Here is a 72089-nt window from a genome sequence, read left to right on the forward strand (position 1 = left end):
GAACTTAACTCGTGAACTATTTTACAAGATAGCATCTCCCTGGGGGCCTGGCATTCTTGCCATACACCTTTGCAGCCATGCTCGTCTTCCCATAGGTGCCCAGTTCTGCACTGAAGTCCTGGGGTTTGCTTTGCTCTGGTGTCGTGTGTCACTTCTTTGGGGGCCCTTTAATCCTGCTGTGTGGCATTTTGCTGGCTCAGATTCCTCCAGCAGGGCTTAGAGACACGTCCCGGTTCACCTCAAAGTACAGACAGTGGCCTGACATTTCCTACCCTGACAAGTCCAGGCTTTCTGATGCTCACACTGGCTTTACCATTTACGCATCCCAAGACGGGTTCGCGGCACTATTTGCCTGCAGCGCCACCACCTGGTCCAAACAGGAACAACCTGCTCCCCCACCCAGGAGCAAACAAAACCCAGAGCGCGTTTCCAGCCTTTGCAATACCTGCCCCTTTTCCATTTTCTGAAAGCAATGGTGAGCAAATGCAGCATTTACATTTCTAGTCAAAACTTTGGGTTTAAAGAAACTGAAATGGTATGTAAACTGTGCCCTCAAATAGAGTCGGTCATAAATTGTAATTAAAGGTGCTGGGGGGAGGGTGAGTGCTTTGGTGATACAAAATGCAGCAGGAGAATGGGCCAGAAGGGCTTCTTTTTTTTTTTTTCTCCTCACCCATTTCTCTCCTAAAGCATCCTGCCCATGGGGGTACTGGGTCTAGAGGGGACATGGTTTCATGGCTGTTTGGTGAGCATCACCTGTCCCTCCACCATGCCCCAGACTACCAGACATCCCACCTTCTGATGGTCAAATTAGAGTCCTGATGCTTCAGACAAAGTGGAGTACCCCGAAGTCCAAAAACACACAAACAGTCAGTGTGTGTGTGTGTGTGTGTGTGTGTGTGTGTGTATGTCCACCCCAGGGTGTTCTTGCTCATCTCAGTGTGTGTATGTGTGTAGGTCTCAGTGTGAGTGTGTGCGCACACCCCTGAACATGTCATGTTCACCTCAGAGAGCACATGTCTGTGGGTGCACATCTCAGAGTGGGTATGCGTGTTTGTATACTCCTGTGAGCAGACTTCTTGTAATACTTAAAGAACACGTTAGGGGTTGTCTTGGTGTTTCTATTGCTGTGGAGAGACACCGTGACCACGACAACTCTCATAAAGAAAAACATCTCACTGTGGTTCAGGGGTTCAGTCCATGCTAGCGGGGAGCATGACAGCGTGCAGGCAGGCACAGTGCTGGAGAAACAGCTGAGTGTCCTACATCTTGCAGGCAACAGGAAGTCGACCGCCTGTCACAATGAGTGACGCTTGAGAAGAAGACCTTGAGCCTTCCCCAGACGATGACATCTGTGTGGCCCTCCAGCCTCGAGGTCTGGACTAAAGGTGTGTGTCATCCCAGCCTCCTTCAAGTCCATATCTCCTAATAGTGCCACTCCCTGTGAGCTTATGGGACCAAATACATCCAAACTACCACAGGGATTTTGTGTTTACTTACTTTTATCTACAAATGCAATGCTTTTATTTTTATTATGCACATAAAATTATTAGGAGGGCTATATCGCCCTTACAAGTCAGTATGGCAGTAAGGATTAAGTATGCAGGTTGTACAGCTCAGGTTTGCCCGGGACACTGTGGAAGATGATGGTGATTTCCTTGAGCTGGGGAGAGGTGAGCGTGGGGCCTGGCTCTTCATCTTCCCCCTTGAGGGTCTCCTGGCTGGAAAACTGGCCTCCTTCTTTCCACTCTGGGCTGCAATTGCATGCATACAGCCAGTGAGGGTGCAGATTGTTCATCTTTACGTCACTTTAGGTCCCTTCCCAGCTGATGACTGGGATGCAGGAAGGGTTCAAATGGGCAGCAGGCTGCTTCCGTGGGGTGGGATCATGGCAGCAGGCGAGAGAGAATAGTCTGTGTCTCTCTGGGGAGGACAGGTTGTGGAGGAGACATCCCTGAGTTATATGTTCCTCAAAGCTTCTGCTGAGTGTTTGAACAATGAAAAGCCCTCCAAGCTTACTAGCATCAAGCTGTGGGGTCATGGCACAGCACCTGCTGCTATTGTGGGACCTGAAACCCATGGAGCCGGAGTAAGGCTGTTGTTAACCTAGACAGAACCTCTCTTGTGGGAAGGGAGGCAGCAACACAGACAAGGACTCCAGACTTCCACAGCCAGCTTTACTGTGAGACCCGAACGCATCTCTGCAACCACGAGGCCATCTCCTGGCTATGCACATGTGTGTTTGGAGGACCAGCCGTGGGTGGCATAGCAGGCATTGGCACCGAGGCTAGCAGTGGGGTGTGCGCAAGCTCATCTTAACGCATGTACAGTGCAGCATCCACTCTAGCTGAAACATCGTGTAAAAGTGGAAAACAGAAGTATGAACCAAGTCAAAAGAGAAAGGCCTAACACACCTGCAGAGAAACATATTGTAGGCACCTCTGGGCTCAGGAAGTCCCCATGTTTGCTAAAAGGAACTCCCTGATTTCCATGTCAATAATCAAACCAAAGCACCAGAAATATGCAAATTCCATCCTCCTGACACTCTACCTACTTCTGAATGTATTCTTTGAGCAAAGTGTGTAGAAAGGAGGAAGCTAATGTTTTCTGTCTACAATGGACTCAATATTGTATTTCTCTAAAATCCACATGCCTTGTCATCAAGAAAATGGTGCTGTGATTTGTATGTGAGTGTCCTCCCAGAGTCCCTGTATTGAACCATGGTCACCAGGCTGCAGCATCTGTCAGAGGTGATGAAACCTTTAGGGCAGGGAGCTAGTGGGAGGAAACTGGGTCACTGAAACCATGCCCTTGAATAAACCATTAAGTAAGCTTCTCCCACTGCTCACTCCTGTCACCATGATATGCTGAGTCACCACGTACCCAAAGCAACAGGGCCAGGTGACCATGGACTGAAATTTTGAAAATCAGGAGTCCAAGTAAACCTTTCCTTTTTTTATAAGTTTATCATTTTAAGCATTTTGTCCCAGCAAGGCAACACAGATGGTACTTGGAAAGTGACTGGGTTAAGAGGGTAGAACTTTTACAAATGGACTTAATGCTCTTAAAGAGGCCATAAAGAGGCTGGAGGGTAACTCCGCGGTTAAGAGCACTTGTTTCTCCAGCAGAGGACCTGAGTTCTATTCTCAGCATCCACATGTAGCTCACAACCATCCCTAAGCCAAGTTCCAGGGAATCTGATGTCCTCTGATGTGTGAGGTCCTCTTATTAGGTAATGAACAAAGCTGTTTCAACCAATGGCTTAGCAGAGCAAAGCCAGGTGGGAAATCTGAACAGAGATATAGAGAGAGAGTAGGTGGAGTCAAAGAGATGCCTTGTAGCTGCCGAAGGAGAAAGATGCCACTGCTGGAATCTTTCTGGTAGGCCACAGCCTCGTGGTGATACACAGATTAGTAGAAATGGTTAATTGAAGATGTAAGAGCTACAGAGGAATATACCTAAGCTATTGGCCAAGCAATGTTGTAATTAATATAGTTTCTGTGTGAGTTTTTTGGGTCTGAGTGACCAGGAATGAAGGGACAGTCTCCATTTACAGTCCTCTTCCAATCACTGTGGACACCATGCAAGTGGTGCACACATACATATATGCAGGCAGAATATTCATAACAAAATAAAAAGGAGGTCAGAATGCTTCCTAACTGTTCCCACTGTGTGAGAATGCAATGAAGAATCAGGAGTCCATGACCCAGAACCCAACCATTCTGGGGTCCTTAGACTTAAATCCCTCAGAACTTATGAAACAACTGCATCACAACAATAAAGTAACAAGAATCAACAAACACTACTCATTGATATATCAAGCTTAGGGCTGAAATAAATAAAGTAGAAATAGACAATATGAAGAACCAATGAAACAAAGAGTTGGTTCTTTGAGAAAAATCAATAAGATTGACAAACCCTAATCCATATTAACAAAAAGTTAGAAAGACAATATTCAAATCAACAAAATTAGAAACTAAGGGGGGACATAACAATACACACCAAGGTACATACATACATACATACATGCATGCATGCATACAAGAGAATCTTCAGGCCAGGCTTTAAAAACCTTTACTACATCAAAATGGAAAATCCAAAAGAAATGGACACTTTCCTCCATACATTCCACCTATCAAAGTTAAGTCAATATTAGGTAAATAATTTAAAATAGACCAAAATCACTAGTGAAATAGAAGCAGTAATTAATAGTAGCCCCCAGTGCTAAAAAAAAAAAAAAGTCCAGGGCCAGATGATTTTAGCAGAGAATTTTGCCAGACTTTCAAACTTTCAAAGAAGAGTTAATGCCAGTACTCCTCAAATCACTCCATAAAACAAAAATGAAAGGAACATTACCCAATTTATTTTATGTGGCCTCAGTTACCCTGATATTCAAACCACATAAAGACCAACAAAGAAAGGGAGTTAGAGACCAATTTCACTCATGAACAAAATGCAAAAACTCAATAAAAACTCACAAACTGAATTTAAGAATACATCAAAAACGTCATCTACCATGATCAAGTAGGAAGTAGGCTTCATCCCTGAGATGTAAGGATGGTTCACCATGAAAATCAGTCAGTGTCATCCACTATATAACAAAATGAAAGAAAAAAAACCACACGATCATCTCATTAGATGCAGAAAATCCTTTAACAAAACCCAGCACCCCTTCATGATAAAATTCCTGGAGATATTAGGAACGCAAGGGCCATACCTCAGCATAATAAAAGCAGCTTACAGAAAGTCCATAGCCAACATCAATTACATGTAGAGAAACTCAAAGCAATTTCTCTAAAATCAGGAACAAGACAAGGTTATATACTATCTCCATATCTATTCAATATGGTAGCTGAAGTCTTAGCTAGAACGGTAAGACAACTGAAGGAGATCAAGGGGATCAAATCGGAAAGGAAGAAGTCAATGTATCTTTATTTGCAGATCATATGATAGTGTACATAATTGAGCTTGAAATTCCACCAGGGAACTTCTACAGCTGATGAACACTTGCAGCAAAGTAGCTGGATAGAAAATTAACTTACAAAACCAGTAGCTATTCTATATACAAATTAAAAAAGAACTGAGAAAGAAATCAAGGAAACAACACCTTTTATAATAGTTTCAAGTCATATAAAATATCTTGGGGCAACTCTAACCACGTAAATGAAAGACTTGTAGAATAAAACTCTAAGACCCTGAAGAAAGAAACTAAAGTAGATATCAGAAGGTGGAAAGATCTCCCATGTTCATGGATCAGTAGAATTAAGATAGTAAAAATGGCCATCCCACCAAAGACAGTCTACAGAGTCAGTGCCATCCCCATCAAAACTGTAACACAATTCTTCACAGGTCTTGGAAAGACCATTTCCGGTTTCGTATGGAAATACAGAAAACCCAGGATAGCTAAAACAATCCTGAATAGTAGAAGAAATGCTGGAGGCACCACCATCCCTGATTTCAAGCTGTGCTACACAGCTGTAGTAATAAAAACAGGACAGTATTGGCACAAAAATAGACAAGGGGATCAATAGATCCAAACTGAAGACCCAGAAATAAATCTATATACTCATGGATTCCTGAGTTTTGATGAAGAAGTCAGAAACACACAGGAAAAATAGAAAAGCATCTTCAACAAATGATGCTGGTCAAACTGGATGCCAGAATGTAGAAGAATCTATATAGATCCATAATTATTACCCTGTAGATAACTCGATTCCAAATGGATCAAAGACCTCAACAAAAATCCAGATACACTGAACCTGATAGAAGAGAAAGGGGAACAGCCTTGAACTCATTGGTGCAGGAGCAGGCTTTCTGGACAGAACATGGCAGCACAGGCACTAAGATCAACCATTCGTAAACTGGACCTCATGAAACTGAAAAGGACATTGTCAGCTGGACAAAGAGGCAGCCTACAGAATGGGAAAAGGATTTATTTATTTATTTATTTATTTATTTATTTATTTATTATTTTTACCAACTCTACATCTGACGGAGACCTAATATCCAAAATATATAAAGAAGTCAAAAACCTAGATATCAAGAAAACCCAACTTTAAAAAAAAAAAACAATGGGGCACATCGCTAAACAGAAAATTCTCAAAAGAGGAGATTTGAATGGCTGAGAAACAGTTAAAGAAATGTTCAACATCCTTAGTCATCAGAGAAATGCAAATCAAAACTAGCTTTTGCTTAAATATAAACTTAATTCTATATATTTCTTCTTTCTTTTTGCCCTACAGACCCTTCAATGTACATATTGTAGCTTCTAATTTGATGTTTGCATGGGATTCCTGAGTGTGCGAACAAGCGGGTCTCTGTGCCTTGTGTCTTCTCGTGGGTTCTTCTCCTGTGTTCTATCCAGTTCCAGTGTGTTAGTGTTTGCTATCTTATCACATTTTACTCAGTGTTACCCTTAAAAACCTGCTTGTTTCCTAATGAGACAGAAAGGGGGTGGATCCACGTGGGAGGGGAGGGGAGGAGGAACTGGCAGGAGTGGGAGAGAAAATGTAGCCAGGACATATACGTGACCAAAAAAAATCTGTTTTCAATACAAGAAAAAAAAAAAAAAGGAATTACTTGTGTTGTTGATTAAGCCGGTCAGTCTAGGTACCCAAACAAAGACATCATCTTCTCTGAGTATATGTTTTATCAAAGTGAATGAAAAAGGCAAAATTAATGATTCAAGAGCTCGATTATAATTTTAAAAGCTCATTTTGATATATTTTTGGAAAAAGAAACTAGGACCTCCTGGTTCTGAAAGATGTGGTAGTATTTTTAGTTGTGATTCTGACTTCAGAAAGGTGACATAAGTTACTCTCTGAGTGACAGACAGCTCTGAGCAGACTCCTAGACCAGCAGTGTCCCTGGTGTGCATGAAGCCACAGGATGTCAGCTCCTTCCTGTTTTAAAATGAAGGGCAGAGACAGAGACCTGTGTTTGGGGGTTCACCTGTGACTTCTTGGTAACTGCCAGGTGTTTTTTTTATTTCCATTTCAGAGTCAAACACAGAGCTTGGACCAGCACATTTTATTGGTGTTGGATCTGGTCCTAGGGATCCTCATTACTTGGTCATGTGGTGGGTGTGTGGGCTAGAGAAATCATGGCTTCACTATAATTTAGAAATTTTCCCAGGTCTCAGGAGGGGAAGCTTCTGGAACCACTGAAGACACAGTGGCTGTTTGCTTTGTATGAGAGTATGTGGGTGGCCAGGAGCTGGAGGTGTAGTCGTGGGGTAGAAAAGTGACATTCTGGGCTGACCTAGGAGAGCCAGGTGGGTGGCTTCTAATCTTGGCCTGTGTTGTTCTGCCTGCTTTGACACCAGCCTTGGCCGAGCTGCTCAGCTGAGCTGAGCCTTTTCCCCTTGGTACAACGCCAGGGTTGGAGCGCATGGGAGGCAGTGTGTCAGAGTCAGAAAACCTCTGTCAGTGGAAGCCTGGAGCCCCCTGGCCCTCCAGCCGCTGGCCCGGGGGAACACTGGTCAGACCGTTTAGAAGCACCAGGTGGAGCCTGAGTCAGCGCTAATCAGCTGTCCTTGTGCCCTCTGACCTGGACGTTCCACCGTCAAGAATTGGTCATAAGGAAGTAACCCAGCCTCAGAGACAGAGATTGCCAAAGAAAATTTGAGTCAGGCTTCTGTGTTTTAAGGGTAAGGGCGTGTTTGTGAACAGACAGCACACAGAGACGGAACACCAATGTCAGTAAATGTGAAACCCTCAGCCCATCAGAGAAGAGCAAGCCAAAGCGACAGACTCCCTCTCGCCCTGTCAAATAAGCCTGTGGACCCAAGGGAACTCTTGTATACTGCTGGTGAGACTATAAATTAGCCCCGTTATTATAGAAACCAGCGTGGAGGTTTCTCGGGAAACTGAAATCTTCCATACAACCCAGCCATACCACCCCAGTTTATTTATCCGAAGGAGTCTGAGCCAACACATCACAGAGACGCTCGTCAGCCGTGTTTAGGGCAACACTGTTCACAGTTCAAATTTTGGGAGCAGCCTATGTTTCCAGCAAGAGGGAAGTGGATCGAGAAAATGCGATTGATATTCACTGTCCTGGTTTCCTTTCTGTTGCTGGTGATAAACACTGTGACCCAAGGCAGCCTGGTAAGGACAGGGTTTGTCGAGCTTGCAGGCATCATTGGGGCAAGTCAAGCCGGGAACTCAAGGCTTGGAGCTCTCAGGGCCTCACTCGCTCAGCCAGTTTTCTTCCACAGTCCAAGCCCACCTGTCCTAGGACAGCACTGCCTACAGTGGCCCAGGCCTTCCTCCACCAATTAGCAATTAAGAAAACCGCCTCACGGACATGGCTGTGGGGCAATCTGATAGAGGCCATTCTTCCTTATTCCTATTGGGAAGTTCCCTCTTCCCAGGCCACTCTGGGGCTGTGTCAAACGGACAGCTGAGGCTAATGATAACGTACACAATGGGATATTATTTTAAGCCACAAAGAAGGTTATAGCATTTGTAAGAAAGTGGATGCAATCACAGATAATCATATGAAAGAATTTGAGTCATTCTCAGGAGGATGTATTGTACATTTTCTTTTCTTCAATGCCCCTGGCTGCTCTCCCATTCCTCCCTGTGATGGCTTCCTTAGCGTCTTTCTCCAAGTCTCTCCTCTTGAGGGCCTTCCTAGCTTGGCCAGGACAGAGATGCATTCTCGTTCGGAGTTTGGGGACTGGTGGCACTAGGGTGTGGCAATGCCGCATTCTTTGACTCTTTTGGAGGTGGTCTGCGCCCTAGCACTCTCTCCTTTGCTTGGGCCACTAGGTCTCAGCTTCTGCTGTCACCGGGCTTCTCCAGGTGTCCTTGTCCATGTCTGAATGTCCTTCTTTGTATATCAGTCCTGGATTTACAACCTTTCTCCTCCAGGACCACCTCAGTTTCACGTGGCAAGACCTAGTCTCCGAAGATGTTCATCCCCATGGGTGGGTCCTGGATGAGTTGCTTTCTGCCGCTGTGATAAGGCACCATGACCAGAAGTGGCTTGTGAAAGAGAGAGTTCACTTTTGGCTTCTGGCTCCAGCAGGATCAAAGTCCATCATGGTGGGGAAGGTGGGGCAGCAGGCATCTGGAGCAAGAAACTGAGGGACCACATCTTCAACCACGTGCAGAAAGCACAGAGAACCAACCGGAAGTGTAGCAAGGCTATCACAACCCAAAGCCCACCCCCAGTGACCTACTTCCTCCAGCAAGCCTCCTCACCCTAAAGGTTCCACCCCTCCAATGGCCCCAACAACTGGGACTGAGTATTCAAATACCTGAGCTTATGGAAAACGTTTCTCATTCAAACCACCTTAGGGCCACACATAAAGTTGCAACACATCTCTTCAGCAACAGGAGTCAAGCCAGAACACTCCCTTGTGCTATACCACATCCACACTCAAACAGGTCGTCACTGACACCCGTGACTATGTGTTGAGTGACTGTGCAGCCATGAAGGATAACAGAACAGCCTTTCCCAAGAGGCTCTTCACCAATGAGTGTGCTCACCAGAGTTGTGTAGCTCCAGTGCAAGAGCCTCGCTCTGACCACCAGGACTTAGAACCATGACCTCCAGAAGCAACAGATCGGAACATAGGAACAGACCCTTCTCAGTCCGGAGCATTCCCAGATCACAGCCAGGATGCGGCTGATGGTCTGTCTTCTAATCAGCTCGCATTTATAATAAGGTCTCGTGTATTCTAGGCTAGCCCAGGATGATCTTGAAATTCTGATCCTCTTTATTCCACCTCCCGAGTGCTGAGTTTGCATACAGGTGTGCACACTAAAGGTGGTGTGAAGAGAGGCGGAGACACACAGATCTCTGGAAGCCCAAGGGCTAGCCTGGTTTACACAGCAAATTTCTAGGCTAGTGAGAGACCCTGCCTTAAAGAAGATGTGGAAGACACCTGAGAAACAACACCCCAGGTTTTCCTCTGACCTCCACACCTGTACTATGCACCTACATGACATACACACATGCACACACATATACACACATACATACACATGCACATACACATACACACGCCCAATTTCAAAAATTTGATTGAGATTTTAGGCTTCTAAACACTTGGTCTATTATGATTTTACTTTAAATACCACAATTAATTTCAAAGTCATCTCTTTTTTTTTTCTCAGCATGTAGGTGAGGGATCAAAAGTTCTTTCAGGGGTCTTCTTGTAGCAGCTCTCCAGAGACATCTTATTGATTACTTAGGTTGTATATCCTCAGTCAGAGATGGGATGTTCTTCATCTGAGCTATCTGAGGCCTGGCATGGAAGTGGAGCATTCCCCACATGTGAAAACATGGGCAAGCTGGAAATAGTGCATGGGGGTAACTTTGAGCCGTGTGTGTGAGCAGGAGAGGCAGCCACGAAATACAAATGAACTCCACATTTAGACGTGAGTCCCATCCTGAGATCTCATTATACACATGTAAATATTGCCAAACCCGAACTAACCCCAAATCTAAATTCCTGCTGCCCTTGAAGTGTTTTGGATGAAGACTGCTCAGCCTGTATAATAATTTGATTTGCCTGAATAACTCATTAGATTAACTCTGGTGAACAGTTTCTTCTTTTTCTTAAAAAATATTACTTGCTTATGTGTGTGTGTGTGTGTGTGTGTGTGTGTGTGTGTGTGTGTGTGTTAAAGACCTTATTAAGTCAACTGGCACACACATGTATACTGGCTAGAACAGGGTGTCAGATCTCCTGGAGCTGGAGTTATAGATAGGCGTGAGGTGGCCAGCGTGGGTGCTGGAAACTGAATTCTGGTGCCTTAACTGTGGAGCTGTCTCTGAAGTCCCTTACAGAAACTGTGACGCTGTCTCTGAAGCACCTAACAGAAGGGGTCTTGTCACCTTTTGAGGGCACCAGTGGGCACCACTTGCAATCCCAGCAAAGGGGAAGGGGCGTCTGAGATGGGCTTTGACTCCTCCTGACAGTAAGAGTGTAAAATTTCCAGGTAGCTAGATAAAAATGGAAGTCCTTATTTACATATTTAGGCTCTTATATATTCATTTCTTTTTAAAGTAACCCGACTTTATAATTCCACCTGTTTGCGGAAAAGCTGCAAAACTGATGTAGGCCCAAAGTGTGGGAGGAAACATCCTCCTGCTCCCGACCAGCCTCAGAGAAGCCACGTGTCGACTCCAAAGGCCCCAGCTGCTCCCACATTCCCTGTTAATTTGTCTCAGAAATGATCTCAGATGAGGCCCCTGCTTGCAGCTGCCTCTGGGAGCTGGTGAAATGCAGACAAGCTTTGTGAAAGATTTCCTAGCCCTCTGATCGTCCACTTGTGTGACCTCACTCGGGAAAATGGGAAAACAGAGAGAGCCCAGGAGGATTGGGGATGAGCACTTGAAACAAGTACTCAGGGCTGCAGCGCCAGGAGCCTGGAGACCATGGATGGAGGAGCTGAAGCTCAGGGTGTGTGATGAGGCAATTTTGAAGACGGTGTGTGTGTGTGTGTGTGTGTGTGTGTGTGTGTGTGAGAGAGAGAGAGAGAGAGAGAGAGAGAGAGAGAAAGAGAGAGAGAGGGGGGGGGCTAATACTTTCCTCTCCCCCTCTCTCCTTCCCGCCTTCCTCTCTCTTCTTCCTCCTTGCCTACCTCCCTTTTAAGATTTTCAAGGTCCCCTTCTCTTCCCTCCACCCTATCTGCCCACAAGGGTATTAGCAGAGTTCAGAAAGCAGGTTTCTGGGGGCACTTACAGGTCTCTGTGCCATTGTGGAGCAGGAAAGCATGCTGCAATCCCTTTCCCCCTTCTCTGTGTCTCCGTGTCTTCGTGGCAGAATGTTCTGACGTGGCCGGGTTACTTTATGTTCCTTCCAACACTAGGCAGAAAGTGTGAGGACTGGATAGGAACCTGGTCAGCTCTGTGAGTTATTGAGTTATCCACCAGCTCCCTCGCTCCCTCTGAGTGCTATTGCTGACGTGTTCACAGAGGGGAAAACCAGATTTCTCCGTGTGGCAGTCACCTGTCTGCAGCACATGGGTTGGGGGGGGGGGCTGAGAGGATGGACGGACAAGTGTTCTGCGCTGACCTCACGGGGTGAGGACACACTTCTGTTGGCCTGGCGGAGCAGTCAAGGAGTGAAAGCAACCTGGTGCCATCATCCCAAGCACTGGGAGCTATTCACCATGCCCATCTTTACCGTTGAACACCAGCAGGATTTCCCACGACCACAACAGTTAACCCCTCCATCCCTGTCTCAGTCCTTTACCTCCCCGAAGCTATTGCAGGAGATGTTGGCATGGTTGGACTCGATGGGTGTGTGGTGTAGGCTTCTTATAGCAAAAAGCCGGATCTTCCTTCCTATGGGCTTGTGGCCACAGTGTTCCCTCACTGTCCTGAACAGCCCTGTAGCATGGCAGCTGACGGGACATTAACTGACTAGTTTCCAATTGTTGATGTGATAATTGATTGTGACCTTAGTGTATCAAAGCAGCACACACTTATTTTCTTACAGTTCTGGAGGTTGTTAATGAAAAGCTAAGCAGTGGGAGGTGGCAGCAAGGTGCACTTCTTTCTGATTATAGAGGAGAGTTAGCTTCTTGTCTCTTCTGTGTTTTGGAGGCCGCCTGTAGTCACACTCGGTGGCTCCTGCTCCCTCTTCAGAAGCCAGCTACGTGAGGGCTTTGGCTCTCCCTGATCCTGGTGACCCTTTACACCTTTAAGGACTCGGTTATGCTGGACCCACTCTGATGAACCAAGGTCTTGCCTCATCTTCAGGCTAGTGGACTATGAACATAAGTGACCTTGGTCTTGGAATCTGGCACACTGACTCGCAGATTCTGAGTAGGGGGAGTTTAGGTGGCCTTAGGGGATCATAATGCTGCAGAATGGCTGGGCTGTACCGTCTGTCACTGACTCACAGATTCTGAGTAGGGGGAGTTTAGGTGGCCTTCGGGGATCATAATGCTGCAGAATGACTGGGCTGTACCGTCTGTCTCACACCTTAACTTCATTGCTCACTAAAACCCAGGTTTGTGGCGGCCTCTCTCACTCCCGCACTTCCTTGTTGGTCTTTCCTGGGGCTATCTCCTAAATCACCTGTTTGTGCAGAAACTCAAACCCCACCCAAAACAGAATCCTGCTGTGAGGCACCAACCCCAGATGCCAGGTGTCAGCAGAAGAGTTTCCCCTCCTGTTTCTGTGGCTCCTCCTACTTTTGCCACTAGTGGCGAAAGGAAGGGAACTCCAGGTGACCTGCTCACCTTCCAGACCCTTTGTCACTGAGAAAGAACAGCTCCTTCCAGGTCCCGAGATGCATTGGAATTGGATAGCTGGAGGTCGTATGTTCCAAGATTAAGGCAATCTGAAATGCCCCTTGCTTCATTGTTCTGTTTGATCCAGAAGAGGTTCGCACGTCTTCTGCTGGAACCGTACCTGATCCCCTCTCTCTCGCCCTCACTCTGCGTATGTCTGTGTGTGAGGTGTGTCTGGGTGTGAGTATGCACATGTGTGTAGCTGTGCACACCTAGCACAGGATGTCTGAGTGATCTTCGGGGTCATCTGTTATCTGCACTGCCATCCTCTCCCAGGCTGCAGAACCAAGCGCAGAGTCGCATGCAGGAAGGCTGCTGTGCGTACTTTAGCGCCGTCTGATCTGCCTTGCAGCTCCTGCTCCTGACCTGCCCAACCCTCTCTGATGCATCTCAGTCTGGACAGCTTTGCAGTTCAGTCCCCTTTGCCCTAATTAACCCATATAACCCAATTGTGGGAAGAGCCTTTTTTTTCTGTCCTGTCTTTGCAGGATACCTGAGAAGACACGACATAGAAACAGACTGACCCACACACTCGGGATAGCCTGCCTCATGATGAGCCTGAGGTGGCCTGTTGCATATGGGATCAAGTGCATTTCCTGAAGAAGACAGGCAAAACTCTTCTGTATCAAATAGGGCAGTGAAACAGAAGACATTTTCAATTTTCTTGGTCTTGGGAGGTTTTGGTCTTTACAGAGGGAGGAAGAGAGTCCATTTGACTCCTAGCTGTGACATTTGCGATGCAGCTGTCTTAAGCCCAGTTTCCTTACCTGGAGAGCAGCAGACTAGGCTGAGGAAATCAAGAACCAGCAGTGGGCTAGCCTGGTATTTCGGGCTTCTGTTTCTTCTAAGGGCTCTGTTGTCCGAGCTGCTGTTTCCTGGAATTTGGCTGAAATCAGAGATGTCTTCCTCTCGTGGCCCACAGGTCTGTGCTGGCTGTTGGCAGGAAGTTCCCAGGCATGTCTTTGCGCATCCCCATGGAGCTGTAACTGCCGGCATGTCCTCTCAATGTGTTATGGGGATGCCCTTGGCTAGGCAGAGAAGTCGGAGAGAGAGACACCGAATCTGCCATGTCTTCTGTGGGCTGGACTCGGAAGTTGCAGAGCTGTTTCTACCTATCCGATTAGTTCTTATCTTAGTCTGTTTTCTGTTGCTATGGCAAAGACAGATAAGAATGGGTAATTCATCAAGGAATGGGGTTTACTTTCTCATGGTTTTGGAGTTCCTAGCTGTGTGTGGGCCGTGTGACAGAGCTGACCCAACTCTAACCAGCTCTCCGGAAAATGGAAGTTGAAGCTCTGACAACACAGCCGAGCTGCCTGGGCCGGAACCACGCAGCTCAGCCACCATCAATGTCTAGAGTAAAAGAGACTTTCCAGAGACAAAATATTATTGTAAGCCTTGGCATTTGCAAACACTTTTTATGTTCAGCCTTCCACAGAGAGGCCTTCTTGTTGTGTTATAACAGGGCAGCGAGCACCCGTGGTTAGAAACAGCAAGTGAGCAAAAGCTGACGTTTACAAAGCTATTCTGTGATAGCCCAGTCACTATGTGGTTAACCCCAAGGACTTAGGCCTCTCTAAAGGTTTCAATAAGGATCTCCACCTCTTGCTCTCTTACAAGGAGACCAATACAGTACTGTATTATTTGTGTTTTAATAAATAAAGCTTGCCCGAAGATCAGAGGGCAAAGCTGCCACACTAGTCAGTCATACAGACCAGGCAGTGGTGGCACACACCTTTAATCCCAGGACTCAGGAGACAGGGACAGATAGATCTCTGTTAGTTCAAGGCCATGCTGGGATATACAAGATTGAATCTGTCTAAAAGGGAAACAGATCTCACAGAAAAGTGATCCCAGCACTTGGGATCCCATGTTTTTAATCCCAGCACTAGGGAGGTGGAGACAGGAGAGATATGACTGGGTGGAGAGAATAGTCTGCAGCGGAAGAGACAAGAATTTAGTGGAGTTTGTTGTCTGAGGTTGGTGGAGAGCATTGCAGGATCACCCCTTTGTCTGGGCCTTGGTAGAGGTAGAGCTAAGGTCTTGCTAGTGACTCGGCTGCTTTGCTTTTCTGATCTTCAGTTTGAACCCCAATCTCTGTCTCTGGGTTTTGATTATTCATCCTACAGACCAACTTTGAGCACCAGTTTGGGTGAGGAAGGTGATGCTATAGCAGCTGTACTGGTCCACCCTGGTAGTCTTGGGTGTGAGTATCAGGAGGCGAGGACTCCAACGTAGCTCTCAGAAGCCATATTTTGATTGACATGTGGCTCACAAAGCACTGACCTGAGCACTGCTGACCCGACTACTGTTTTGATCATGGAGATAGACAGCTCAGTCACAGCACCCCCAAGTTCCTCCTGAATGAGTTTGCTCACTGCCCACTGGGGCAAGTGCCAACCTACATGAGGAACAAGGGACACGGGAGCCTGGGGAGTGACTGCGCTTGAATTCACTAACCTACAGTGGCCAGTTGAACAGACACTGTGCAAAACAGATTTCTGAACACATCCTTCTGGCGACAGAGGCCGAAGAGCAGGCATGCGTGTTCGTGCTGAACAAACGAGTTTGGCTCCTTCTTAAAGAACAAGGAGTCGAGTCATGTGCTCTTGGAGCCACTAGAGTGTCCACGGTGCCAAATCCTGTCCCAGCTGGTGACCAGCAAGACCTCATGAGCTTAAAAGTAGGACAGGCTCTGTAGAAACATTGCCTTTTGGAGCTGGGGAGATGGCTCAGATGAATGCTTGGCACGCAAGCATGAGGGCCCGAGTTTGATCCCTAGCACCTAAATAAGAAGTCAAGCAAAGCAGTTTGTGCCTGTGATCCTAGTGTTGGGGGTGGAGATGGGAGGTTCCCTGGGGCTTGATGGCCAGCCAGCCTAGCCAAACTGATGAGCTCCAAAGTCGGTGAGAAACTCTGTGTTAAAAGACAGGGTGGAGAACAATTGATACCTGATGTCAACCTTTGGCATCTGTGTGACGGTACACATACCGCACACACACAAAGATGTGCACATGCATGCATCATCCACACACATCAAAATAACAAAAGCATTGCTTTTATTGTGACAACAATGATGACAGTGGTAATTAATAAGAGATGGCCAATATACGACAAGCATCCAACCACTTTGAAACTATGATCCATCAGGTTCAGTGTGGGTGGAGATAAGACCCTCCTTTGCAACTCCTACAGGACCTTCCTTTCCAAGAATTAACACTGGGGAATATTTATTGGTTCCTTCATGAGTCCTTCATTATATTCACAGCAAGCTCCTGAGACACAGTCATGGGCACGGGTGGAGTTGTTCCTCTGTGACAGAGTCATAAATCAACTCGGCACCATAGGTTTGATTTCTGCCCAGTCTTTTGCACTTTTTGGGTGTGTGGCTAGATTGGCTTATCTTGTGTTTCCTAGTATCTCTATTGCTTGGTCATCTGTGGTGTTTTTCCATCTTAATTTGCTTCATCGATCAGTCATATTTAAAATTAAAACAAAAATAGAAATGAAAAACATGGGAGTAGATTTCCAAACACATCATTCTGTCCACAGAAGCCAAGAAGCCAAGCATCTTCTTCTGGGGTCTGTAGGTATCTTGGGAGAGCTGGGAGGGTGTGAGCTTGGGGGAACACATGCGTGTGGTTGACTGTGCAATCAATTAGGGGTCATTTGCAAGTGTTGATGGAAGTAAGGGCTCTGTAAAGGTCCCCCTACACCTGGGTCACTTCCCAGGGAGGAAGAGTTTGGCTTTCACTGATAGACTTTGGATCCTGGGTTGAGTCTGTTCATCTGGGGTGGGGGGAATCCCTAGAGAGGGGAATAGTATTTTATTTTCAAACTTTCTTTCAGTCTTTGTGTTGGTTGAGGGTAAATGATTTATGCACAGAGAGACACACACACTCACACACATGGTGTGGATTCATTTTTATATCTTATTTGCATGTATTCATTTCCAGGAGGCATCTGGTTCAACATAGGAAGAGAGGGAACCCAACCAGGTAGAACTGTTTCGTGTGGCTTGGTAAAAATTGGGAGGAGAGCCTGAGGCATGTGTCTTCTTGGGTCCTGGCAGTTTTACTCTTCCAAATTAAGAATTGGTCAGGGATTTGGAGGGCCAGTTTTAGCTTTCCCACTCGGGATTCTCTGATGGAGTTCTCTGCCTGATGAGCATCATCCCTTCTGAATCAGGATGACTAAGCCATTGAGACACTGGCCTAGAAACTATCCTTAGTAGCTCCTAGGACAAGGTATGACCTTGGCAAGGCCAGGGGAATGAATGTGGTTCTCAGGCTTGGCTGTGACTTCTCTGTCACCACCCGCAGATCCCTGGCACTGTAGGGTGCCGAGTTGCCTTCCACATCTATAAATTGATCCGTACCGAAGAGGAAGCAAGGGAGGAAAACTTTGGAAGGTGTAGCTCTTGTGAAGCAAGCTGTGTGGGGGTTATGTAAAGATTATCTGCATTTCATGAGGTTTTTATGGTATCACAGTGTCCAGGGAGGGAAGGGCGGTGGGAACTGGGGACTACCTCTGCAGTAATCAGTTCCATAGCACAGAGAACAGGTTGTTCAGAGCAGACAGTGAATTTGCCGCTCACGTCACTGCTATGACAAGACCAAGACTGTCCACTACGCATGATTTTTGAAACTCCCTTAAAATAGTTTTTTGTTTGTTTGCTTGCTTTTTGAGACCGGGTTTCTCTGTGTAACAGTCCAAAGTGTCCTGGAACTCACTCTGTAGACCAGGCTGGCCTTGAACTCACTGAGATCCGCCTGCCTCTGCCTCTCCAGTGCTGGGATTAAAGGCGTGCGCCACTACCGCCCAGCTTCAAAGTAGTTTTTAATTATTACAAAGTGTGTATGTGGGGGGCTGGAGAGATTGCTCAGTGGTTAAGAGCATTACCTGCTCTTCCAAAGGTTCTGAGTTCAATTCCCAGCAACCACATGGTGGCTCACAACCATCTGTAATGAGGTCTGGTGCCCTCTTCTGGCCTGCAGACATATACACAGACAGAATATTGTATACATAATAAATAAATATTTTTTTTAAAGTGTGTATGTGTGGATCTGTGTGTCTGTGTGCACCAAGTGCATACGTTCTCTGCAAGAGCAGCAAATGCTCTTAACTGCTGAGCCAGTACTCTAGTTCCCAAATAAATGTTTTTATTTTTAGTGTATATGCATGCAGATGTGTGTACACATATGTGCAGGTGTATGCAGAGGCCGGAAGTTGATGTCAGACGTTCTCATCTGATCTTTTGAGGTAGGGTCTCTCAAAAACCAATGAACCCCAGGGATCCTCCTGTTTCTGCCTCCCCAGCTGGCTCATAACCAAGCCCGGATTTCTTTTTAATGTGTCTTGACCTCAGGCCTTCACCTTTGCATGACACACATTTACCAGCTAAGTCATCTCCCTGACCCCATGAAACATATTCATCTTATCCCCAGCAGGATGAAGATCAGAGAGGAGAAAGTCCTTGGGTGGCTTTTCTCCTTTTCTTTTTTTTCTCTTTTCCTTTTCGGTTTCTCAAGACAGGGTTTCTCTGTAACGTTGGAGCCTGACCTAGAACTCGCTCTGTAGACCAGGCTGGCCTCAAACTCACAGAGATCCGCCTATGTCTTCCTCTCAAGTGGGGCACCACTGCTGCCCTTGGGCAGCTTTCAAATATACAAACCCTCTCTTGTGGAAGGAGGAAGGACAGTGTGGTGGGAAGAGGGCAGTGCTCTCTCTCCATTTCTCTCTCCAGCTCCTTTTCTCTCTGAGCTCTAGAGGGCTGAGTGGCTAAGTTCACAGAAGCCCTTTAGACTTGGCTGCTGAATTTGGAGCCTTGCTGGGGAGAGATGGCAGGGAGTCCTCAGGGACACCGGGAAGGATAATTGTCTAACTACAGGAAACGGGGCTGGCACAGCCGGGTAAAGTGGGCGATGTGTCTATTTTACAAGGAGAGGGCTTTTTATGAAGCTTTCTGCTCACTGGGGTTACGAGCCTGAGCCTCCACACCTGGTGACTGATAGAAACCTCTGTATTTCCACAGAGAAGTTGATCGTAGGGATCTATAACCGTGGAAACGAAACATGGACAAGGATGGCGGAGCAGACACATGCATGTTGTAGGCTAGACTAAAGGGAGCACAGATTTTTACTAGGATGAGAAGGAGCCCCAATGTGATGCGGTGAAGACGCAGTCACTGGTCATTGTGACCAGTTGTTAACAGGCTACAGACTCTCAGCGACTTTGTACATGTGTGTATGTGCGCCTGTTCTACATATATGTATGTGAACGTGCTGTGCTCTTGTGAACTCTCTGCCTTACTCCCTTGAGGCAGGATGTCCCATTGAATCCAGAGCTAGATGGGCAGCCAACCCCAGGGGCCTTCTGTCTCCACCTCCACGTGAGTCTGGCAAATCCTCAGCGTCACTGGGTCTGCTACTATTCTATGCATTCAGTATTATTGGTCCCCAGCTCACTTCAGCCTGGAATGGACAGGGCATGGCTGGATGCTTCTCTTCCTAAGACAGCCAGGGGGCCAGCCATGTTCTCCTTGCTAAAAGTCCTGCATGGCTGACTCAGATGGTGAGCAAGGGAGTGCGAGGAGATCTGGTTTCTTTGTGGATGGCTGCCAGAGCCTCATTAAACTTACTCAGATTTATTTCACATCCTGGATACCTGAGTTGGTTCTTATTTTTTACATCATTCAGGGGTCATTTCAGAAATGGAAAATTACGGCTTCCCGATTTATACAGACCCTCATTTCTCTATTCATTTTCCCCAGTCTCGTGCTTCGTGCTCCTGGTCTCTAATTTATTGCTCTCTAAGTAGCAGGTGTTTAAACACTTTTTAATCGGGGGAACTGCAAAGTATAATTGCTGGCTTTGGCAGGCACCAGACCTCAGAGCTCCTGGCTGCCTGATACCTATTCCCCATGCGAAGCCATCCCCCTCCTGAAGTATGGTGTCCAGGTCCCAGCCACCGGGTGTTTGAAGGCCTGTAGGACAGATGCCCCCATTGTTTGACCCTCCACTTAGCATGAAGGGACACATGACAGATCAGTTGTGCTGTCCTGTCTCATTTCGAGGGGACATCTTCAAACTACAGCAACTCCCCTACTTTAATACGTTTCAGTGAAGATTTATTTTTATACTTTCTTTGTTGTCTGAAGTCTGTTACCCCCTGTTGCTGCTGGGGAACTGTCTCATCTAAAGTCTTGCTCAATGGGGTGACAATATTTTGGGAATGTATCTAGGAAGAAGGTGCCATGGCCAGTGTGGTGTGTAATCCAGGTGGCAAGCAGCTTGTGACATTAGGGTCTCAGCTGATAACAGCAGACACTGCATTCCTTGGACTCACACAAATGGCTTTGATTTCAAGTTACCTTTTAGTGACATGCTATACTCATAGGTATATTTGCCTCTAGGTTGGTGGTAACTCGTTACCTAGTGGTTTATGAAAATGAGTTCATCAATACCCCCCAGGTTTAAGGTTTGGCAAAACATAAGGAGTTGAACCCACTGGCTACCCCTTGGTGGGCGACAGTCCCAGCAAGGAGTCACTGCTACCTCCCCTCCTGAACCAACACTCTTACTATAATGCATCCCTCTCTGCCCATTTCCTGGGGCTCTATCTTTTCATTCTGCTTTGCTGCGCACTGGCCCTGCTCTGAAGCTTTCCCTTCTCTATCACTAGACAGTGATGGCCCAGACACTTTGTCAGAGAGAAGAAAGTCTAGGACTGCCCAGAGAGGCAGCGAGGCTCACCAGCTCACGAGAAATATGGTGCTCAAGCATTTCATAAAGATGGAGAAATCAGAACGTCACCTACATGGGCCCCTAGAGCTAGAGTCTTCCTGCCACCCTCTGTGCCTCATGAAAGGTACCGTCTTGGAGCCTATTTGAGGGGATGAGTTGGTGCGGTGTCCCGAGGTTCTGCAGTGGCTGGGGAGGCAGAATGGGCCAGTGAACAGGAAGCAATCGTAACGCTAGTGGTGTCCCAGCTGTGTGTGTTGACATATTTTCATTATTTTCTACCAGTCTCCCGGTGGCCGCCATGCTCAGTGGGAGCCTGCTTTGTGGATGGCTACCAGGTACCCCTCATTCCCTGGGTCACACAGCTGGGTGACAGGGTTGAAACCCGAACAGGTCGTCTATTTCCAAGTCCACACTTGGGGCAACTATGTCAGACCCCAGTTGCTTTGCAGAATGTGATGCCACACCATAACTACGGCTACCTCTCTGCTTTGAGATTTAGGACTGAGTCGTGCCCAGGTTTCCGTTTCTACACTGACAGTCAAAGAACACTTGGTTGCTATGAAGGCGGTCAGGCTGGCAGCAGACGCTCTTGTCTCTCCTCCCAAAGGTGCCATGTCTGTCTCCTCTCAGTGCACCATGAGTGTGGATACTGTCTAGTGTGTGTTAGTAGCAAACAGAGTGAACAGCGAGCTGAGGCAGGGTCGTCAGATTGGTCACAGAGCTCCTCACTGTGATGAAAAGCCTGACAGGACGACTCAGGAAAGGAAGGTTTTATCTGCCTCACAGTATGAAGGTTGTCCACCACGGCAGAGAAGTCCTGGAGGCAGGAACTTGAGGCTGCCAGTCACATTGTGGCCACAGTCAGGAAGCGGCGGTGCATGCCAGTGCTCAGTCCAGGACTGAAGTCCTGAGACAGCGACAACTAGTCTAGGAACTTCCGCACAGACATGCCGTTCTAGTGGATCTGCATTGCTATGATGAGCTGCCCTGACAAAGTAATGCCAGTGGACAAAGGGGTTGGCATTCCAGGTAACTGTCCAACTTCTGAGGGGAATCAAGGCAGGGATTTGAAGCATCTAGTCACATACATATTCAAGATCAGAGAGAACTAATGCATGCATTCCCAGGACTAAACTAACTTTCTCTGCTGTATATAGTCCAGAGCTCCAGGCCAGAGGATGGGGCCACCTATAGTGGGCTGGGTTTCCTAACCAGTAATGAAGACAATGCTCGGCAGACAAGACATAGGCTGAGCTGATCTAGACAGTCCCTCACTGGTACTCTAGATTGTGGGTCTAGACTGTGTCAAGATGACGATTAGAACAAGCCCAGAGATTCGTGTCCTCAAGGGGACAGTCTGTGTTAGCCATGGCAGAAGCGTATCTAGATCGTGAGCAAGATGTGGGTTGGAGCTTTCAGAAAAGGAGCAGCCACACAGAGAGACATGTGGGCATGATGCCAAGGTGGATCAGGGAAGCTGAGTGTCTGCGACGAGTGTGTGTCCTCGGTTGGTTCCCCTGTGGCCCCCGGGCTCCCCACTACCTTCACACCCCACCTGCACACCCACTTTTCTAGTACCTTCCTTTCTTTTCACTGAGTACCACACATTTCCCTTTAAAAATAGCTTTGTATTGATTTAAAAAATAGTTCCTGTTCACTGTGGGAATCTGAGATGGCATAGGCAAGCAGAAGAGAGAAGGTGAAAAGTCACACACATTAACCTTCTGTGAGCTCTCTCATTCTTCAGACATTGGGTAGCTAGATCAATGACCTTTCATGATTTTATTTGTTAGTATTTTGTTCAACAAAGAGCCGCTTCACCTCCTTCAACCTGTGAGTATTCCTGGTCCCTGCCCCACCCAGATCCTTTGGGTTGGACACAGCAGACACCTGTGACATTTAGACACATGTGGACTACCTGGCCATTCCTTTCTGTAACATGAGTGCCTGCTTGTTGGGGTTTCTTTTCTACCAAGTTCCCACAGCCGGTAAGTCTCAGAGAAAATCTCACAGAGGGTCTATATTAGTTATAAACTGATTGGCTCATTAGCTCAGGCTTCATATTAGCTCTTATAACTTATATTAGCCCATTATTCTAGAATATGTTAGCCACATGGCTCAGTACCTTTCTCAGTGAGGTAGGTCACATCCAGCTTCTTCGGTGTCTGGACAGGACTGGTGGGGGGCGGAATGGGCTTCCTTCTACCCAGATTTCTCCTGTTCTCATTGACCCACCTCTACTTCCTGTCTGGTTGTCCCGCCTATACTTCCTGCCTGGCTACTGGCCAATCAGCATTTATTTAAAACGTAATTGACAGAATACAGAATTGTCCCACACCACTTGTCTATAACGTTTGGAGAGAGGGTGTCTCTCTGCTTTGACCTCCAACACAGCAACAACTCAACCATTTGTATTATTTAGTTTCTTTATTTTGTTTGATATTTTGAGACAGGGTCTCCTTAGGTATCCCTGGCAGACCTGGAACTTGCTATAGAAATTGCTGGCCGTGAACTCACAGAGATCCACCTGCTTCTGCTGCCTGTGTGCTGGGATTTAAGGTGTGTGCCACCATACCTGGCTTCATACTGTTCTTATGTGCTCCTCATATGCTCTTCCGAAGCCCTACCAAGGTGTAGGCACTCATGCCTATTGGGACCGCTGCAAATGTCCCTCACATGCCTTTCTGCACCCGTATCCCCATCTAGTTCTTGCTTCACTCTAAAGCTAGTGGCACTTCTAAAATGCAAACCATCATCATCACTATCACCACCATCACCATCATCATCATTATCAGCATCACCATTGCCATCATCATAAGCAACACCAGATCAACTTAGTGGCAAGAGGGAAGGCCAAGTGAGCAAAGGACGAACCATCTTTCTGCCACACACTTAAAAAAATCTTGTCTGCTTCCAGAAGGTGCTGCTCACACCCAGGGCAATCTTCCCACATCAATCAAGGCAACCAGACAGTTCTTCAGGTGAGGCCCCCTACACAGGTGATTCTAATTCTGGTAAGCTGGTACTGAAACCAACCATAGTACCAACTAAAATGAGCTGCTTGCCTTAAACAGGGCTCATGCTGGCAGCTTCACTGGTCTATCAGCAGATCAGCCTCTCCATGACTCCAGGCCTGGGGGATTTAGTCAGTACTAGATGCTCAGCAAAGGCACTCTTCACAGCTGGGCAGTGCCTCAGGTGTCACTGAGCTATCCCTGTTTTCTCTCTTTCCATCTGCCTGACTTCCCAATGAGGAAAGCCAGTGAGGACTGGGACTTTGTCTTGTCTATCTGCAACAGATCCTGGTGTGGAGTAGGCTGAGAAAATTGTGTCCTAAAAAGTTCGTTAATATAGTGGAGTAATGCTCTAGTTTTGTTTGGGGGGGAGGTATGTGTATGTGTGTGCCCATGCGTGTGCATACATGGCTTTGTGCCTCTGTGTGTGTGTGTGTGTGTGTGTGTGTGTGTGTAAAAGAGGGAGAGAGAGGAAATCATTTGTAGCTGTGAAAGGTTCCATGAATTTATATCTTCCAATAAAACCTGCCAACTTGCCGGGTGATGGTGGCGCACGCCTTTAATCCCAGCACTCGGGAGGCAGAGACAGGCGGATCTCTGTGAGTTCGAGACCAGCCTGGTCTACAGAGCTAGTTCCAGGACAGACTCCAAAGTCACAGAGAAACCCTGTCTCGAAAAACCAAAAAATAAAAAACAAGAAAACCTGCCAACTTGACACCCCTTGTGTCACCTGAGAATGAGTCTCAATTAAGAGATCACCTAGATCAGACCAATAATGTCTGTGGGTGATTGTCTTGATTGTTAATTGACGTATGAAGCCGAGGAGTACAGCATTTCCCAGGCAGGTGGTCTAGAATGTAGAAAATCTGGTTAAGGCCAGTTATGGTGGTTGGTGGCACATGGCATTAATTCCAGCACTTGGGAGGCAGCAGCAGATATATTTGCGTTTGTGGACAGCCTGGTCTACAGAGTGAGTCTCAGGAGCCAGGGCCACACAGAAACCTTGTCACAAAAAAACAAGAAGACAAAACAACAACAACAAAAATCTAGTATGTTTTGCAACAACAATGTGGTAAGATTTGGAATAAATCAGCAAACAGCATCCTCTCATGACTTTTGTTTCAGCTCTTGACTGGGTTCCTTTCCCCAACTGTGGGCTATTACCCGGCAGTGTGAGCCAAAAAAAAAAACAAAACAAAACAAAACAAAAAAAAAACCCGTTCCTCTCTAAGTCGTTCTTGGTGAAAATGTTTTCAGCACAGGAACAGAAAGCAAAGTAGGCCACTCCACAACTTCATAACGTAAGCTTCTATGTTGTTCTTTTGCATTTTATTGTATTTTTTATTGTGTTCAGGAGTGTGTGTGCAAATGTCCGTAAGTAGGTCAGAGGACAACCTTAAGTATTGGGTCTCACCTTTTGCCTTGTTTGAGACAGGGTCTCTTGCCTGCCACTGTCTGCACCAGGCTAGCTGGTGTAGGATTCTCCTGTCTCTGCCTCCTATCTCATCATACAGAAGCTGGGGTTACAGATGTGTGCTACCACATCTGGGTTCTTCGGGGGTTCTAAGCTCAGATCTTCAGGTTGCTGAGGCAAACACTTTATCCACTCACTTGTTTTTTTGTTTTTTTTTTTTAAAGGTGCACTAATTTGAATCATACTTTTTGTTGTCTTATTTTCCTTTTCTTATTGTGACTTCCTGGAAGAGAACAGCCTTTTTTTTTCTATCGGTCTTGCAGGTGAAATCCCAAAGGCAGGTGTATTAGTCAGGGTTCTCCAGAGGAACAGAACTAATATGATAAATATATGCCTGTTTAGAAATTATGGCAGTGCACGCAGAAACACAGTCTGTCTTTTCCAGAGCTTGACTTTCCAAACACTGAATGCCCAGCACTGACAAGTCCCCTGTACACAGAGTTCATTTCCAGAGCTGTGGAGATTCGCCTACTCTTTCCTACTCGTCTAGGGTGGAACTCACCAGTGTACCTTTGTGGGCAGACACTCAAGCTGCGCGGTCCTGGGCACTTCCAAACTTGCCTCTTGATAGGGAAGACCTCTCTGAACGCTGGTTCAGGGACACCCAGTCACGATGCCGCTACTAACTGTATATCACCAGTTCCCCAGCTCTCAGCAATCACACTTGTGCTGGCTAGTTCTGTCAACTTGACACAATCTAGAATGGCCTGTCTAGACCAGGTCAGCCTGTGGCATTGCCTGTGGCAATTATATTGATAGATAATCGATGTAGGAGAACCTATCCATAGTGAGCATCACCATTCCCTACGCAAGAGATCCTGGACCATGGAAGGGTAGAGCGGGCTGAGAAAATAATCATGCATGCATTCATTTCTTTCTGCTCTTGATTGTGGATGTGTTATAATAAGGCGAGCTGCTCTGAACTCCTATGGCCTTGACCTCCTCACACCAATGGACTATCATTCAGAACTGTGAGATAAAATAAACCCCTTTCTCTCCCTCTAGTTTATTTTTAATCACAGCAACAGAAATGTGCCCGTGCGCACGTGTGTGTGTGTGTGTGCATGCATGTGTGTGTACGTGTGTGTACGTTAGCAGGCAAGTTGTGCGAGTTGTTCTTTCTTTCCTCCCCACACTATTGGCTCCTGAAACGGAACTCAAGTTGTCAGGCATTGTGAGAACAGCTTGTGCCTGTGGAGCCATCTTGCTGGCCCCAGACCTTTGAGTTTGTAAAATAAATATCAGCAATGGATAAACACACAATCACATGTTCTTATAGATCTGGTAGTGCCAGGACGCATAGTTGTTAGAGTCAGAGTCAAGAGCACACTCCTGAGTGTCACGTGACCTCTTAGGAGGCATTGGTATTGGAAATCCGAGACACAGGTGAGCGTGGACAGAGGCAGAGAGAGGCTCGGGGTGACTCCTAAATGGGATTTCAGCATTAGGAAGTTTCGCAGGGACTAGGTATGGCAGGAAGTACTTTGTGCCCTTGAGTGGGCTGTGCTCTTACGCTGCTGCGTTCCCTTTCCAAATCTTCAGAGAAACATTACTGTCTGGGAATGGGGGTGCCTCCCTCTCTGTGATTTTCTTGGCTTTTCCTGCTGCTTTGAAAGATTCTGCCTTTTCTAGCACCCAGCGAGTTTGGTCATTTCCAATTTCCCCCACACACTTCTGAAAGCTAACGGTGCTGGATGCCGACGGCTCTGTGAAGAAACTAAGAAAAGTCTTTACGGTTTCTCTTACCAGTTTTTCAGTTGCCAGCATGTTCCTCCGGATATGTCCCAGGAAATTCTTTGCCACAAGAGATAAGTGAGCATTGTTTTCTGCTTGGCCTGTGAGCTTGACATGCTCAGTTTTACCCAGACTTTGGCCAGCTGAATTCAAAACAAGAGTCCAAGCTTCCTGGAAACATCTGGCTTTCCCTTGCCATCTGGCTTGGGCTTGGTAACGATCAACTGCTATTTCGTGCCATGTTACCAACCTTTATTTTACATTATTCATCTCTCTTGGAGAGAGGACTTGAGTCTTATCAGATGACCAGTTTTCTGACCCCTGTCCCTTTAATAACGGTGTGGCTAACACAGTTTTTGTTCTCAGGAAATGGCAAAAATGTTTCACATCTACGTCTCCAGGCAGGGTCATTTGATACAGAAAGTGTTTATCCAATGTATGTTTCATGAGGAAACATACCAGAGTTTTATTAATGTAAACTGTGCTGACTTTCCAATTGCTGGTGGGAATGCAAACCTGTGCCATTCCTTTGGAAGAATCTGCTGAACCTAGCTGTCCACAAAGTCGGTCTCTAGAGATTCCACTACCGGGTGTGTGCCAAGCAGGAATGTGTACTTATATCTGTAAAAGAACAAGTTCAGCAGCGCTCACAGTAGCCTTGACTCTGATAGCTCCAAGTGGGCAAGTGCTCAGAGGCCACACAGTGCATCAGAAGAAGGGGCAAACCACAACCACAGGCTACGACAGCACCAAATCTCTCAAGCCTATTACTGGGTTAAAAAAAAAAAAAGTTGTACACAAAAACATACACTTGCATGTGTTTCCAGATGTATAATGTTCAAAAAGAGACACAAAAATGTTCATGGACTGAGAAGTCAGGATAATGGCAACTCTTGGGGGAGAATCAGTGACGGGGGAGCATAGAGCAGATTCTCCCAGGGGAAGGTCGTGTCCATCCTGTTACCCGTATGCTGGGTCCTCAGCTGCATCTCCTCTGAGAAGATTCTTCACCGTATACATACTTCATTTAATTGACTTCTTTGGGTCCTGAAGAATTAAAGAAAGAAAGCAACAGAATTAACCCTGAACATAGCAATAAAAGTAAATGAGATAAAGATTTTCATAAAAGGACAGCACTCCTGTGAGACAAAACAGAATAACTCAGTGGTACGGCACTTGCCTGGCATATACAAGTCCTTGGGTTTGGTGGCCAACACCACAGAAAACAACAAAGTAATAAACAGTACTCTATGACTGTGTCTAGGTCAGACAAAGATATCATTTCTTAGTGGTTTTCAACCAACGTTAAGAGCAGTAAGAAATTTCACATCCCCAATTACATCCTACCCCTTTCTCGGGAGTGAAACCTTCCCTCTCTGAAAACAGCTCTCTCACAGGAATACACAGCACATTGCTCAGCCTCTGTGCTCTGTGGTGTCTTCTGAGACTGTCCCACCCTCTGTCACCTGCCACCTTGATCTCCACTCTCGGTGGACAGCGTTCTTCCCGCACGATGGCCCCCATGGTTGCTCCTCATTTCCGCACAGGGTACCTGGACTTCTATATGGCTTCAGAGATGTTTTCTGTTGAAGAGTAAAGTCCTGGGGTGCCTGAGTCCTCCATCCTCTGCATGTGCATCTCTGGAACCTAGGACCACGCACTTGTGATGTCTGAGAAACAGCCACTGTGGACTTCCCAGCTGACTGAGTGGTGCTTCTGAGTGCCTGAGTTGTGAAAGTCACTCTGAGAAACCCCGTCCTACCTTGAGAAGCATCTCTCTAGCGCTGGATCTACGCCCAAATGTAATCCTTTGCCCCAACGCCATAAACTATAGGGCATTTTGGAGTTGATTTTCTGTCCATATATTTTCAAAATTGTCTCATCTGACTCCAAAGACTCCTTTATACAGCCTGCACCACCTCATCCCCAGCCACACAGGGACAACTTTCCTGCCATCAGACCGAGGGGGTGGATTTGAGACATGGCTTGTGCCATGCTGTGTTTGTCACAGGGGAAGAGAAAGCAGTCAGGGTTTTTCTATTTTTAACCTCATAATCACAGTTACTGGTGACAAGAGTAACAGCTCTCAACATCAGCGCAAAGGAAGCCATTTCACTTTTTTTTCCTCCCCGATCGTGAACTCTGTTTTTTTCCTGGAAACTGGGTTTTCTGAACATTCTCGTGTGCTGAACATTCAAGTGCACTGAGTATCCGGCACTTGATCCCAAGATTATGGAGTTCTCTGAAAAATGAGTAAGACCATTATTTTTTTTGTCAGGTAGGTTTTCTCCCCCTCTTAAAGTGCCCCAGGGTTTGACAAGCTTCACTGTGATTGTCAGAGGGTTCAGAGTTCACACTTGGCAGGATCATGCTTCATCCAGAGAAGGAATTTTCCAGATGGTTTGGAAGGCTGAGGGCAATATTTGGGAGACCAGGAAAAATTGTCAGCATAGAATTGATTGGTAATGCCTGGTCAGTCCTTTGCCAAGTCCTCCTTGCTTTCACCTAGTTGTCTTCTGCAAACCCTCCTGCTTCTCCTCCTGCGGTTAACCTCCTCCCGTGCATCGTTTAGAGATAACTTTAAACACCGGGTTGTTTTCCTGAAAGATTTGTTTGTTAGCTAGACTCAAGTAGTTGCCATTTTTGTAGATTTAAAACGCCCACATACCTGTCTTTTCACATGGCTTAACCTAAATGTTGGTTCTGGGAACTGTATTAATGGATTCACCAAGCATTTGTTTAACTCTTATGTGTTCAACACAAAGCAGGACCATGAGATACAATAGGGCACAAGAGGCAGCTTTTGTCCTCCAGGGGTCTCACAGCAAGCAGGCATGGAAACAGGCGATTACAGACGTATGCAGACTCAGGGCTATAGTAGGGCATGGCAGCCTAGTGGGAAGCTTTGGGGGGGGGGGGCTGGATAGGGAAACAGTGGTCCTGGCAGACCTGGGGGACAATTAACAGGGCAAGGTATGAGAGCTTTTGGGATACCGTTCCTGCATGTAATGTTCCCAAGTCTGGGGGCCCTCTGAGCAGCACCTGCTCAAGTGGGGTGTAAATAGAGAACACAGTGTGGTTCTGGGAAACACCAAGGGTGGGGGGAAGACACAGGGTGTCATGGACCATTCTGTAGTTTTGGAGGCGATTCTAACAGCAACAGCAATAGGAAGGTGAGTTTTGGACCAGAGGTGATTTAATAGCCATGTGAGCCGTTGGTAGGATTAGACGAGGGGCAGATAGTACCAGAACAGTCTGAGTGTTGAAAGCCCAAGCTCACAGTTTCCTTTCCTGCTGATGTTTTTCTTGTTCCTAAGTGGCTTTCTGTATCCGATTTTGGTAAGAAAGCAGTAACAGAAAGGACTGTATCCACGAGAAAGTTCTAGAAGAGACTTGTTTCTGGGAAGTAGCTGGTGAATGTGGCAGATGGGATGATCTCCCAATGCCAAGTGGCTCAGACCAGCAGCCCTGCAGAGGATGGAGCAACAAAGCAGCTGGTGCAGCAGGAGGTGGACTTCCGGTGGCCAGTGGAGTTGCCCAGGAGAATAAGGGTGCATAGGCAGCTGTGGAGTGCTGTGTCCACCCACCAGCTCTCAAACCAGACACATTCTAAACATGGCAAAGATTGCCTTGGGACCAGAAACCAAGCAAAATACCTAGAGGCCGGCCAGTACCCCGGGCAGTCCTTCCCCGCTGCATGGGCAAACTGAAGGGGCACACAGACTTTTGTCCAGAAACATGAGGACAGCACCGAACAGACTTATGGCAGGGCCTCTCATCTTGGAAGATGCCCCTGGCTTTCAGAGGAGAAGGCGCTGGCAGAGAGAACCTATTTAAAATACAGCCGGCATTTTGCTTATAATCTAATATTAACTTCATCCATGTCTCTAAAGCACGTACATTATCTGACCCCATACTGTGCCCTGGCTGCTTCCCCAGGCCCCTACTATTTTTCCAGGCTGCTCTAAATTTTCCAGGTTGTTGGAAGCGTTGGCAGTTGGGTGGCCGTTGAGAACATCTTACATTAAAGCCAGTCACCCTGAGTTATGTTTTTTCCATCAGCTAAACCTTCTGCACCAAATTGCCCACGGCTGAAACTATTTTCTGATAGATAAATATTTTCAAAGTTGCTCTGTCAAGCCCAGTTTAGAAATGTCAAATTTGTAATGACTGCTCCCAACCGTGGCTTTCCCTCTTAGGCACTTGCTCCCACCACACCGGTTCAGAGCAACAAGTCAGTGGGTGTGTAGGGGAGAGCCATACAGTGAGGTGGTGTGAGCTCTGATTGTAGCTGTCTTTGCTGACAGTTCACCACCAGCTAGAGAATTCTCTTGTATGATTTTATTTTACACTTTCCCACCCTTATCCTCCGGTCCTGCCCACACACCCAGGTTGCTTTGGCGTTGGTGACGTGAAGGGCACCCGGTAGAGAGCTCATGTTGCATTCTGCCTAGGGAGTCTGCAAAGACCCAGGACAGCACTTTGGTGGGAATTAGGAAGCTCCCATCTGAGAAACTTAGAGAAGGGCAATAGAATAGTTTTTTTACCTGGACCGACACACCAGATGATTTAAAAACCAATGTGAAGCTGAGCCCAGAAGGAAATGGAGTTACCTGGGCAGCATCTTGGTGAATTTTTTGTTTCTTTCTTGTTTTTCTGTCCTGTAACCACTCTTAAACAATCACTCATAGTCTTTATGTTAATTGTAAATGCTCTGCTAATAGTTCAGGCTTATTGATAACTAGATCTTACATTTTAAGCTAACCCACATTCCTTATTTACACTCTGCCATGTGGCGGCATCTTTATTAGCACAGCATGTTCATCTCCTGCTCCCTCTGTGCCTGGCGACTCCTCTGACTCTGCCCTTTCTTCTCCCAGCGTTCTCCTAGTCTGGCTCTCCTGCCTAACTTTATTCTGTCCAGCTATTGGCCACTCAGCTTCTTTATTAAGCCAATCACAGTGACATGCACTCATACAGTGTAAAGGAATATTCCACAGCACCCACCAAGTTGTTTTCCACAATGGCTGCTTTAGCTGGCATCCCACGGTTGCCGGAGGGTACTCGTTTGTTCCTGGATGCCCAGGGATAATCATCAGAAACTATATTAATTAAAACACTGCTTGGCCAAAAGCTTATGTGTATTGCTAGCAGCTCTTCTATCCTAAACTAACCTATTTCTATTATCCTGTGCATCAACACAAGGTTGTGGCCTATCAGCAAAGTTTTAGCTGGCTGCTCATACCTTTCTCCTCTGGCGGCAACACAGCTTCTTACTGACTCTGTCTGCTCTCTCTCTCCATCTCTGTTTGGATTTCCCACCTGGATTTACTCTGTTAAGCCACTGGCCAAAAGCAGCTTTACTCGTTAACAAATAAGAGCAGCACACATACAGAAGGACTTCCCACAACATTTCTCTTTTTCTGTTTAAATAAAAAGGATGGTTTTAACTTAAACATAGTAAAATTACATATAACAAAACAGGTATCGAGCAAGAATTATAGTTACAATATTTTATCTACTTTATCTTTTATCATAACTAAAGAAAACTATAACTATCTGTCTTCAACTCCATCAGAGAATTCAGAAAGATATAATATTACTTAAGTAAACAGGAAGTGCATTGTAAGCAACTTCTAAAACTCTAGAATTGACAGAGACATCTCACTGCCTGGACAGTCACCCAAAGTTCTTGTGTACCATTGCGAGCACCCATCTTCAGCCTACTGGCTCATAGTATCCAGCAGGGTGGTCTACCAGCCAAGTTTGGGTGGGCTCCAGCGGAGGCATCTGTCTCCTGTGGCAGCTACATGGCTTCTCACTGACTATGCCTTCTTTCTCCCAGCATTCAGTTTAGTTTTCCTGCCTAGCTGTATTCTGCTAAACCACTGGCTGAAACAGCTTTATTCACTAACCAATAAAAGCAGCACATCTATAAAGACTTCCCATACCATCCCACCAACAGCATGCAAGAGTTTCCCTTTCTCTGAATGCTCACCAGTGCTTATTCATTTTTATGTCCCTGGCCGTGCCCATTCTAACCACAGTGAGGTGCAGCAGCTCCTCTGTCATCTACTGCAGCAACAGCTAGGGCACATCTCCTCCAAGGATAAGAGAATAATAACAGGATCAATCAGTCAGTGCTGTAAGGAGCCCAGGAGAGGGCTTTGCATACCCGAGATGGGGGCTAAATGTTAAATATATCTTTCCCAGACACACATGCTGAAGTCCAGTGTGGCCATATTCGGGGGTGGGTCTCTAAGAAAGATATCTCACCAGACATCTCAACCCAGCCCACACTTCCATGGAGATGTCAACTCAAATCTAAGAGAGCCTTCATCAAGAACTTCCACTTCTGGGGAGAGTACCTCTGAACATCATAAGTCTGTTATTAGTCTAGTGAAGTCAGTGGTGGAGCAGAAGGGATAGCTCAGTGGTTATGTACGCACGCACACAGGCAGGCACACAAGTTTGCTGTTCCCAGCACTCCCAGGACAGTTCATAACTATCCATAACTCCAGTTCCAGGAGATCGGGCTCCATCTTCTGGCCTTGGCAGGTACTGCATGTATGTGCTACACTTCTGTACATGCTGCAAAACTCTCATACACCATAAATAAACCTTATAGAAAAAGTAAGAGATGATAGTGATGCTGCTGGCAAGAACTGTCTCCTTCAGGGCACTACCAAAGGCCCACACCATCTGGAAGTCTGGGGTCATGGCACACTCCGAAGTCACACCAGCTTTCCATGTGTCTGTTGTCTCTGTGGTTCCCAGGTTTCCACTGAAGAACAGGACTTTAAAGCCATCTCTGAGCAGGACTCAGGTCCCAGCCTGGGGACAGGGCAGGCAGAGTTCATGGCATGTTAATCGGTACCACCACTTCACATCTAACATATTTCCACAATCGCTTTCTTTCATGGAGAGGGCTGAGTGGCCATAAGCACAGAGCAGGGAGCTGAAGGACGTTGTTTTAAAACAGCCACATTGCCCTCCTGGGGGCTTCAACCCTCACTCAGTCTGAGCAGCGCCCTGGGTGCTGTACAGCCGGTGAATAAGTGGTGTGTTATGGGGCATGAAATGACTGCAGCGGGGACCAGAGGCCCGAGGCTGGGAGAGAAGGCCAAGGAGGGCGTGCGACGGTTGCTTTTAAAGACCAGCTTGGTACAGTCGAAAATCGCCTGGGAAAAGAGCGTCAGTGAGGATCGTCTAGGTCAGTTGCCCCCAGGCACGTCCATGGGGGAGAGTCGTGATCATAACTGAGGTTGGAAGACTCGCCCACTGTGGACGACACCATTCCCTGGGCAAGGGTAGCAGGACTGTATGAGGGAAGAGATGGTGAGCCAAGCACTAGCATTCGTGCATCCACTCACTGCTCTCTGCTCCCGGATATGGTGCGGTGTGACTGACTAGCTATAGTGCAGTGTGACTGACTAGCTATGGTGCAATGTGAATGACTAGCTATGGGTTAATGTGACTGACTAGCTATGGGTTAATGTGACTGACTAGCTATGGGTTAATGATGTGACTGACTAGCTATGGGTTAATGATGTGACTGACTAGCTATGGGTTAATGATGTGACTGACTAGCTGTGGGTTAATGTGACTGACTAGCTAGGGTGCGGTGTGACTGACTAGCTATGGTGCAGTGTGACTGACTAGCTATGGGTTAATGATGTGACTGACTAGCTGTGGGTTAATGTGACTGACTAGCTATGGGTTAATGTGACTGACTAGCTATAGGTTAATGTGACTGACTAGTTATGGGTTAATGTGACTGATTAGCAATGGGTTAATGTTACTGACTAGCTATGGTGCAATGTTACTGACTAGCTATGGGTTAATGTGACTGATTAGCAATGGGTTAATGTGACTGACTAGCTGTGGGTTAATGTGACTGACTAGCTATGGTGCAATGTGACTGACTAGCTATGGGTTAATGATGTGACTGACTAGCTATGGTGCGGTGTGACTGACTAGCTATGGTGCACTGTGACTGACTAGCTGTGGGTTAATGTGACTGACTAGCTGTGGGTTAATGTGACTGACTAGCTATGGTGCGCTGTGACTGACTAGCTATGGGTTAATGTGACTGACTAGCTATGGGTTAATGTGAATGACTAGCTATGGGTTAATGTGAATGACTAGCTATGGTGCAATGTGAATGACTAGCTATGGGTGTAATGTGACTAGTTATGTATTAATGTGACTAGTTGTGGGTGTAACGTGGCTAGCTATGTATTAATGTGACTAGTTGTAGGTGTAACATGGCTAGCTATGGATTAATGTGACTACCTACTCCAGGCTCTTCCTGTCTGACTTTCTCACAGTGATGGGCATGCTACATAAATCCTTTCTCCCTTAATTTAGCTTTGCCAAGATATTTTATCACACTAATAGCAATAATAATAAGAAAAAAAAAGGATTGAGAGTGTTCATTTAGAAGTTCATGGCAGGGCTGGAGAGATGGCTCAGTGGTTAAGAGCATTACCTGCTCTTCCAAAGGTCCTGAGTTCAATTCCCAGCAACCACATGGTGGCTCACAACCATCTGTCATGAGGTCTGGTGCCCTCTTCTGGCCTATAGGCATACATGCAGACAGAATACTGTACCCATAATAAATAAATAAATCTTTTTTTTTTTTAAATTTCATGGCATTGACTTCTTACTTAGCCAGGGAGATATTGGCATCTCGTGGCACCTCTCAAACAAGCGCTGACCCTGCTGACCTCAGAGAATTTTAACTCTCCACTCCATGGCCAGAATAAAGAGAAGAATCCTATTTCTGAGATACTGACCAAGAGGGAGCAAATGCTCAGATATGTTGGTGGAACCATTCCGCCAGCCACATGGCCACCAGTGGAGTCATGCAACCAGCCACACGGCCATGGATGAACTCTGTGCCATCAGCCACGTGGCCACTGGTGGAGCCGTGCCACCAGCCACGTGGCCACTGGTGAAGCTGTGCCACCAGCCACGTAGACACTGGTGAAGCTGTGCCACCAGCCACGTAGACACTGGTGAAGCTGTGCCACCAGCCACGTAGACACTGGTGGAGCCATGCCACCAGCCACGTGGCCACTGGTGGAGCTGTGCCACCAGCCACGTAGACACTGGTGAAGCTGTGCCACCAGCCACGTAGACACTGGTGAAGCTGTGCCACCAGCCACGTAGACACTGGTGGAGCCGTGCCACCAGCCACGTGGCCACTGGTGGAGCTGTGCCACCAGCCACGTAGACACTGGTGAAGCTGTGCCACCAGCCACACAGCCACTGATTTTTATAATGTATAAGAATCAAGGCTTTTATGGAAATCAGCAGACAGGGCTCAAGGCTGTGTTATGGAAGTGGGTTAGCCTGAACTGAAGGATGAGTCAGGGCCTTAAAAGAAGTGAAGGGCTCAGGGTTTAGGTGAATGTGGTTCCCTGGAGCAGCAAGGGATAGATTCAGAAACCTCAGGGGATGGCCAAATCTGACCCACAGAATCCTTTGCCAGCTTGTGAGCTGAGAATGGCTTGACATTTCAAACTGATTGGAAAAGAGTCAGCAGAAGGATTTTCTGTGACATGTGAAAATATATTAAAGTCAAATTTCACGGATCATGAGGGGAGTCGAGTGGAGCCCAGTCATGGTTAATCTTGTCACGTGCCTAGGAGATACACCTCTGGGTACATCTGTGGAACCCTGTCATGGGGTTAACCTTGTCTATCTGGCTAGATTCAGAGTTGCCTAGGAGATACACCTCTGGTCAGATCTGTGGGGGAGTCCAGAAAGGTTTAATTGAGGAGGGAGGATGCCCCCTGAGTGTGGACAGCACCATTTTACAGCCTGAGGTGTGTCTCCAACCGAATAAAAAGAAGAAAATGAACTGTATACCAGCATTCACCTGCCCCGTTTCCTGACTGTGGATGCCGTGTGAGCAGCATCTCCTTCATGGGCCTCTCTCCACACTTTCCCTGTCAGGATGGACTGCATCTCCTCAAACTGGAAGCCACATGAACTCCTCCTCTCTTAATTTGCTTCTGTCAGATAGTCTGTCGCAGTATTGAAGCACTAACTAAATATTGCAGCCACGATCCTCCATTTACATGCTGCCTATGGGCTTGGATGTGGTTGGAGCTGAGGGGGAGTTCAAAGAGACCCAATGCACATCAAAGCCTGAAGCGCCACCTGCCTGGTCCTTCACAAAGGAGATTTGTGGCCTGTTCTTTAGACCATCTCAGGGGAGAACTGTGGGCAAGTCCCATCACCATGTGGGTTTTATGAGGGTGCTCTGTGGCCATTCTTAGTCTTATTATCTTTACTTATTTTATTCTCCCTCCTTCCAGCCCCTCCGTGTGTGTGTGTGTGTGTGTGTGTGTGTGTGTGTGTGTGGTGCATGTTCATGAGTATGTGGACACACACACCCGTGTGCATGGAGACCCAGGATGTCCTCCACTGTCGATCATCTTCCGTTTTGATTAGAGACAGTCTCCCACAGTGTGGTAGTTTCAATGTAATTGGACCCCATGATCTCACAGGGAGTGGGACTATTAGGAGGTGGGTGTTTCCTTGCTGGAGGAAGTGTGTCACTGAAGGGTGGGCTTTGAGGTTTATATGCTCAGGTCGGAAATTTGTATAGTCAAATATAGTCAATTTCCTGTTGCCTGAAAGATGTAGAACTCTCAGCTATTGCACACCCCTCCCCCCCGCACCTGGTCTTTTAGCATGGTGCCATACTCCCCTCTGTGAGGATAATGGACTGAACCTTTGAAACTGCAAGCCACTGCCTCCATGAAATAGCTTCTTTATAAGAGTTGCCATGGTCATAGTGTCTCTGCACAGCAATAGAAACCTTAACAAAAAACATGAGGAACGAGAAGCCTACTGCTTTGGCAAGGCTGGTTGGTGAGGGAGCTCTGCCTGGCTCTACACCTCAAAAATGGGGTTAGAGACTTACACAGCCATGCTTAGGTTATGTGGGTGCTGGGAATTCAAATTTAGGTCCTCTCATTTACACAGAAAGCACTTTAGCCGTGGCTGGGTGGAAGGGTTTTTTATAAAATGACTAAGTAGAATTGAAATCGATAGCATGAGCATGGGTTCAGTATGACTGAAGTTCTTTCGAGATGAGAACATTTGGACACAGCAATGCAGAGGGAAGACATATCCAGAAGCAGTCCAGGAGGAAGGAGGGTACCCACCAGCCAATGAATGCGCCTGGGAGAGTTGACGCCAACCCTGCTGAGACCTCCATCAGGACCCCCAGCCTCCAGAAAAGGAGCCGACTCTGTTGAGTTAGCGCCTGGTGCTGACACGTGTTGCGGCAGCTGCAGCAAACCATTGCACTCTCTCAGTTGGTACTGAGGTCAAATCACAGCGTTTCTTCTTAGCTGACTCACAGGCAACAAACACAATGGCGTCTCAATGGAGACTGCCCCCTGGGAACTTCTGCTGAAGACACTGGTGGGGCTCCTGACAGGGCTCTGGAGTCCCTGTCCAGTGGAATCCACCAGCTTTGCCCCGGCCATGCTGCGCTCCCAGCAAACCCTGGCTGCCGGATGCGGGATCCCGGAAGCACTCTCTCACTTTAAAAAACACTCATTTCTCCTGCAGGAAGTGGCACATCACTGTAGACATGGCTCCAAATGAGATTTCTCATTTTCTCCGCGGCAGTTGCCGAGATGGTGCCGCTGTTGGGATTTATTTTCTTTCAACGAGGGTGTCTCTTGCATTTCTCGGCACTGACTCAGCCCTTCCCAGTTTCTGCCTCCACTCCCGTGGTAGCTTATTAAGTTCCTGTTAAACAAATAAAGCGCACGCCTGGAGTGGGATTTAGAATTTTATACAACTGTCAAAAATAGCCACACCATGAGCAGAGCAGTGACCACAGGAAGTGATTCACTTCCGCCGGCCAGCCTCGCTTACCTATAACCCCAGGGAAAGGGAAATAGTAGGCACCATATTTAGGTGCCATGGTAGGTACCGGACAACGGAGGACCTCATAGTCAACGCATGCAAAGTGGCTGCGACAGGCTTGATACTGTGCTCCAGTGACTGTTCCTACCAATAGCTGACCCAAGAAGCTTCTCTAATGGTCATGCAGGCTGTTACAGATATAGATTCTGGATTAGACCTGGTTAAAATAGACTTTAACTTCAGTTTTGATAATTCCCCCTTTTCCTTGTGGAGGCGCTAATGGGATTGATGACGGTGGCAGCGGTGTATGAGCGCACTGGTACCTCTGACGGGCTTCAGTCTGCTCCAGTGGACTCTTCATACTGGTCCAGCTCGTTTTACCTGGTCTCAGTTATGGACTATGTCTGCTTCGGTGTCCAGCTGAGGATGCTGACAGTGTAATCTGGTGTTTTAGTGACCATCTCCTCTGTCAGGGGCTTATTCATACTATGTAGGTCCAGAGAGTCTTCAGCCACCTTCACTGTTTAATGTCTGGGAAATGGAATAGAGTTCAAAGGTCATGCACACCGATTCTGAACTCCTTGTCCCACCCTCAGCCCCACCGAGACTCAATACATGGGAAGAGTACTTCACCCAAGGCATTAAAATCAGACAACGAAACTCCTTCATGGTTAACTGGAGTCCTTGGAGGCTTCTAGGGATCCTCTTAAAATTTCCTCTCTTAGCCTTATCCTCATCAGAGAGTATATGGGTTATTTGTCTTGTTGCTATGACAAAAAATACCCAACAAAAGCAACCTAAAGAAGGAAGGAAGGGTATATTTTGGCTCAAAGTTTGAGGGGTGGTCTGTCATAGCTTTAGGACCGTGGAGTAGCTGGTCACCTTTATCCACACGCAGGAAGCAGGGAGGGAGAAAGGCTAGTGCCAACTTGCTTTTTCCTTTGCATTTGGCCCAGGACCCCAGCCTAGGGAATGGTGCCACCTATCGTTAAGGCCTTTGCCCTTGAGTTATATACTGAATCTAGATAATCCTGCATAGGCTTGTCCAGAGGTTAGCCTAGTCTAGACAGTCCCTTACTCTCAAGGCCAGAGGCTGATCTCCTGGGTAGAGCCTGTAAGCTGACAGTCATACTTCAGATCAATTACTGTTCTTTTTGCTATGACAAAACACCTGACGAGAAGCAACTTAAGGAAGAAAGGTTTCATTTGGGCTCAAGTTTTGAAGCAAGATGCAGTTCGTCATGGTGGGGAAGGCACGTGAGGCAGTTGGTCATATCACATCTGCAGTAGAGAGGGGAGAGACGTGAATGGTGGTGTCCATGCATTCTCTTGTCTCTCTTGTCATCTAATCCTGGAGTCTAGCCCACGAGACAGCAGCATCCACATCCAGAGTGGGTCTTTCTGCCTTTATTGGGCCTCTCTGGAAACACTGTCACAGACACACCCAAAAGTGATATGGGATTCCCCTCTTTATGCTATGAATATGTTTTATTGTGATTGGTTAATGAAGAAGCTGCTTTGGCCTATGGCAGGGCAGAGTAAAGTCAGACAGGAAATCCAAACAGAAATATAGAGAAAGAGTAGACAGAGTCAAGGAGACACCATGTAGCCACACAAGAAGCAAGAGGTAACAAACCATGAGCCTTGTGGCAAAATATAAAATAATAGAAACAGGTTGATTTAAGATGTAAGAACTAGTTTGGAAGGAATACACATGAGCCATTGACCAAGTAGTGTTGTAATTAATACAGTTTCTGTGTGATTATTCAGGTCTGGGTAACTGGGAAACAAACACACAGTCTCCAATTACACAGAAGTATCTCCTAGGTAATTTCAAATTCAGTCAGGTCGACAACAAAGGTTAACCACAACAATGAGCATTGGAATCACAATAGTTATCAAGAAAAGTCTTGTCAGAGGCCATTAAGGAACAAATGGAAATTGCTTAAAACTTCTGAAACTCGCAGAACGGACAACACAAGAATGAAACACGAGACACACATGGACTCTAGGTGGTGACAATGTCAGCTCGCATCCATCAGCTGCAGCAGATGTCCTCTCCAGGGGAGGTGTGCGTGAGGGGAAGGGGGAAGAGTTCATGGGAACTCTGCCCCATCCTGTGATTCCAACACAGCTGCTCTACAATCATTTAGAAGTCATGTTGAATTAAACAACAAGATGCAGTCTCCGAAACTTCAAAAATGGCTTAAGGTGTTTTGGAACAATCATTTGAAAAGTCTGAGGACTGAAGAGAGGGGCTATTTTATTCCATAGACAAAGCCCAAGGGTGGTGGTCGTCTACATTCTGGGTAGTGAGGATCTTAGAAAATGAGACAAAAAAAATGGAGGAGACATGGGGGGTGGCCAAGAGTGGGAGAAGTGGGGAGCAGGAAAACTCTCCAGGGACGAGGAAAAGGAAGGGAAGGGTCATCAGGAAAGTTAGGACTTGGGAACAGCTTGCCAACAGCCCAGGACAGTCCGAGGGATAGAAATGTCTTTTGTTTCTGGCTTTTCCCACAGCCTAGCCTGACTAACCTTATCATATTACACTTAAGACTCCAATCTGAAAAGCAGATGGACACCCCCACACACACACCTCCCAATGCACATAACACTTGAGGATTTTCAATAGCTTTTATCTTCGTGAGAAAGGAACCTTTGAAACAGATAAGTTCAGGCAGCTTGAAAGACAGGTGTCCTCAGATAGGTTAGAACACCCTAAGGCAAAATTGGAAACAACAGGACCAATAAAGGCTCTTTGGACTACAGGTTCCCAAAGCAGCAAGACACAGGATCTTGATGGGTTGGGATTGGGGGGGGATATGAACTCCAAACGGGGGGTGGCATATGAACTCCAAACAGCTCCAGGAACCCTTAAACAGCTGGGACTAGAACCTCTGAGTGAGTATACAGGAAGGGATCTCTTGTGTGCTCTTGCCTCATTGGGGACCTTATGGGAGGGTCCTTTCCATCTCCGTGGTGATGCACTGAGGAAAGGATGCCTGTACTATGAGATGCAAACAAAGACAGCAACCTGCTATCACCCAGGATCCTCCAACACTGATAACCTATAATTCTGTCATTAAAAGAGAACAGTGCCCTCAAGCTTACCCCTCAACCTAAAACATTTATTTTTTTAATTCAGAAAAGGTCAATAATTGAGAAACGTATAAACAATCAAAGACAATTCCATTTCAACTTCCATCCCTGGATACAGTCATAGAGCAACCATTGAGCTATTTCCATCCGTCATTCATTCCCACTGCGTAAGTGGCACAGCCAAACACTGCACGCACACCTGAAGGCCAGTAGTGATGAAGATGGCTTCAGAGGTGTGTGGGACAACCAGGTGGAGTTCCGAACTGAGCAGAGGTAAAGGCTACGGAGAAGGGCGTGAAGCAGGGCCTTGGAGAGGGAGGCGAAGGTCACTCACGGTTTCCTGATGGACATGGGAGACGATGGTCATGAGCGCCTTCCTGGTTTGTAAGCTGGAGCATCTGTCTCCAGTGTCTTTCCTGGAGTCAGATGTGGCATCCACGCAGCACCCAGCTCTGCATTTGCAGGGCTCCTGCCTCTCACACAGCTCTTGGAACTGCCCGGGATGGGGGACAAAGCCATCACCACTCAGGGAGCTTCAGCTCACCACGGCAGGCATGAGCCAAAGTCTGTGGACTTTCTTTACCTCTGCTTCTTTTCTAGCAAAAACAAATATGGCAAAAGACTTTATGTGACAGCATCCCAGGGTTAGCAGCCAAACTCTCTGGGCACGATGACTGGAAGGCAGGCTGTGGGTCACAGTTTTGATTTGTTTTGCTCTTGGTTTTGAGGTGGCATCTTCTGTGTTGCCCACGCTGCTCAAGGGATCTCCTTACCTCAGATTTCCAAGTAGCCAGGATGACAGGTGCATGTGACCAACCACATCTAACCCTTGTTAGCAGGGGCACAAAGCTGGGCGATTCAGAGGCATGTACAAGCCTGGCACTAGAATTAAATTTTTTATCAGAGAGGCCTGCTTTCTACAGAACAAAATGGCAAGCCCCCGTGATGTGGACTCACAGTGTGACATTGACTGGTGTTCAGACTTGCATGGCTGCCCCATTGTGCTCAATGTCACTGGCCGAATTGGCATCTTTTGAAATGGCCATGATGAATGTCCTACTGCTCTTAACCGTGTCTCCGAGGGCACACGATGCTACCCTTAGGAGATCTTTGTCTGGGGTTTTTTCTGTCCTTACCACACTTTCTACTAGGGTCCTGGTAAGGTGATAGGCTCACCCCAAATCAAATTAGGAAGTCCTTTATAGGATTTTTCTTGGCTTGAGCCAAAATGTTGCTGTTTTCCCCAAACATCTCTGTGTATTCCTCCTCTTGAGTACCTTCAAAGCACCCAATCTCTAATCCCTGCAGTAGCTGACCCACACTTGTTACTCTCTGCCAAAGTTCTGTCCCTTCACGCAGCGATTACCCAGAGCCCACAGGACCTGGTCCCATTAACTTTCTCCATCTTGACTTGACTCCTAGCTTCCCAAACCTAACAGGCCAGCGAAGAATGGACTGATGCCACCTGCAGTAATGTCCAGAGGCAGAGACTTGGCTGAAGACCTCAGGGAACCAAGTCCAGGCCCCAGCAAAGGACTGCCAGGCTGGTCTGGCGGCTGTCAAGATGATCTGTCCTGGGATTCTCCAGAGGCCTCTACATGCAACTCTCTGCTGCCTCCTGCAGGCAAGGGTGTGAGTGGAGGCCATTGCTCATAGATTTTAGAGTGCTCTCAAACAAGGTGGCTTCATAAACCAGCCCAGGAAACCTGAATGAGAAGTAAGAATACATACTTTCATTTTCACCTCTGCCTTACTGATACTGAGTGTTTCTCCGACAAACTCCCCTTGTAATGTTTACTATAATATCATTAGTGGGGACTCATGACCCGTGATTTTGGCTCTACTGCAATGCTCGCTCATTTCCCATGGTTCCATCTGTTACAGATAACTCACCAGTTGACTTTTGCCCATCACACCTTTGATGCCAAGAGAGCTATGAGACACACCAATAGGTGATGTTGTCTAGATTTCACAAAGAGATATGTTTACATCACAAGATACATAGTTATGAAGACACATGCATATTCCACAAATACTTTTTCTTTCTTTTCTTCTTTCTTTCTTTCTTTCTTTCTTTCTTTCTTTCTTTCTTTTTTGAGACAGGATTTCTCTGTGTAGCTTTGATGCCTGTCCTGGAACTCTCTCTGTAGACCAGAATCGCCTCAGACTCACAGAGCTCCCCCTGCCTCTGTCCCCGAGAGCTGGGATTAAAGGCGTGCACCACCACTGCCCAACCCCGACAATTACCTTTTGCATTATGGTGGCTCTTCTCAGTACCACCAACTTGCTTTGAGAACTTTTATACTTTCCATTTCCGTGGTCACAGACTCAGCCAGCCACAGACCACAGACTAGGAATTGTCATTACTTTATAATACTAAGAGCAAGAATTGGATGGAATCTACAAGGTGTTGGGAGTCATTTGGAGATAATGTGGAGAGCAGGGAACTTGTGCTGTGACTCTCATACATAGACTTTACATACATGTACTATGCCGGTTTGTATCATGCTGTGAATTTCATACATAGACTTTACATACATGTACTATGCCGGTTTGTATCATGCTGTGACTCTCATACATAGACTTTACATACATGTACTATGCCGGTTTGTATCATGCTGTGAATTTCATACATAGACTTTACATACATGTACTATGCCACGTTCTATCATGGGCTGGAGCAAATGTGGATCTTGGTATTCCCAAGGGTCGTGGCACCAGTATCAGCTGGACTCTGAGGAAGGACTGTGTTCCATTTTATGAATTGATAATTACCCCACAGGCTGTCACTAGACAGACACAGAGGCCCCTAGTGTATACAAGAGTGGGCTCCCCACTTTTGGAGTGGGAGATGATGAAACCTTGGCCATGGGGTGTAGAAAGTCTCATATGAACCAGGAGCTTGCTTTAGGAAAGACCTGGGTCCAGGCTGAACTTGGGCACAGCCATGAGGACGCCAAGACCTTCCCCAGGCCAGGCTTCCTGCCAGTTTTCCCATCCTTTCCTTACTTCTCCTTCACAGCCTGTGCTTGGCATCGAACCCATGGCTTCTGCGCACTAGGCAAGTGCTCCACCACTGAACTCCTCCACTGGTCCCAAGGGCGTAGCCCAGGCATCCTTGAACTCACAATTCTTCCTCTTCATTTTCTTCAGCATTGGCCTGTCGACATGTGCCACCACGGGGATAATGACAAAAGTCACCGTTTTCAGGGCTGCTCTGCCCTCACATTTTCCTGGCTGTAAGGGCATCGGCATGGAGACTGCTAACATGTTTGCCGTGCCTCCTTGGCACCTGATCCCTGATCGAGGCACACCCTACTGCTTTAGACTGAACCCCCAACCCAGTAGACCCTTACTTCATAATTCAGATGTCAGGCTTTCGGTGAACGGAGCGTGTATGTGTGACTGGGCTTCCACGTGCAAGGACTGGGAGAAAGGATGGCCACAGGCAAGGGACTGCTGAGAATTAGGAGGCTCTGCTATGATGGCCTCCATGCCAGCTCTGGGAGCCCGCAGGTGAGGGCCAGTGCAGAGGGAAGTCACCAATCTGCTTCTGGGAGAGCTGGGACAAGGCACCGGCTCACTTTATTTTTTTTATTTTTTATTTATTTATTTATTTATTTTTATGTTGGGGACTCCTGGGATTTCTTACTTTAAAGTTGTTGTCTCTCTGGCTGGCTGTCTTCATTGCTGTGTGCTCATTTCTCTGTCTCTGCGTCTGTGTGTGTTTCTGCTCTTCTGTTCCCAGGTCTCAGTGTCTCTGTCCTTGTGTCTGTCTCTCTGTCTGTCTTTGTGTCTTTCTGTGTCTGTCTCTATGTCTGTCTATCTGTCTCTGCCTCTATGTGTTTGTATTAGTATCATTGTTTCTCTTTCCATCCGTCTCGGTGTCTGTGTCTCTATGTCTGTCTCCATCTCTCTGCTTCTGTCTCTCTCCATCTTTGTTTCTAACTCAGTATCTCTGTCTCATTTTATGACACACAGACAGACAGATGGACGGACGGACACACACACACACACACACACACACACACACACACACGGTCCTGCTATTTAATGCTAGTGAATGACAGGCTCTAAGTTTCTTCTCTCATGTCTCCCTGGAAGGCACAATCCATCATTAAAGCCCATAAACACACACCCCCTCGCAGTCCCTTCCTTAGGTCCTGGGTCTGTTTTGAGACTGAGTGCTAATATCTTACAAAAAGCTTTGGGCTCCTGAAAAATACACTACCAAAGGATCTCCAAAGACTGTGGAGCCGTGCCCAGCAAAAAGGCTGTGACTGTGAGCTGGCAGACTGGTGAGCTACAAGTTATCACAGGGACAGGTCAGCTTCAAGCTATAAATCAAACCCTCTAGCAAGCCCTGGGGCCTAACGGTCTTGATCTTAACACAGCATGAACTCTTTACAGTGGGAACGCCTAGCTCTGTCTCACCGTAGCCTGTTTTACGATGGGAGTATCAGGCAAAGGGTGTGTTTGTTTGCCAGGTTTAAAATACAGTGTGTGTGTGTGTGTGTGTGTGTGTGTGTGTGTGTGTGTGAGAGAGAGAGAGAGAGAGAGAGAGAGAGAGAGAGAGAGGAGGGAAGGAGGGAAGGAGAGAAGGAGAGGAGGGTAGAATGCCTACTTCCCTAAAAACAAAACAACGAAACAGTGTATAGAGCGCACTATTCCCAGGCAGAATGCTCAAGTGTCAGTCCCCACAGTCCACCACACTGCAAGCATCCCTTCCCCACCGTGGAGGGGCAATGTGTGCATTTTTTCATATGTAATTACGCAGGGTAAGGCGATCCTGCTGCCGCCGGCTGCCTCTGCCCTTACCCTGAGAATGGCTTCCAGATTCCACCCCCATCTCCTCTGTCTAGACTCTACGTTGCTATTTTTTTCCTCCACCCTTAAAACAGACTCCAATATAAAATGCCAAAAACAGAAGTTCGGTCCCTCTTTCTCATAAAGATGTGGGACAGAGCTCACTCTGCCAGACAAGCAGGGCCCCAGCCTTTCATAAGACACGTGTCGTCTGAAGCTGACACTGAAGATTGTCCAGGCGTTTCAACGGGTCATGCAAACATTTTTCTTTTCTTTTTTCTTTTCTTTCTAAATATGGTTTTCATTAAGAAAGCAAGTATTTCTAGAGAGGTGTGGTACTGTTTGGAGGTGGGGTGCCAGGAGGGAGTGGGAGGCCAGGGTTCCGCTGCTGGGCTGGAGCAGAAGGGTGTGTGCTCTCTGATAAAATGCCTTCTGTGGGGTGAGGGACATTCAGTCATTCAGTCACTGGGGGTGTGGCTTATTGAATATGTTGGCTAAAACAGTCACATTAATAAAACAGAGAGACTCTTAGGGCACCATTTCCTGGATGAAGTTCTAGAGTTCACATGTACCCCTCTCCAGGGGACCGAAAAATCCAGGGTTTCTCTAATCTCAACCTTAAAACTACCATCATCACACGAGACTCCAGGAGGCTGAACCCAGCTGTTGAAGGCATACCAAAGCAAGGTGGACTCCTCCGTGCTCTTGGGAATTGTTTTGTTTAATCTCATTGAAAATTCCGACAGCCTTTAGTGAGCTATGCCTCCCAACACGTCCATGCATCCAAGAAAGAAGAATGGGGCTGCCAAGATGGCTCAGTGGTTAAAGGCACCAGCTGCTGTTCCAGAGGACCCAGTTCTATCCCCAGCAACCACATGGTGGCTCATAGCCCTCTGTACTCCAACCCCAAGGGATCTGACAGCATCTTCTGGCCTCTTGGAACCCTGCATGTAAGTCATGACATTCGAGCAGGCAAATACTCATATATGTAAAATAATAACATTTTAATTAAAAGATGATAATACAGAACAGTAACCACCATTAAGAAAGGGATAGGTGAGAACCTACTGTGTTCATTGACAATGACAAATACATTGGTCGTTTTCTCAGAAGTATGAAGCTTGTTTCTGTCTGTCCAGTCACATTTCTATTGCTATAAAGAGACACCGTGACCAAAGCTGAGGAGAGAGAGGGTGAGAGAGAGAGAGGAGAGAGAGAGAGAGAGAGAGAGAGAGAGAGAGAGAAGGAGGGAGGCCTGGGTCTTACATGGGCTTCTGAAAGCTCCAAGTCTACCCCCAGGGCCACACCTCCTAATTGTTCAAATCCTTCTCAAAGAGTGCTGCTCCCTGGTGCCTGAGCATTCGAATGTATGAGCAGATGGCAGCCCTTCTCATGCCAACATCCACACTATGGAAAGAAGACCAAAGCAAAACACTGAATTTGCACCATGCAAGCTGAGCTTTGAATGAGCAGATGGTGATGAATCCAGGTAGCAGACCAGTATATTCTCAGTTTCTTTCCATACCGCCATTCTGTTTTAAACATGGCCCAGAGGGATGTCCACACACCTGCTAGCCAGATGTTTAGACCTAAAAACCTGGTTGCAGTTTGCACGGTAAACTCTGGAGGGACCATTGCTAGTTGTAACCGTCAACTTGACATGCCCTACCACCACCTGGGAAAAGTCATCAAGAACAGGTTGGCCTGTGGATCTGTCTGTAGGGGATTGTCTCTACGGCTAATCGAGGTGGGAAGACCCACCCTGGATGTGGGCGGCACCAATACCATGAGGGGAGCTAGCTGAATGGCAAGGAGCAGTCAGGATGGATGTTTCCGTTTTCGTCTTTTCTGCTGGGGACGTGGGGTGGCCGGCCGACTTGCCCTCGCGAGGGTGGCTGCTGAGACTTGCCCACATGATGGGTTGAAGGAAATTGTACAGTGCTCAGGAGGCCCTCCCAACTCTTCAGCTAATGCACCCGTGCTTTCCGATGAGGGCTTATGCTTTGGGAAAGTGTGAACTGTGGGAAGATGGACTGCTGACGATGACCCAACTGTAAACTCTAAAGTGATGCACCAGCAGGGTCCCAGGAAACACAGAAAATGAGGGAGAGGACACAGAGCCCCTTGCCATGTGGGGAAGCCCTGCAGTCTGAGGAGGCGATGAAAAGCACTCGGCAGAGAGGAAGGGGTTCTGGAAGGAGATAAGGAGGTTGTTGTGGGAGGTGGAGTCGACAGGGTGGCCAGGGACGAAGGAGGAGGCTGGAATAACCTTGTGGAGACAGAAAGTCTAGCGAGCTGAGGTTGGCCAAGGCTCCAGAGGTTTCACTCGTGAATTTGCATCCAGATCTTAGTGGTGTTATTTCCTTGCTTTTTCTCGTCCTAGTGGTAACATGCCTGTCAGAGGCATTTCTGGCTTTTTACTAAGTATGCACAAACATCCTTCTGCAGCACAATGTGGGGTAAAGCCTTAATTCTGAGTCCATTCTCTCCATCTCCCATGTGGGTCTCGGGGACAGAACTCAAGTTGTCAGGCTTTGTAGTAAGTACCTCTCCTTGCTGAGCCGTCCTGGCAGCCAAATCTCTTAATTTAAGGTTGGGAACAACAAAAATCCAAATTTGTGCTAAAAACTTGTGTCAAATGTATTTTATTCATCTCGGTAATGGTCCCCTTCACTGTTGTCTTGGCTGGATTTGGGATCATGCAGGAAACACACAGAAGGCATGTCTTTGGGTGTGTCCGTGAGGGAGTTTCCAGAGGGCTTTTATTAAGGAAGGAAGGCTCACTTTAAATGTGGGTGGCACCATCCGTGACTCGAGGTCCTGGACAGCATATGAGGAAAGAGGGAGAAAGTGGACTGAGCGCTAGCATTCATGGCTCCTCACTTCCTGTCTGAGGGTGAAGCCCCCGCGGCCCACATCCCTGCTGCTTTGTCTTCTTGCTGTGATGAACTATACATTCTCTAAACCATGAAACAGAAAAAAAAATCTTTCCTTCATTCACTTGCTTTTGTATTTTGACACGAGTCTTAATTCAAATTTATACATTTGGATTTTTTTTCTGGGGCTACAGATTGCACCCAAGACATGGTGGTTTTTGCTGATTCTATCTCTGAGTCCTGCACTTACTCCTAGCATATATCTGAGTTTTGGGATTAGGATGAAATTTAAGATTTCTATAACGTGGGATTCACTAAAATCTACAAAATTCATGCTTCAAGACTTACCTGGCATGAGTGTAATGCTCATGTCTGTAATCCCAGCACTTGGAAGGCCAAGGCAGGAGAATTGTCAGGAGTTTGAGGCTACATAGCAAGACTTTGTCTCAACAACAACAACAACAATAACAAAAGAGTCTCCTACTCATCCACACAATGACTGTGTTTATAGATGTTTTTGTCAATGGGAATTCTTGTTTCAGCTTGTTTTGCTTGGCTGACTTCTGCATGCAGCTTCATAGACAGGTGTACTGAGAGTTTGTTGAAAACAATGGGCTCTGATTATTGTTCAAATCTTTCCTGCATCTGGGACAAAGCACAGGAGCTGTGGGTTGTCAGTTCATATCTTACCCCCTCTCAGATGAGAGGACCCTGCCTCTCCAGATGAATTCAATGTCTGTTACCTGTTTGTCCGCAGCGCTTGGCGCTACGTGCTCCAGGACTGTACCCTCATGCCCTGCTCCTGAATGAGCGTGGCCTTTCTCTCGATGGTACCCGATCCAGCTGTTGTGAATGGAGAACGGGCAATGGCTGTGAGCTCCAGGCTGATCTGTTTATGAAACTCCTGCTTGTGTCCCGATGTCAGGAAAGACGGCTCCCAGCTACAAACTTCAGAACACGTATTGCTGTTTGTGCGGTCTGTCTTGCGTAGCCGCTGTGTGGGTTGGCAGGACAGTGTCAGAATTTTCACTTAAGGAGGTCAGTTCCTGGAATCCTTACCATTACACTACTAAGCATCCCATTGCACCAGCACAGCACAGTGGGTATGAATCTTGGTTAGCCACTCCAGTGTCTCCCTACATCCATCCAGAGTGGTGGTTCTCAACCTTCCTGATGCTGCAATGCCTCAATAAAGTTCCTCATATCGTGATGACCCCAACCATCAATTATTTCATTGCTACTTCATAACCGCAATTTTTCTAGTTATGAATCTTATCATTGTGAATATATGCTATGCAGCGTATCTGATATGTGACCCCTGTGGGGGCCCTGACCCACAGGTTGAGAACAGCTACTCTGGAAGTGTTTCAGTGGGTGGGACACTGAGTCATCTGATTATGGGTTTCTTTATGCAGGACTGTGACCATGGTCCCAGAAGAAAGGACATTTCTTTGCAACAGCTTTGTTATTCTTCAGGAAAAGTTGAAGGCTCTATTCAGTATTTCTCAAGTGATGTTCACAGATTCTTCTGAACACTGGTGGGAAATTTTGACCAAACGGAGGCTAAGGGACCTGGCTCCAGGCTGCTGCTCCAGTTAGAATGAGGAGAAATTAGACCCCAGAAAAATCTGCTGATGGATTTCACTGTAATATAACCGAGGAATCTGTCTGCTCTCCAGCTTGTGCCCTGTCTGCCAGACATGTGGTTGGGGACCCCTGTGCAAGCCACCATGGGAACAGCAGCCTGCAGTGCAAACCATACCATTGCAAGGGCTCAAATTCTGCACATTGGGTTTTTTCTTTTCTGTTCACAGAGGAGCGCACAAGACTGAGGTTGTTTTCAGAAGACTGAGTAGCTCATTTAAATTATTCAGAAGTTGTGTTTGGCTGGATGTTGCGCTTCGTTCATTCTCAAGCTGGGATCCTTTCCAAGAATTGTTTTTTTTTTTTTTTTTTTTTTTTTTTTTTTAAGCCTAGTGACTTTGGTGGCTGAAGAATGGAGCCACTTTAGTGAGAGAGCCCACAAAATTGGCAGTTAACACCAGAGAAGTGGTCTGGAGTGGGTGATGGTGATGTGGTCTGCATGGGTGATGGGCACCCACTGGGACTCACATAGGGGGTAGCCACAGAGTGGATAGGGAAGAAAGGCGGAGCCTTGATGGCTTAGTCTGGGGCAGGATACTGTCCAAAGTGCACCCTTTCATCCCGACTGCTGAGGGTAAGTGGATAGTAAAACATACCTATTCATTAGCAATTTGGCACCCAATTGTGGGCCCAGGGAAATTCATTCCTGGAGTCCGGTTCACATTTTCTTTTCTTTGGAGCTGGGTTGTGAGGGCTGTGTTCCAGGGGGAGTCATTCACCAAATATGAGTATAACTGAACAGAACTCTGGGCCTGATTGATTAATGGGATTAACACAGAGTGGTTAGTTTTAAGTCAGAGCAGGGAGAGAGAGGGAGGGAGTAAGGGAGAGAGAGAGAGAGAGAGAGAGAGAGAGAGAGAGAGAGAAAACACAGCTTTATAGTTTTGTCTTCATCACTAGTATATTTTAATCCAAGCCAAAGTAGACTTGATTTAATTCATTTCAACCCAATTTAAAAAACATTTATTCAATTTTATTCAGCATCTCTCATGTGCCAGGATCTGAGAGTACCAAGATAAATAAGGCAAAATGGAGATACATGTAATCACTAGCATGTGCTGAGCTGTGTAATGGAGGAGCGTGTGAATAGCCCCAGAACACAGCACACCCTGCCTTGGTGGCAGACAGCATGAGAGTCAGACAGATGTGCTCTGCATCCTCAGCACCACTTGGGCAGACAGATGTGCTCTGCATCCTCAGCACCACTTGGGCAGACAGATGTGCTCGGCATCCTCGGCACCACTTGGACAGACAGATGTGCTCTGCATCCTCAGCACCACTTGGGCAGACACATTTGCTCAATATCTTCAGGACCACTTGGACAGACAGATGTGCTCAGCATCTTCAGTACCACTTGGACAGACAGATGTGCTCAGTATCCTCAGCACCACTTGGGCAGACAGATATGCTCAGCATCCTCAGCACGACTTGGGTCATGTTGCCTTTTGCACTGTGCCCAGTGCTGGGTGCTCCCTGACCTCTAGCACACCAGTCTTACAGCCATGAGTAGCACAAGGCTGTGCTGTCTGGTTCCTATTCTCCTCGACTTATTCTGCCTTCTTTGATTAAAAGGAGCTGCAAAGAAGGCAAGAATCAGGTTACATGTAAGAAAACAGTGTTCCCACACTGGCCTTGGTGGTGATGGATGAAAGGCAGAGGGCTTTCTCGGTAACAGAAATCTTTGGGTATTTTCAGGTGACATGTGACCTGTATGCCATCTTCTTTGCCCCTCAGAGAGAGGTTCACAAAACCCTTTTCTCCTCAGTGATGGGATTCCAGGTCTTCCTGGGCCTCTATGTCATCACCTCAGCTCCTAAAGCCCAGTGCTGGCCATGACAATTGGCTCCTGTTTACCATTAAGTCATGTTTGCCACCCCTTCTACTTCAAACAGGCTGGGCACCAATGCTATGGCGTAATGGTCTGGATACCAATAAATCTGCTGTGGTTTCCATGAAGAGTAGACTTGTGTGTGTGTGTGTGTGTGTGTGTGTGTAGGTGTGTGTGTGTGCCAGTGTGTATGTGTGTAAGGGTATATGTGTAGGTGTGTGTGCATGTATGTGTGTGTATGAGTGTGTGTAGGTGTGTGTGTGTGTGTGTGTGTGTGTGTGTAGGTGTGTGACCCCAAGCATCCTTCCATGACCCACCAGATGTTTAGCAAGCAAAACATCAACTCCACAAGAAAGTCTGATTAGGAGCTCCCTGGCAGGACCAGTGTCCTCTGGTAAAATGCTTGGTACCATCCCTTGATCTCTTCCCAGGTTGGTGCCAGAAGTGAGATATTGGCATGATGTATTACAAAATTTCTCATGCTGTTTGTGGTGGAAACCTACTTCTTATTTTTTTAAATTTCCAGTATATGGCTAATAGATATTTTATAAAATATGAAAAAATGTTACCAGAATGAGAAGAGACATATGAAATCTAAGCTCAAAATTTTTATTATTAGGTTGAATGAACATAAAAGCTCTCTGTCAGACTACTATAAACGGTTTTCCACACTCCCTGTCAATTTCTGGACTTATCTTGTCATAACTGGTAACAAATTCCACAGGCTGTTCCTGAGCCAGGGACCACACTGGGAGTAGCTCCCTCTCTGGAGGGAACACTGTTCTCAGACTCAGTATGCCATGGTCTCTAGGAAGGGTCCCTACCCTCGCAGTTTTCACTCATCCCATGTGGTGGGACTCTCTGGGGGTTACCCTGGCACCTCCTAGCATATATCCCATTTTTATCTGCTGATTGTTACACAGCAAGGCTCAACCACACTCTCTACCCTGCCTACGGAACGAAAGGCTGACTTCCACGGTTGGCCGTGGCTTTAACACATCGGAGCTATCTTGTGGGGATCTCAGCTATGTCCCTCAAGACTTCCTCCTCTTCCCTGACTCTGGGCTGTTGAGGGAGGGTTGGTGTCAGTGTCTTGAGTGTGGTCTCTGTCTACCAGGATGTAGATAGGTCGCTTCAGCTAAAGGGGAACCGGTGAGGATGAGATCGCAAGCTTCAAAGACTTGTGATGAGAAATAAGGAGGGATTATGGCTAAGCAGTTGCTTAGGGACATGAGTTTTATTCATTTATTTTTTGTGTATGTACACATGTGTCTGTGCATGTGTGCTTGTGTGGATAGGTATATGTGTTTGAGTGTAAAGGTACATACATGCATATGTGTATGGAGGCCAGAGGTCATTTCTCTGAATGTCACCCATTATCTTACTTCACCATTTTATTTCATATGAACCGGTGACTTGCCTGCATGTCTATCTGTTCAGCATATGTGTGCAGGCTGGAGGGGGCAGAAGAGTGTATCTGATCCTTCAGAACTAGAGCTACAGATGATTGTGAGCTGCCATGCGGATGCTGGGAATCAACTCTGGGTCCTCCGGAAGAGCAACCAATGCTTGCAACTGCCGAACCGTCTTTCCAGCCCTCATCTTGGTTGTTATTTTTGTTTTGTTTTTACAAACTCGGGCCCTCATGCTTGTATACCAAGCACCCCACTAACCAAGCACCTGCCAGTCTCAGAGTTTACTTTAAATGCACCCACCCAGAAATGTCTGATTAGGGGAAGATTCTGGAGTGTTTTCATCGTCCACTCAATGGCTTACATTTCTGTGGCTGCTGTCCTACAACTATGGAAGAGTCTCAGAGCATTTGTCCACAGCACCATCTCATCCCTATGTTCCCTGGGCTCTGACTCGGGTCGCTGAGAGAGGGTTCCTGAGGATGGCAGCATTTGAAAGCTCCCAGGTGATCTGGAGATGGAGACCAGGTCAGGCTGTTGCTCTCCACCCAGCCTAGATGGGTATGGGACTGAAAAGAGGTCTTCCTTGGTACACTGAGAAGGAGAGCTGGTAAGAAGTGTGTGCAAAGGGTTTATCCAGGAGAAGTGGTGTTCTCGGCAGCTTCCCATCAATCAATTATGTGAAGATGAATTATGTCTGAACTTCCCTTGGAAGTCCTGCATTTGGTTGATGTATTAGTTACTATTGCTATGTGTGATGGTTTGAATGAAGATGGCCCCCAAAGGCTTACAGGTAGTGGCATTATTAGGAGTTGTGGCCTTGTTAGAACAGGTGTGGCTTTATAGGAGGTTGCAGGCTTTCTGGTTTCAGAAGCTCAAGCCAGGCCCAGTCTCCCTCTCCTTCCTGCACGCCCTCCCTACTCTCGCTGGTTTGGATTCGGATGTAGGACCCTCAGCTAGGCAACATTGTCTGTCTGTGGCCTCCACGCTTCCCACCACGATGGTGGGAGAAATACGAGGCCTCTGGGATGTGGGTTAGAAAAGCAGCTGAATGCTTTCAGTGGGCCTCAATGGGGCACACTTGTAGGAACACGGACGAGAGTGGTGCTGAGGGTGGTTTGAACCGTGAGGGCACAGGTCAAGAGGTTTCAGAGGAGGAGAATTTTAGTATGTGGCCTAGAGACTGTTCTTGTGACATTTTGGCAAAGACTGTAACTGCTTTTTGCCCTTTTCAAGAAAAAAAAAATCTGCCTGAGGCTAAAGTGAAGAGTTATGGATTGACTTTATTGTCAAAGGAAACCCCAAAACAATCTAGCATTGACTGTGTTATGTGATTATTAGTGACCATGCTTATGCAAATTAATCATAAAAAGGAGCAAGCTAAGAAAGAAAAAATACAAAAGCTAAGTCCTGAGTTGAAGGAGATAAGCAGACTAAAACAAAGGCTAATGCTGACTGGAGTAAAGAGAGAGGTGACCTCAGGGCAAGATCTGCCCAGCCAAGCTTCCAATTTGTGAAAGGGAATTAAAGAAAAGCATAGATCCAGGTGTGGTGGCCACACTTTTAACCCAACACTTGGAAAGCAGAGGCAGGTGGAGATCAGAGTTTAAGGCCAGCCTGGTCTACAGAGCAAGGTCCAGGCCAGCCAGGCTCAGGCGGTAAAGGAAGCCATAGAAACCAGAAAGCTGGTGAAGATGTAACTGAACAAGGGGCCCATCCAGTGCTTCAGCACCAGCAAGCAGCAGAACCTGGCAGCTTCGGCCATGTGGTTCTGGCTTTAGAGGCAAGGATACGAGAAAGGGGTATGGAATCTCCCTCTAAGACTAAGGAAAGTCGCCGAGGCCGGGTGTGTGGCAAGGATGTCCCTGCAAGGAAGCCCAGAGAAGGCATGGGTGAAGCTGTGAAGTTGAAGCCTGGGTTGCCTTAGAGATGCCAAGATGTTGGAGGTATCAGGGCTGTGGGACACCTGCCGAGGAGAGCTGCTCACAGGAGAGGAAACAGCCCAAGAGAGAGAAGTGTGTTGCAGTCAACAAAGCTGAAAGGAATTGCAGATGTGGAGAGTGTTTTGGCATAAGATATGGAGAGGCAGAGTTGGGTTTGCCCAACTGGTTTTTGCTCTTGCTTTGGTCCAGTATTTCCTCACTATGCTCCCTTTCCTCCCCTTTGGAACAGTTACGTATATACTGTGCCATTGCATGTTAAAAGTATGTGATCTGCTTTTTTATTTCTATTTTACAGGGGATTACAGTTAAAAGATTGCATGAATCTCCAAAGAGATTTTGAACTTTAGACTTTTAAACATTGTTGAGACTGTGATAGACTATGGGGACTTTTGTAGTTGCACTTTGCATTATGATACGGTTACAAGCCTTTGGGGGGCAGGGACTGGAATGTGGTGGTTTGAATAAAAATGGCCTCCAAAGGCTCACAGGGAGTGACATTATTGGAGCTGTAGCCTTGTTGAAGGAAGTGTGTCACAGAGGGTGGATTCTGAGGTTTCAGAAGCTCAAGCCAGGCCCAGTGTCATTCCCTTTTCCTGCTACCTTTGGCTCCAGATGTAGAACTCTCAGCTACTTCTCCAGCACCATGTCTGCCCTCATGCCGCTATGCTTCCTGCCGTGGTGATAATGGATTAAACCTCTGAACTGTAAGCCAGCCCCAATTAAATGTTTTCCTTTATAAGAGTTGGTGTGGTCATGGTGTCTCTTCACAGCAATAGAACCCTAAGTAGGACACTGTGATAAAATATCAAGACCAAAGCGATTTATGGAAGAGAGTTTATTTTGGCATCGGGTTTCAGGGTTAGGGGACGCCATAACCACCAGGAAAGCATAGAAGCAGAGTGCTGAGAAATCACATCATCTGGTTAGACAGCAAGCTATAGAGTGGTCTGGAAGCACAGCAAAGCTATCAAGTCTTAAAGCCCAACCCCAGCCAGTGATGTCATCGCTTCAGCAAGGCTCCACCTCCCAAAGGGTCCACAATCTTTCCAAACAGTATCACAAACCAGGAACCAAGTGTTCAAATATGTGGGCGTATGGGGAACGTTTCTCATTCCAACTACCACAGCAGATTCTAGGCCGTCTGCTTCAGCCCCATTTTATGTTTAAGAAAACCGAGGTTTCATTTGAGTAGCTGTGACCTACTTGCCCAAGGTCCTGTGATAAATAGGGGCTGGTTTCCATTCTTGAGCATCATAGCTAGTCATCAGAACGTTCTATTTGAGTAGACTTTTGGCCCACTCCGAACATACCATCATTTATAGCCGAAAGATCTACAATGTATTGAACTAGATAAAGTAATTAAGATATTGGTTTTACTCGTGTTACTGTACTGTGTCAATTTATCAACACAAAATCACTGATAAGAAATTGTCTCAAGCTCCCAAAGAAATAACTATTTCGGTCACAAGGGATGACATTACTGAAGAGCACGTGACGTGAGAGGACCTGGTCCAGATAGAGTTGTTGTCATTTTGAATGGATTGCCCAAATATAATCATCAGAAGGGCCGGGGCAAATCTCCTTGTGCTCCAGATAATTCCATTTTAAAAATACAAATAGAGTCTTGGGTCCATTTTGCGTAACCCCTGTCACCAAGGCTCACTGATAGATGTACAATGTGTTTCGCATCAACCTACTTTGTGCATTATGTAAGTTGATAGGAATTATGCATTATGCAATTTTACGGAGAAGTTTGTGGTCACCATGTGTTATTGGGAACTGCTGTGCAGGCTGCAGACAAATTGCATCTGAGGCAGACCGAAACATCAGGGGAAGCAGTGCACAGAGTTAGTTTGCCTGGAAAGACACAAGGCACTCCAACCTGACTTCTTAGTTGCTAATAACACGGCCAAGCACCTATCTGTCAATGACAGCCCTCAGAGACTGGGGTAGGTGGACTGCTGGGGAGAGGGATCAGGGATGCTGCACACAAAGCTTCTGACCCTAGCTTTCTGATACCTGCATCCTTTGTCTGGTGGTGTGTGTGTGTATGTGTGTGATTGACATTTGATGCAAAAGGACCTCCCCTTAGTGATGCTAAACTTCATCCAAGCTGGACCCTGTTTTCAGGATAGAAAACAGCCCCAGTTAGTCCAGTCCAGGCTGTGGGAAGCGACTCAGGCTTCCAGGAGGGATGGAAACCAGAACATCTCTCATCCAGGCAATCCTCAGATGGTACCTTCTGAGACCCTGGAGCTCAGCAGTGAGCCCTCTGTGATGGTGTGAGAAGCCCCACTCCAGACCTCAGCTGGAACGGAGACTTCTTCCTCCCTCATCATGAACAGTTACTGCAGGGGGATAGCTACCCTTCCCATATTTAACACATGCACTCACAGAGCTGTTGGGCCATAAAGCAAGCTCAAAGACGCTCAGGCAAGGACAATAAAGACCAGACCTTCCAAAATGATAACCAGGGCTTTATAACTCATAACGCCATGCCTGCTATATTAAATGTGGAAGCCTTTTTGAACTGCAACGTTTACATACCAATCCAATAGTTCTTCCAGCTTTGAAATACCCCCAATTTGAATTTTATAGGGATTATTTTTATTATAGGTAGAACAATTAAATCTCCATATTGAAGGACGTAAACCTTTTAAGGCCCTTCTTAGACTATCAAAAGAAAAAGACGCTTATATTTAACAGGTGTGACAACCCAACGCAAGACACTCCACTGAAAAGGAACTTGATATTACCCAGTGACAAACGCTTAAATTAATCCAAAACATCTTTTGGATAAAAGGGATTTTAAAAAGAATTAGATGGACCACAAAACTTTATATAGGAAGACGAACAGCTCTTGGGTGAGATACTTAAAAAATATTAATTCTATTGGAATGTGTCAAGCAGCGTTCCTCAAAGACTTCCTTCAGAGCAATGCTTCCAGTTAATTAGAATGGCTGCATTTGTCCTCAGTCTGTGTGAGGAGTGAGCCCATCTGCAGCACTGGTGTTCCACTGACCTCACAAATTAACTCGTGGATTTGCCCATCCAGACTTATTTCCTCATGTTTGACCTCAGCCATTCATCACACTGACAGTGCTGAGGTCATGGCAGGGATTACAGGAGCAGACAGAAAGTACTTTCTAATTATGACGACAAGATGAGCCTACAGAGATGCTGTAGTCAGCTCTGTGCAAGATTGGGGGGTTCTGAATTAAAAGGTCCTTCAAGTTAAGGAACCCAGCATAGGGAAAAGGCTCAGCATGAGTGCTTCCCTCCCTCCCCAGTTGGTTTTTGTTCTTTAAAGAGATCCCTCTGTGCTTGTATAGGATCCCTTAGAGAAAGGGGGAGGGGGAGAACCTCACAAATGAACTTGTATCAAATTCTGTTTTGTAGCTTGGGTTGGTGAAATTATGCCTTTTCCTCTGTTAAAGGATGGTTCTTTATTATTATTGTTTTAAAGCCATGTCCATTTGCTCAGAAGGCACCCCTCTGTGGTTTTATACACCATTGTTATCCTCTGGGCTGCGGGATTGAGAAATGAGTTAAAAACATATAGAGGCTCTCTACTCCCTGGGCTCCCCAGCTCCCCAGATGGGGTCAGAATCTGTTTACTTCAAAGTGCTCCCCTAAATGTTAAGGGATTCCTGGGGCAAGAGAATAAAATCTAGTCAGAGGACTTCAATCCAGAGTAACTGGATGATAGAAATAAAGAACCAAAGTGTACTTTTGATAATTAAGGGGAGAGGCAGGTCAGATAGTTTCACGAACTAAGACTTTGTAACTCATGTGTCACTGGGACTGGGATGTAGCTCAGTTCACAGAGGGCTTGGCTCCTGCACTAAGTCCTGCATTAGGTTCCCAGTACTGTATAAACTGGGTAAAGGGAGGCACACTGTTAATCCTAGCACCCAGGAGGCAGACAGCCAAGTCTAGGGTCTTCTCAGCTACACAGAAAGTTTGAGGTCAACCTGGGCTACATGATATCCGGTTACAAACAAACACAAACAAACCAACACCGTGTTACCAGTGAGCACACAATTCTAAGACTAGGCAGACGAGGGAGGGAGAGGTGCCACTGGGTCACTGACTTTGTGCAGCCGGACACTTGACCTTACAAAGCAGAGGGTGATGTATGCATGTTAGAAACTTCATTTTCAATACTCACATTTATTGCCCTCTCTTCTTGTCCACCCTGGGAGAGAGGTGGGCTTGTGTCAAAACCACTACGATGCGCCAGCTGGTCTAGAAATTTCAAAGACACATTCTAGTATTTCATAAAAGTGGACAGTTTTACAGGGAAATACTTTGTTGTCTAGTTAGATCAATGAATCCAGTTTTGGCATCTGTAAGGTTAAAGGTCACATTGGAACCCATAGGTTTAGGAATAGACACTTTCTGCGTTGAACTACTTAGACTCATTTTTATTTTTCCCCCTAGCAACTAAGAGACTTGATGACATTATTATTATTATTATTATTATTATTGTTGTTGTTGTTGTTGTTGTTTTAAGCTGCAGACTGCTTGGGGAGGAGCACGCTGCTGCTGTCCATAGACAACCCTAAGCCTGACCCAGACTTGGGGGTCTCTCTGTGTTTTTTCTCCCCCCTCTCTTTTTTTTTCTATTATTTTGGCAGACTTTTTGGAATGTCTGGGAGCTAAGAGCTTTGCTTCATGGAGCAGAATTCTGAAGCAAGAAAAAGAGAAAGTTATAGACTAAACCACAGAAAAGTAAACAGTCTGCAGTTAAAATAACTCCACTCTCATTGAAAACACCCCTCTGTCACAATCAGACTTCTGTGTGCTATGCTCAGTAAAACAGCATGTTAATAGCGCCCAATTAATAGATTATGTTGCGTAGCTTAAAAGTTGAAGGAGTTTTAATTACTATTTTTCAAATTAAAAGGGTGCTTATTCACCTCCTTCCTCGGGGCGTGTGTTGGGGTGGGGGACGACTTAGCTTTCTTTCTGGCTGTTTGCTGAAATTCTTGGCTGTTAAAGTGAGTTAGGGAGGGAGATGGGTAGTTTTCACTCTGTCCGGATGGGGAGAACACGCAGGAGAGCGCTGGGAGCTGGGTTTCTAGAGAACTCGAAGAGAGAGTGGCCTTGAAGGTTGTGACACCAGGGGACAGGAGGACGGAGAAGGAATATCTGGTAAGCGGGACTCTCTGAGATTTTGATGTCAGAATTCATTTCTGACCTAGACATCTGAGGGGCGGTGGCCAGGCTCAGTGGTCACCAAGCTTCTGTTTGTCCCTCCCAGCAGCCTCGCATCCGGCTCCTCCCAATGCTGAGTATAGTTGCAAGCAGTTCCTGGATTAGTAAAGGGGACCCTCAGGACCCACATCTTACTCTGTGGGCAAACCTTTCAGCCAGCATTCAAGGCAGCCCCAGGGTTGCTTTAAACTTCGGCAGTCGCACGCACTTGAACTTTTATGTTGTAACCAGACCGGGTAAAAATACAATACTACTTCTTAAAAGCAGTCAGGAGTTTGGAGGAGCCAGCACCTCCGTGGCGCCACCTCCTACCAGAGTCCCGCCGGGTTCCCTTGCGTTCCCCCTCTTCTCTTTGCACAGCTTGGCTCCCGGAATTGCGTCTGGGTTCCTTTGGACTGGGCGGGCTCAGTGCTCCTAGCTCCCTCCGGGTGCTAGGGTGGTTGATACTCCTCCTTGCCTCTTCCTCCTCCACAGCATCCCCTTCCTCCTCTTCCTCACCACTCAGTCCAAAGACTGTTGACCCTACCAGGGGCGCTCCATCCAAATCTCCCCTTTGGACACGAGCCCCCTGGCGTTCTCGGACACGAGGGCACACAATCCCGCCGCGTAGAGGATTTCCACTTACACTGGGACCCACACGCGCGCCCACACGCACTTGCACCTGGTCCCCCGCATCCTGCGCATCCGCCCCGCCCCCGACGCACTCCCGGCCCCCGGGCCGCCTCTGTCCCGGGCCCTGCTCAGCGATTGGCGGGAGCCGGAGCCTCCCCGAAACCCGCGCGGCACCATGAACTGAGCCAGTCAGCACCCTGCGAGTCAGTGTCGTCCGGCCCAGCATGTGCGTGGGTACACACGGGCGCGGACACGCGCGGGTACGCACGAACTGGACAGGCCCTCCCCCGACGGCAGCGCTGGGCTCTGGGTAAGTCCACCGTGTCCCGTGGTGGCAGTGGTCTTTGGGACCACAGTGACCAAGTGGGGCAGAGGCCATGGGCATGTCAATTCCAACAACAGTGTTGGGACAGGGGAATGGCCATAAGGGAGGGCCGCCTGTCAGTCACAGCTGGTGGGTGGCTCTGGAGGTGTCACCTAGGTGAGGGTGGCAGGGTGCCTTCAGCTCTGGACCAGGTTACAGTTGTGTGTCTTCATTTCATCTTCACCTCCACAGTTTGTGCTCCGTGGTTACCGCCTTCTTTGGAAAGTTGGGCATGTTTACAAATGTGGCTGTAGTATTTTTTTTTATTTAATCTGCAAGCCTTGTTGGTTTCTTCTGAACTCCTAATTATCGCTTTTACACGGTGGACAGATGTCTGTGTTTTTGTTTTTGAGGAGAAGGCTTAAATGCTATTCTTAGAGGTTTAACAGCAGACTAAACTGCCAGAGAGACGCGCGATTTTAATGCAGATGTGGATTACACAAATTCTTTGTGGATGTAAAGATAATTTCGTTTGTTCTCACGACCAGATTGTCACAGGAGTCAGTCTCACGGTTCACGTGTCTATAACTTGGAAGTGCAGGAAACTTCCACGGAGTGAAGAGGCCTTATTTTCTTTCCTGGCTGGGCGGCACACTAGGGCAGAGCTGAGTGGCCACTGAAGTCTTTTCAAGCATCTTTCCTTCTCTTCAAGGAATCAGAGCCTCTGGACCAAAAGCTGTCACGGTTGTAGCCATTGACCCCCCCCTCTGGTGTTGGGCTCAGAGGTCCTGCTCTCCCAGTGCAGTCAGGATACCCGCCTTCAATAAAATCCCAACCAGAAACATGAATTAGCTGGTGTCAAACCATAGGCTACTCATATTGAAACAATAATTTTGCGGCACACAGGTTGTATTGTGCCAATTTGTGGATGATATGTAAAGTTTGAAAATACTCAAGAAAAGCCATACGAACTGAGGACACATTGCAAGCACTCTGTGGTTTGGAGATTCCGGTCTGATTTGCAACCCTGACTGTAGAGAATTGTCACGTGAGTTAGAAAACAATGATTCTAAGTTTGGAGATATTAGTGATTATACAAATTCTAGTACCACTGAAAACATACAATTTTGTAACTTTATGCTGAATGCCTCTTTGATTTAAAAATTCTAGGTGGAATCGTGGCCCATTCCACGTTTATCAGTTGTTGTATCACAAGCTCTGGGTGACTGATCTGAGCAGCACAGCTAAGATTTTGAAAATCGTTTGTCATCAGATGGTTGGCGTGACCAAGCTGCGTGAAGCCTGTGTGTGGGCATCTTTCCCCCGCTTTCACGGGTTTTATGGCCATTAAATAAAAAACTTTGTTGAGTTTTTTTCATCTTAAAAAATCAGATGTTTTATGATTTATAATAAAGATCTCAGTGCATAGCACATTTATGACCAAGAAGTAAGTCGTATCAGAAATATGTCCAAGAAGGTTTTAACTTAACCTGTTAATCTAAAGTCCTGCATGAAGTATGTTTGTTTAATATACCTTATAATCAGAAGTGAACCCTTCCTTTTCTAAAAGTAATATCAGCTCTTATTTTTTTTCTGACTAGCTTAACGAAAGTCAAATCAAAGGGAGCTTTTATTTCGAGATACACAGGAGTTAATGTTTCGAAAACCCCTTTCTATTCCCCTGGTGACAAAAGTTCGCAGGTTTGCACTGGTCTCGGAGCCAGGGGTGTGGGGGGACTTTGTCAGGTTGAATCAGTGTCAACCTGCCTGCTCTGCCATGGGGCTCCATTCAGGAGGTGTTGACCGAGGGACCCTAAACACAGAACGCCTACTTAGTGAGACCGAGCTCACGGCTGGCAGGTGGGTTGTGTTTCTGAGCACAGGTATTCTGTTCTCCCCTCTTTCTCCCCGTGTTTTCCTTCTAAGATGCAGAGTTCCAGTGGAGCAGGATGATGGGGTTCTTGCTGCTTTCCCCTATATGTGTAGATCCTTGGACTTCCCCAGAGAAGTGCCTTCCTTCACCCTGAGTTGGAAGTGCTTTAAAGAACAGGCTCCGTAGTCATTAGAGAAGTAAGATGATGTGCTCCAGGTGTCTAAATAGATAGGTGGCGGAAGTCCTTCGCGGTAACCTGGGGAGTTGTGTTCTGAGGTCTGTCGATACAGGAGTGGGTGATGCACACAGAGTGGACTTTATCCATATTCCGCACACCTTATTCACGGTCAGGCTGTTAGCTATCAGTTATCATCTTCCATATTGGACTTCTCTGGTTGGTCATTTCAAGGCAGTTACTGCAGGTAACCAGCGAATCCTGTCTACTTACTCTCATCTGAACTAGCTGTGCAGAACAGCCAGGGTGGCTTCCTCCCTCCAGCGTTACCTTTAACTTACACATTTTAGTATCTCAAAGGAAGAGGACTCGACGCTTCATGTTTGTGAATCTAGGGACCTTAGCAAAGGCGGGCATGAGAGCTAAAATTACTTTCCTAAATTTAAGTGCAAGTAAAATGTAGACAACAGCAAGAAATTAAAGGGTGTGTCTAAAAACGGAGCTCTTGGTCTAAGTTTTGGATTTAAACTAACTTTTAAGTTCCGCTGTTTTCATGGTGCCTGGTGCAGTCAGGAAGGCTCTGATTGCGTGTGGGAAACAATCATTTAATGCAGAAAGAACAAAGTATGCTTCAGACTGTGTGCGTGCATGCGGGAAGGTTCGTCTTGCTCAGCAGGCTGTGCACGAGACGCTGATCTACACGTGTATGAAACAGGCCGTTTAAATGGAGTTATCTACCACTTAGAACTCTGGTCCGGAAGAAGTAGACTGCAGATCTGACCCCGGCCAAACTCTCACCATACTCAAAGGGGTTTTTAAAAATGTAGGTCTGTAGTTGTTCCCTGTAAAAATGCAACCTTTGTTTCTGAAGTGGTTAACTGAAAACTAGATTTTCATGTGTTCTTATCTCAAGTGTGACTCTGTAGGGCTAATATTTTTCTAGTAACTCTTCCTGAAAAACGCGAGCGCACGAGAGAGAGAGAGAGAGAGAGAGAGAGAGAGAGAGACCATCCTATGGCACGGAAAATATGATGGCCTGATCTAGGGAGAGAGAGGAGAGAGAAAGAGAGGAGAGAGAGAGGGAGAGGGAGAGAGAGAGAGAGAGAGACCATCCTATGGCACGGGAAATATGATGACTTTAGGATGACTTCTGAAACATAGGAATCCCTCATTTTCACATGACTGAGTGGTTCAGCAAATTTCCCAGATTCTTGCAGAAGGTGAAGTGGTTTTGTGTGTGGGGAGCAGAGTGGAGAAGTCTAACTCGGGGATGCTGTCATCTTCTTTTCAGTGACTCTTAGGTATTTGTGTAAGGATTAAATTTTTCTTGACACCAGTTGGGAACGCTGGGGTATAGGTTCTTGGGGATGGAGCCACAGTTGGTAAGTGAGAGGTGCAGGGGACATGGCAGAACATTGCCTTTCTGGGCACCAGGAGGGAGGGCTGCATGAATATCCTTGCGGGAAGGTTCGTTAGTGTGTGGTTGTAGCTGCATCTAGGGTGGGACGGCCTGGTTTGAATATCTTTCCATGTTAACCAAGATAGGCATTGCGGGCACTCTGCTTTTCTGAATAACAAGAGAAACCTAAGATCCTAGTAGGTCTGGATCTTCATACTGCCTTCATAGGACAGCTGACAGGAACCGTGATGGGACCATCCTCCTGCACGCTCCAGGACAGCCTGTTGTGTCCCCCGCAGTCTGGCCGCTAGAACCTTCGGAGCTACAGCCGCTTTCCGTCTCTGAGGCCCAGTGGCTCTTTCCTGCTGATCCTCTGGCCAAAAGGGGAAATGGTCTTTTTCTGGCCCATCCCTGCTCCTGGGCTTCTGCCAGGCAATGGTCCTTCTTGGTGATGGTGTTTGTAGAGGCTAAGAGCAGGGTAAACGTATTGAGCAGTTGCTTCTCCTGAACCGGTAGGTTACAGAATTCCCTGAGATTTGTCCGTAGACCACATGTCCTGAGTTATCAGGATGGGCAGAGAGAGTGTGACTGGGAAAGGGGACCCAAGGTCGAATTCACTAGCTGGAGAGTGGGATGTTTGTTGGTGATGTTGGACTTCAGAAAGCTAAAGAGACAGGACTTAGGTGTGACAGGACCTTTTAGGAACCTGAAAAAGTTCCTGACAGAATTATGCTGAATGAAGCCGTTTTCCTTAGTTTGTCAGAATCCTAGATGGCTCCCTGTACAGGACTGGCTGTGTGAAACCACGGTGTCCCCCAGCACCGCTGCAGGCAGAGCTGGGATGATTTCGAGGCAGATTTTGCAGCCGTCCCACTAATTGCAAGTTTATCATGGATGGAGAAACATGCCGCATGCTGGCACCATGCTGCTGCTTTCAGAGTTCCTGGGAAGCGCGGCCGAGGCTTCCTCTGAAAACCCACCTCTGTGTGTAACCGATGCTTAGAATTCTGCTAGAAACGCCAGCAAATGAAGCCGAAAGGTTCAGAGAAGGGATCGAGAGAAACTATAAGGAGGACCCAGTGGAAGGTGGTGATGGTCGCCATCCTACATGGGAAGCCATCCTACACAGGAAGCCGTGAACCCCAAGACTGAATGTGGCTCATTGAGGGAACATTTGAGAAGGCGGAGACGTGAATGCCTGGACGTAAGCTGACTAAAGCACGCACCAGTAAAAGGAGATGTTTAGAGACACCGGCCACTCACAGGATCTGAACAGACAACTATTAAGTTAAATGTTCCAGAAAGCAAAGACTCCTTCTAGTGGGACGCGAACAAGGTAGAAAAGGGCACCCACGGAGGATGGTCTGAGCGCCTGCTGTTTCCATGTCCTCATTAGCATCCTCTCAGCTTCTGGAGCCCTGTGAGCTTCCCAGGGGGATGGACAAATCTGGGTCTGTAATGCATGGAGCTTAAACCTGTCTTGTGCAAGGCTTGCGGTTTTTGTTGTGCACGGCACAGCAGCAGGAAGACAGAATAAGCAGAAGGGGAGAAAAATGTGCCCGTTCAGTATTGAAAAGTACTTTCTAGTCTCGTTGGTCCCGGCAAGCAGATTTACTTTACTGTAGAGTTTTTAAATAGGAATAATGACAATTAAGATTGAATCTAAGAAGCATTGCAAGCTTTCCAAAAAGCTGTATGCTAGATCAGCATGTGAGTGGTATTTACCCTAAATTCTGAGACCCACCCAAAATCCCTGCCTTCAAGACAGAGAGATATTTATGGATTATGTATTGCAGCTGGAGTAACAGTTCTCTAACAATTCTAAAGTTATGACGTCTGTGATGAGACCTAGCCCTCCTTTTTTTTTCTTTCTTTTGCTAAGACTGGCTGCCGGCAGAATGCCTCAAAGCAGCTCTGTCCTCTTGGTGCTTTGACTAAATTGCAGAAGTGCAGACATCACAATAAACCCTTCCACAAGTCCCTGTGATCCAGTAGGGGCTCCTTGTGTGCACATTAAGAGTACATGTGTGGCGAGCATTTAGCATCATTAATTTTTTTCAACCAAAATTGAGCATTAAATTGTGTTAAATTTTTTCATTAATTTTAAGTGGCTTGGAAGCATATTTTAAGTTTAATGATCTCCTATTCAAGCACTGTCCTAAAGGTCAAATGGGAGTTTGAATCAAATAAAGATCGTTAAAGCACTGAATATATCTGTTAGACACACTGTTGAATATTCATGGGGAAATTCTGGAACATTCCAGCATGCAGCCTGTCTGTCCAGCTGTCTGTCTGAGTCCTGAAAGCTATGGCAGGTCTGTAACTTTCTCCTTCAACTAGATATATGTTCATCATGTAACCAAAGCTAGAGTTCATTTGGCCTCAAATACGTTTTGCTGAGAAGGCTGCACCCAGGCTAGGATCTCTGGACGCAGGCTCTTTGTGATCTTTACCTCCAGATGGAATTTAACATGGCATCCTGGTGCACTGGAGAATCCAGGGAAGGCAAAGGGGATAGAAATTGGGGTGTGGCTGTTGAAGACTCTTGACTGTGGATGCCATGTTCCTGGCTAGTTTAACTAGCTTTGACTTCCCTCCAAGTGCTGGACTTTAATCTGGGATTACAAGAACAAGTCCTTTTCTTCCTTGCATTGCTTTTGGTCAGAGTAGTTTATTACAGGGTAGATTTACACGCCATCATTTCCAGAAGAGGACTATGCACACGGTGAGCTATAGAATATACGAGAAAAAATGAAATGAGAAACTAATTCTATAGCTCACAGTCTACAAAGGACACGCACACACATGTATGCCATGAAGTAGGGTGACCACAAATGGATGGGTGCTGGCCTCAGCGGTGGCTCCTGTCTGATGGGTACCAATGAGTTTCATTGATTATGTGGCAGAGACAGCCAAGCACGATGCTCTGGGTGGGTTGCTGGGTCAACTTATTGCTGTATACTCTTTTTTTCCTACTGGATTAAGTTTTGGCCTTGGAATCCAGAATACTGTCTGAGTCTCTGGGTAGAGTTCACTTTATGAGGCCCTTGGACAACCCTGCTCAGTGAGGAGTTAAGACCCCTTAGAGCACCGAATTCTTATCTGCACATCTGCTCTTGCATTCTTCCTCATTGTTTCCCTTCTATTCTGTATCTACTGCAGTTTAAAGGGCTTTGATAAATTGCACATGTCCTTATACACCACTTTTTGGGGACAAGGTCAATTATAAATACAATAGTCCATGTTCTAAGACTTGAACACTCTGGTCCTTGCCTTGGGAGGACCAGTAAGTGCTCTTCAAAGCCAATGAAATGAGCAATCCATGATGGTCTTGGATCTGGACAGACTTGTGTAGCAGGATGGTAGTTTGCAGAGGGGCGGGAGAGGCAGGTTCTGTGGGTGTTTGGTGTGTGGGCAATATGGAGCCATTGGTCTGTGTCACACACAATTCAGGAAATGCCCAGGTCCCTTCTGTATTTTGGAGGGGCCAAACTAGACACCAACTTCAGTAACTCAAGAGTGGAATTGGAAGAAGTCAGTCTGCGGCAGAGAAGGGGATGGAAGAATTCTGTAGAAAATGGCAGGGGACACTTCACCAGAGAGTACAGGGCACCCTTGCCATGGCTGTGCTATCCCCAGTTTCCAGAACAGCAAGGTTTGCCTCAGGGGACTGCTGTAGTTCAGGGGTGGTGACAGCTAACTACAGAGCTAACCCTAGTGCCTCCATTCGTGGTGAGAGATCCTAGCCCTGCTGGGCAAGGGAAGCGGAACTTAAACCTTGTGCAGTTTAAAGTGTGGTAGGAGACATATATGAGAAAAAACGAAATGAGAAACTAATTCTATAGCTCACAGAGCACCTGTCCAAAACACTATCATTTCAATGTAATTCACGTGGCAATACTGACAAGTTATTTTTCATTGTCTTTTTTTTTTTCTGTATTAGATCCAGTATGGGGGTCCTACCTACAGCACAGCCATGCCAGGGGCCGTCACAGCTGCCATTTTGGATATTGCAGCTCTAGAATGCTCGGTTTATGGTTGAGGTTGACTGTGAGCAACCTAAAAAGCTCAATAAATAAGTTTATCACCAGAGTAGAAATTTGTAACATCATATCTTCACTGATAACATCACATCAAGTGTGAGGGCAATAGAAACTCAACACGACAGAACAGGTTCAGCATAGAAATTGTGGTAGGCCTGTGTATTTCTCTTTTAACTAGGTGTATGGATAGTAAGTATGTAACCAAGACGATAGCTTGGCTTCAAATACATTTTGCTGAGGAGATTGCGCCCATGGCAGGATGCTCTAGACGCAGGGTCTTTGGGATACTGCATCTGTATGTTTCCAGCGGGAAGGAAAATATATTGGTAATTTCCGATTGAGTCAGCTCATGGTATATTATTATTATTGTTATTGCTATTGTTATTGTTATTAATTAGTCTGTTGTGCTGGGGATTGAACTCAGGGCTCATACATGCTACCTTCATGCTTTCAAGCAGCCAGACAAAATACTTGTTTTCAGACTGAAACTTTATATCCTTGGTAACAAATGATGCTGCCTCTGTGGGACTCGAGCCCTGACAGCTTCATGCACATGAAATATTAGTGGGCATCCGATATTTAAATACAATTCCAGCATCACGACACAGCTCCCATTGTGTGTGTTTCCCGAGCGCTACACCATTTATCATCTTGAAGATGTTTTAAAGTGTTGGTACTCCCGTAGACTGGACCCGCACAGAATTCACTCTCCAGACACAGTGACTTCACAGTTCGTTATGGCGAGTGCAAGGGAAATCGGGTCTTCCTTTTTTATGTGAAACCAAAGTTCACGGCTGGATCTTACAAAGCTGATTTAAACGGCTCGTCTCTCCTTGTGATCACCCACGTCCTCTCGGCAACATGTCGTCGATTAGCTTGCCCTTTAAACTATGCTTTCTTAGGAGTCAAGAGTCAAATCTCCATTTAATTTCCGTGCAGAGAAATCTTCACTAGCAGGTTTGCGCTCAGTCATACTTCCTCATATAAGAAACTTGTGTTCAGCTCGGGTGCCTGCAGTGAAGCCGGTCTTAGCCCGTGGCTCCCGTGGCTCCCTGTAGGCGGGTGTTCCTGTTGTTGCCCATGCATATTGAGGGGATTTCATCCTCTTGCTCTGGTTTATTATTCCCTGCAGGCATGCGTACCATAAAAGAACCATTAAAAAAGCCGTTAAGTAAAATATGCAAGGCCTCTCTCCACTCTAATCACTGTATCAGATTTTATACCTCATTCAGGCAGTTGTTGGTGGCCCAACTTTCAGGGAGAGGACTTATCCCTTCGATTCTTAAACAAAAGAAATCCTCCTGAATTCTAGGCCCACTATCAGATGTCTCTTTCTGGCTGGGATGCGTCATTGCCAGTTACTTAGGGGCAGGCAGAAGAGCAGCACTTTATCAGATGGAGAGCTGACTTCTGTGCCTTCAGATGGCAGCCTTGCATGAAGACTCATAGTCCAGTCCCAGCTCTCTGGGTGTCTGCCTATACGTATATATGTGTGTATGTATATATGTGGGTGTCTGTCTGTCTGTACATATGTGCATGTATATATGTGGGTGTCTGTCTGCATGTATATATATGTGTTTATGTATACATGTGTATGTATATATGTAGGTGTCTGTATATATGTGCATGTATATATGTGGGTGTCTGTCTGCATGTATACACGTGTTTATGTATATATGTGTATGTGTGTGCATACATATGTGTGTGTCTGTATGTATATATGTGTATGTA

The sequence above is a fragment of the Microtus oregoni genome, unplaced genomic scaffold (assembly GCF_018167655.1).
Source record: "Microtus oregoni isolate MIOR12 unplaced genomic scaffold, Mior012 000023F_ref0000262, whole genome shotgun sequence".
NCBI lineage: Eukaryota > Metazoa > Chordata > Mammalia > Rodentia > Cricetidae > Microtus > Microtus oregoni.